At 42.5% G+C, this 72,089-nt stretch overlaps 2 long non-coding RNA genes across 2 annotated transcripts; both read left to right on the forward strand.

The window, feature by feature from the left end:
- Positions 1–32,833: 32,833 nt before the first annotated feature.
- Positions 32,834–48,052, forward strand: LOC137161483 (uncharacterized). Its single transcript, XR_010922087.1, has 3 exons — positions 32,834–32,959; positions 34,929–35,070; positions 47,938–48,052. It is a non-coding gene; the product is annotated as an uncharacterized lncRNA (long non-coding RNA).
- Positions 48,053–60,058: 12,006 nt separating this feature from the next.
- Positions 60,059–64,443, forward strand: LOC137161484 (uncharacterized). Its single transcript, XR_010922088.1, has 2 exons — positions 60,059–60,196; positions 63,745–64,443. It is a non-coding gene; the product is annotated as an uncharacterized lncRNA (long non-coding RNA).
- Positions 64,444–72,089: the final 7,646 nt, after the last annotated feature.

The following is a 72,089-nucleotide window of genomic DNA, read 5'->3' on the forward strand; positions in this document are numbered from 1 at the left end:
ATCCCACAAAACCCTGGATAATTAATTGGGCACCCAGCATTTAAAAAGAAACAATGGGCTAGAGAAGCTTCAAAGAAACAAGAGCCTTCCAATATACCAGAAGGACTTATTTCTCTCTCTTTTGTCTTTTTCAAAAGCTGCTATACATGGACTAAGGGTTGCCAAGTCCAGTCAGATCCCTTGGTATTCTAATGTTTGCCAAGAAAAGTGTCATGCATTTGGAGAGGCTCATAATATTAGGATATTCAGATAACACTTATAGGTATATGGACCCCTAAAGGAGACTGGGAAAGCATAGAAGATTAGTGCTTATCTTCCACTTGTAAGGCCACTTGTATTTCATTCTCTTATCTTACTTTAGCTTCCCTTCCTCCCCTGTTTAATGAGCCTCTGTCCTGGCTCCCATGCACTCCAGTGTTCCTGTTGCATTGTATTTGTGTTTCCACTTTCTTCTATAATAAAGTTTACTGAATGACTGAAACCTGGGCTTGGAGAAGCATACATTTCACTAGGGTTAACCATATGCAGCTGAATGGGTAAATATTTTAGCAATGGCTGGAATAACTAGGTCTTGGGGATCCAATTCTCCATCGCTTACAGCTGAGCTTTTCAAGTAAATGGGATTGGATAGGAATGTCTTGGGGAAGGCCTGAGTTCTGAAGCTGGTAAATGGGTATAATTCCACAAAATGATTGAGGGACCATTAAGATGGATTGTGATTGTTACAGGACAAACAAAAAGAGTTCTAACACATAAGTTCCAGGACTGAAAATTGATTTAGTCTTCAGGTGCTGCTGGATCACAAAGGACTCTTTTAGGCTGAGTTTTACACACTGTTTGATAGACTAAATGGTAGTATATCACCTTTACTCCATTGTCTCTCTGGATATCACTGTCACCACAGAAGTCTTGTAATAGACAGATGGTACTGGAGAACATGATGTTGAGCTTGTTTGTGGCTGCTTTGAAGAAATGAGATAGTTGGATTTTTAGGAGTCATGAGAGCCTGGACCAAAGCCCAATGAAGCAAACATAGAGTCCCACACCTTGATGGTCTTTAGAACAGGCTCCTAGTGAGTACCATGCCTTTTAGAGGACTTCCCTGATTTTCTCTGATATTAGCTTTTTTTGTAGTTGCATCACATGTTGACTTGCATTCAATTTGTGATCCAATATAATGCCTGGATCCTTTTTGGCAGTACTACTGCCTTGCCAGTTATTCCCCATTTTGTAGTTGTGCATTTAATTTTTCCTTCCTAAGTGAAGTACTTTGCATTTGTCTTTATTGAATTTCATCTTATTGATTTTAGACCAATTCTCCAATTTGTCATGGTCATTTTGAATTATAATCCTCTTCTCCAAAGTGCTAGCAACCCCTCCCAACCTGGTGTTGTCCACAAATGTTATAAAATACTCTCCACTGCATTATCCAAATCATTAACTAAATATTGAACAGTACTCAACCCAGGACAGGCCCCTGTAGGAGCCCACTTAATACTGCTTGCTGAGCCTGTGGCTCCTGGAGATGCTTTTCTTTCAGTTGCTGTGACTTCTGCTTCCCAAGTACCCGAGGGCAGTAAAGTAGAAATGATTAGCACCATAATCTTTGGGTATATATAAAATTGGTTTTAAAATTTGGGAAAGGGAGCACCACTTTTGTAGGAAAAACAATTGCTGTGAATTGAGCAACTTGGAGAGCTGGATTGTAAAGTCATAAATACAGTCTAGAGACACAATTTCAGCTGAAGATAGCACCTAGTAAAACATGGCCAGTGCTATGGCTAAAGATAACATCACAGTGTTTTAAACATTAATCAGTGGAAAATACCTTAGAAATTATCTTGTGATAATTGGACCTACAAATTTATCCTATTTGTAAAAAGTGAGTGAAAGTTCATAAAATGTCATAACCTACAACAAATGTTGATGGGGAAAGGTGCAAAAGGGACACAGACTGAATTAATCCAAACAAAGAGGCCTACTGATATAACTCAAGAACTGTTAAGATCATGTCTGGTCAACAAGAAAAGTGTGGGACTGAAATCAGTGGACCATTGGAAATTAGGCCTAATTGATGAACAAAATAATAAGGGGATAAGCTATTCTACCCATCACTTCCTTTTGTAGTTCTTTAAAAAGAAAAGATGTTGGTGGGAAAATTAGCAGAAGAATTAGTTGGCTGACAACAACTCCTGACTGGGAGACAGGTTAAAAGGGAATAGTTGAGCTTCAGCATCATGGCTGCCATCCCCATTGTCTCCTGGGATTCAACAGGTGACTGTTGGCCCATTGTTGTCCTGATCCTGATTAGATCAGAGAGAGAGGGACCAGGTGACTTTGCCATCTCTACCAGCCCCAGCTAAATCCCAATCACCATGTGGGATTAGAGACGTTGTCACTCCCTCCCCACTTTCCCTTTGTCCTTTTTCTTCTCTGCTTTGTCTTCTCTTTTCTATCCTCCTTCTTTTGCCTTTTGTATCATAAGAATCTGGCTTAGCTGACTAATACTGGATATTTTGCAACATTGCTGTGAGCCAGAGACCAGAAAGGCAACTAAAAGCAATGCCCTACATAGCCCGATGTTGATATGAATTTGCCAGGTCTCAGAGAAGCTAAGAAGACCAAGTGCCGTGCCTGGGTTTTTCCAGCAGTGAGGCTGTGAGAGAGCGTCAACACCAGAGACAAAAGCTGCATTGTCTATCTTTGCTGTTGTTTTCTCTCCCCTTTTGTGTGTTTTGGTCTTGTTTTGTTTTCTAGTGAACAGGATTGGACTCCAATATTGATATTCCTAACAACATTCCCAGTGGCTAAAGTGGGACAGGTCCTGCCCCCTGAGGCTGGGAGGGTGGGAGGAGTTGCAGAGTGAGCCCGCCCTGCAGTCACCCTATAGTGGCAGCTACTGTCCCATGGGGGAAGCTGGGCTCAACTCCAACGTTCAGAGGGTGCATCAGACTAGGGGAGGGACTGGGGAAGATGGGAGGAGGGTGGAGTGAGGAGCAAATGGGGAAGCAGAGAGGGGAGGGGCTGCGAGAGAGGAGCAGGAGCAAGTTGCAATGCCTGGGGCAGGGAGCTGAGCCCAGCCTGTCCAGCCAGCCCTGCAGGATAGGAGCTGCTTCAACTGGGCCAGGGGGTTTGTTGGTCCAAGTGGGACAGTCTTGCAAAACTGGGACTGTTGAGTGGTCTGCAACCATAAAAACTCTAACCCTCTAAACTACCTTTTTCTCTTTTCTACCAAAAGGGCAGTTATTACTAACTAAAAGACAGTCCAATGGGTGGCGGTGGCAGAGGGCTTCCAATACTCACTCTAGGTAAAGAGATAGGGATCAAAACAGTTGTTAAAATGAAAGCCTCCTTTAGTACTTTACATGTCAAATGCTTTAACTGGTTTTCTTTCTTCTTCTAAATCTTTAATAAAAGGCTAAGAGGGTTTTTAATAATGTGTTTGCCAGGATACCAAGCAGACTGGGGTCTCTGTAAACCCTGTTTAAAACTATTTAAGGTTGGACAATGTCAGGGTCATGTTAACACCTTTGATTCTTTGGACCCATATATTCCATCTAAATTAATACAACCCCTACTGGAAATAAACTAAACATTGTTTTGCTGATATCTTTGTAAAAAAAGGATTCTAGTGTACTGCCCCATTGTGTACATTTCCAGAGGCTCTTATGTGGTGGAAATGCTGCTTCTGGCTCTTGAAGTCCTGCATACGAAGCTGGCAGAATTTCCCTCCTGTCTGATTAGACTCCTCCAAATGTCAGTCAAATTGTGTATGGCTGTTTCCCAGCTGAGGATGTGAATGTGGGGAGGAAAAATAGGTCTGGCTGATTAGAATAACCTAGGAAAAGTAGGAGAAGCAAAACAAAGTGCATCATTCCTCCCCCAAATTCTCCCATAGGCAGGTTATTCCCACTTCCATGTTTTTTTTCCCTCTTCATGAGTTTTGTGTTTTTTGTGGGGTTTTTTTTTTTTAATTCTTCAATGGGGGGAGATTTTCTCCCATGGAAGATTCCCAGAGTTCTACCCATAAACCTGTGGATGCTCCAGGATCTGCCAAAATCAAGGAGCGTCCATGTGGAGGCCCCTTGCCTCTGTATTACCATTCAAACCTATGGTTCCCATCATCCCCCAGACAGCATGATGGACCAATGCTTACTAGGGTCTCGCCAGAAGGTACCTGCCTTTGGCATTCCCCTCATTGTACGAGGAATCTGACTCCCAGTTACTGCAGACTGAGGAAAAGGTGAGAACTAAGTTTTCTTTCAAGTACCTTTGTGCTTTCTCCCAGGCTGCCCCTTATGCACTGGGTGTAGTTCCTTGTAAAAATCCACAAAGCCACTATATTCCCCTCTTTCAGATCTTTCCTTAAAACTCACTTCTTCTGTGTTGGCTACAAAGCACCTGACAATGCCTGGACAACTGGTGTGCTGTGAGTGGGAGACCCCTCTTGCTCAGTTCTCATAGGTGATGAGCACCCAGAAATCCAGCTGAAGTCAGTGGGAGCTGCAGGTGTTCAGTGCCTCTGAAAATCAGGCATTGGTTGTCTCAAGCTGGGCACCCAAAATTTGTAGAATTAGACCCCTTTCATGGAAGAAATTGGCTTTAACGTCTCTAGCGCTTTGAGATCTTTGGATGCAGGATGCTATGTAAGTGCAAAATGTTACTCATTATATCATTCAACCTGCTTCTTCCCAGTTTCACTCAGTGATCTCATATACGTTGAATTGTGGCATTACTTTACAAATCGATCCTTTCCTTTTCCTTGGAACCTTAATTTCGCCCTACTTAGCAACAGTAGAACAAGCTCCTTCTGAAGCTAAAGCTAGTAGTAGTAGTACAAGAACAGCTTTCTGTGCACCAGTCACTGGCAAGGCTGTGATTCCTTAGACTTCATCTGGATGAGAGGCCTCTGACAGTCCAACAGCTGTAGTGATCAACGGGGCAGAAAGAAGCAATACATAATCACTGGATACATTTCTCTCTAAGGGGTAACTCTAGTGGCTGAATTGGGAATTATATTTCTCTGAAAATGGCACTGTGTATATGCACTTCTGTGTCTCTCTCATGATTTATGGAGGGGGGGATGTTAAAATAAATATTTTTGTGATTTCTCATATTTGAGTCCTAAGCATACCAGCTTTTTTTTCTATTCACTGTATTTTAACAGTTGTGGTCAGGGCTCAAGGATGTTTGGAAAAGTTAGACTAGGATGATGCTGGGGAAGAACACTCAAAGGGAGACTCTTGCTCCTATTTGACTGGATTATGTAGCATTGATTGTAATTGGGAGCAGGCAGTGTCTGAAGTGCCAGGACAAAGAGGCTGAAGAGGAGGTGATCAAAATACAATGGTCACCAGGAGCAGGCTGGAGAGAAATCTCTTCTAAACTTCTCCTCCTCCCAAAAAGATAGTAAAATTCTTTTGAGGGCTGGGGATCAACTGTAATTTTTGGCATTGCAATTACTTTTCAGTTGGAGAGCAATGGGTTAATTTAAGCATGTGGAAAGTCTTATTAAAGTGCTGTTTGCAGAATTAACACAATGTAATAAGTGGCAAATCTGCAGTTCACTGTATGGGCAAAAAGTGGCACTTCCACATGCTGAATTCTAAATCCAGATTGAAAACTGTTCCATGAACAGTGAACAAATCCTCCTACAATCATCCAATATTTCCTGTCTCATACAAAATTACACAGAAGCGTTCAAAAATCTTAAGTAACTCTTTGTTTTAGGAATCGAGAATAGTTTATCTGTCAATCCATGACATTTTTAATACATACATTATTGAAAATAAAATAATTTAAAACAGGATTTGAATTATTTATTGCTGCAAACCTCAGTGCTGACTTACTGTGAATTCAGGCATACCAGGGTAGATATTTATTTTCAGTGCCCTGGGTATAGTTAGTAAGTCTCCACCAGTTGCACGTGCTATTCCGACTGTGGCCTTGCTAATCATAGGATTTACACCAGACTATGGTGATGTTGTTATTATTATTATTAACACTAATGATTTATTAGTAAACTGTATCAAACACCCCTCTATCACCACCCTATCTGGCTTCATTTTTCTGCTGTTTTATCCAAACATTTGTTCAAAGCTGCCATGTTTTGTCTGGAGCAGCTTCTCTATTGAAGATGGTATTAAATTATTGAAACAACTGAGTGTAATACTGCAGTATTAGCGAGCTCCATGGTAACTCTGCAAGTGACAGGCTCTACCTGTAGATCTCCTGTGCCTAATGTATTTGTTCTCCTTTGCAATATAAGACGTCGTCTATCCTTTGCTGGTCAATCTATGTTCATGAGAAGTAGCAGAGGCTCACAGGGAGAGCACAGGATTGGGAGGTTTGGATTCTAAATCCTAACTCTGCCGCAGTTCTGTTGTGTGGTCTCAGGCATGTCACTTAATCTCTCTGTCTCAGATGCTCAATCTGTAAAATGGGCTAGTTTTACCTATTTGCCTACCATATAGGAATGTCGTGAGACTTCATTAATGTTTATGAAGTGCTTTGAACTATGTGGGATGTTACTTTGCATTTGTTTATTATTATTAAAAGGAAACTACACTCTTCATTTGTAAACTCTTTGGCTAGCTAGTCTGGAAAGTGGGCACTGGTGTGGGAATAGGTGGTAGATACAAATGTGTTGTGTCCCACTTAATACCAAAAGCCAGGAAGTCAGACCTGTTGATTTTGAAATATCACACCTGACGTTTTTCTTAAACTCCTCACTGGTGCTTTACCTCTGCAGTACAATGTCTTAGAGTTATGCTCCCTCCATATATACTAGCTTAGAATATCTGTGAGCTAAAAGATACTATCCAGCCTTAAGCAGGTGACCAAAGCCCTTGGAAGAAGTTGCCCCTTGCTTGACTATTTACTTGGGGTGTAACACTTAAATTACCAACATGGCCATATTTACTAGATGTATTGCTACTATGGCTGCTGTACTTCTGTAAGAGACCTCTTCTGTGTTGGGAAGATTGAATTGATGGTGCTAAAATGTCATGGCTAGAAAATAATGCTTTAGTGCAGTGGGTCAAAGGCAGTATTTTTCAACCAGTGGGTCATGGCCCCTAGGGCTCATGAAAGGCAATTGGTGTCGGGGGGTATCTCAAGGTGTTGCAAATTGTATTACCGTCTAAATCAAAGAAAATCCTGCTTCTCCGCACCCTTACTCTTCAAGCTCAGTTATTGTCTGCCACTTCTCAGAACACCCACAAATAAATAAGGCTTCTTGTTACCATGGATACATTCACTATAAAAGGGTAAAATAAATAAATATATAAGGGGAGCACAAAAAATATTTGAGTTTTAATCAGGAGCCCCTGACCTGAAAAGGTTGTGAATTACTGGTTTAGAGTAATGAAAGGCTGGTAACCTGGGCTTCAGCTAGTCATGGACATTTTAACGTCCATTCATTATTTTTCTTTTCATTTTTTTTTCATTTTTGTAATAAGGCTGGTGAATTGAATTCAGAAGTTGCAGATGCACTCATTGGCAGCCTCAGTGAAAGATTGCTATGTTATGACCAGGCATTTCACAAGCTGCACATGAGGAGTTTGGTGATGTCAGGATCTGCTGTAGAACGTCTTAAAATGATGTGCACTGGATTTTCTTTTTTTTATTCTCCTCTTCCCAAATGCCACTACCGATCATACTGCTGATCCAGTCACGCCCCAGACTTCCCCCTCTCGCCTCAATTACCAAAGCAGTGGTCCTGAGGTTCTCTCTACCATCTTAGGGAGCCCTCTGCAATACCTACCTCCCTTGAGCAAAGAATTCCTTACAATTTCAAGCACATTGCTCACGCTCCAGATGTATCTTACTTTTTGCATCTTCGTGCCAACGATAATTGACGATAACATCACTCTGAATATTTTATTATTTTTAAATAAGTGTGTGCATAAGAATGTATTGACGAAAGGTCCTGGATTGACAGCCATGGAAAATGATATTCTCTATACACAGTACAGGTATAGCACTGGCAGTAGCTTCCTTGTTGCCTGTGCTACCAATGTGCCTCAACCCAGATCTAATAGTTCAGTCTCCATCTTCACTGAGTCTGTGATCTCTTCTAGGACAACCAAGGAGGTGATGCGGGGGGAGGGTGGTGGAATGGTGGCTTGGGTGATGGAGACAACTTTCCCCTGGGAAATAAAATGTGGTAACTGAATTACAGTATTCAGTTCTGAGTAATACCATATTCAGTTCTGGTTATTCCATCTAAAACATTAGAAGAGGGAAACTGAGGCACATAAAGTTTTAAATCCCTAATTAAGCAAGGGTCTAGCTTAATTTTAAGCACATGCTCATGTCCATCCTTACTCAAGGAAATACTTAAGCGCATGCTTGAGTTTACTTCAGTGAATATATGCTTAAACACTTTGATGAATCAGGGCATAGGAATAGAATCCAGATTCTCCACCTCCCATTCCTGGGCCTTAACAACAAGGTCAACCTCCTTTCCATGGTTGAATATGGCGATACTCAGAAGTTCAGGTATCGTGGTTCAGCTATGGAGTTTATTTTGTTTTGCTCTGTCAGTAAACACTTGTGCACAGTTGCAGCCAACACAACATACTCTACATCATCATTGATTTAAAACATTGTGTATTTGTGTGCCACAAATCTTTATAGGAAAATTGAGTATGACAGGCTGAAATGAACATGCTGCTTCTGCTCTAAGAAATAATGAGGCCTGCTTTTGTTTCTATCACTACTAGGGTTGGGCATCTCAAAAGAAAAAGGAAGCTTTTAGATTTGGTCAGCAATGCTGCTGGTCTACGCCCCACTTCCCTCTCATAAACCATATCATCATCTAATAAGATACCCTCACACCTAGTGAGAACATTCTCTAGAATTCACTCATTAACCCCCTATCTGCCTCAGGTGCCTATTAGTGTTCTCCTCCTATATTCATTCGGCTGTCAAAATAGAAAAGTGAGGAAAGCATCACAATGAATGGAATATATCATTGTAGAAATGCTGTACTGAGCTCTTTTGGAAAGATCCTGCTTAGGGGAGAAAATAAAAGATGTCATATCGCATTGTATCTTTCGAAACATAAGAGTTGTTGGTGTCCTGACTCAGCTTTTGTTTTTATTTAAAAGGATTAGTTAAGCTACAAAAATGTGGTGCTTACACAAACTGCCCTCAGAACAGACTATCATGAACCAGAGTAGTAAAAATGATGTTACATAGAAAACCTACCACACAGGCACTGACCTGAAAAATAAAACTGAGGTTAGTCCTGCCTTGAGCAGGGGGTTGGACTAGTGGACCTCCTGAGGTCCCTTCCAACTCTAATTTTCTATGAAAACAAGGTAAGAGACATCATGGGGAATTTTTTGTTTTGTTTATTTACTTGGAAGAAGGAAAAGAGTGACTGTACCAGATGACAATAGTAGGATAATGCCTTTGGCTCTCCAACAAAATATTGAAGAGGACAGAACCAAAATCTCAGTGCAAACACTCCTGCACCTTGAGGAAACTGGATTGAGATCCAGATATTGCTCTGGCCCATATAAATAATTAGTCTTTCTGCCATGGCTGAGGTCTTACTGATGGCACCCTTGACAGTGACTTCTTCTCTTTCCTTTAAATAAAGTCTCTAGCTGTTTCATTCACAGCATATGAAGCTACGTGCATTTTAAGCTGAACAAGTAAAACTTTATGAAACTCTGTGCACTGCTTTGTCCACGTGGCTGAGATGCTTTCAGTCTAATTCTCCATGTTCCCTGTTCCACTGGTGCCCCTTCAATAACAGTTCCTCCAGGCTCTGACTCCAGTTCCATTGCTTATGATCTACTGGCTCAGTTAGGAGCATGTAATTTAAATAACTTTCAATGTATGTTGTTTAATGTTGATGATGATCGGTTCATATGCAGCCTCTGTATGGTAGGTTCTGGTTCAGACAAATAGTGAGTCAAGGGCATTGTGAAATACTGAAAAAGCTCATGACTCTGGATTTCAGGGTGCTGCACGGGGTCTTTTCTGTTTCCATTGGGCTATTATCAGCTTCTTCTATTGTCTGCTGTTAGATCTCTGCTGTCTCCTACCAATGGCTTTCTGCAATAGCCAAATTGGTGTTTAAAGTTTCCATCATGCTGGCCATAAAAAAATAGGGAGGGACTCAGCTAGGTGCTACTGAGAACTGTCTTGGGACAAGTGTTCGAGCTCTGTAGAAAACCGCTCCTTTGGGCAAAGTGAAAATGCTAAGGAGTTCCCTGTTGTGCCAAAGACTTGCTGTGTGACCTTGCAGAAGTCACTTAATCTAGCTGTGTGAATTTGTCCGTCTGTAAAATGGGAATAACGACACTTACCCACTTTTGTAAAGCACTTTGATATTTGAAAAAATGACTATAAGTGCTAAGCATGATTATGGTAGTGCTTATAATATCACTTTTTAGTTGTATAGTCATTTTTGGTTATTGCACAGCTTTTCTTTGGGCCTCCTCTCTCTCTCTCTTTCTCTCTCTCTCAGGATTTTGACCTTCTTCATTAATTTATTTGTAGACATTTATATAATGCTCATCACCCTTAATTAAACAGCAACTATCTGGAGCCAGCAGTCAATTTATCCAGCAGTACCTGCCTGAAGGAGAAAAAAAATGAAGGGTGGAAGTTGTATTTTTAAACACTAAATGATTTAGTTTCAGAGGTTTTCATCAAATTAAATGGAGGATCAAATTAACTGCCAACTGGTGACTGAATTAAAGGGAAGGCACTGTACTTGCAGCAATCAGTTTTCCCAAGCAAATTATTATGACGTGAAGATGGGTAGTTATTCCCAGCTGCAACAGCTGTCTCCATGATTTTGCCTCTTTCTCTGCTGTCTTACTGTCACTTAGTTTTTTTCCCCTTTGCATTTCTCCAGAAGACATATTAAAATGTGTATGTTACACTGCCTGGTGGTTTGCTCTTCTGCCAATAAGTCCCATACAGCAATACCGTCACCCTCTTTGTCTGATTCCCTGCCATGAGGCTGTAATCTAAAGAAAACAAGCAATTAGGACCACACTGTGAGTAAGATCTTAATGTACCCAACTTATATGGCAAAAATGTAAACAACCCAGCACAGTTCTTCATTACCCTTGAACATACTGCCAGCATCTCTTGATCACATTCTTGATGTAAGTGATTTTAAAGTAATATAATTCTACTTGCTAAATGGCTTAGCACACTTTTTTGTTAATATTCCAATTTTAGATATAATTTATTTAAGTACTGGATGGAACTTTTCTTCCAGCTCTTTGCTAGTAGAGGGAGAAAAACAAAATGAAGTGGTGTGAGAAATGTAAGGTTGCTTGAAGTGAAATACTGAAACCGAAGCAGCAAATGAAGCATAAAGCATTTGGTTGCAAAATACATTAATGTTCACTTTCTTGTTACTTTTCTGTTTTAGATGTATGCTACTGACACTCCAAACCAGATTCCACTCTCAGTAACAATTCACCCCTGTTTCCCTTATGTAATCATAAAGGAAAGTAAGTAATTAGCCAGTAGTAGGGGAAAGTCCAGTCAAATAAGCTAAGTCCCACCAATAATACTCAACCAATCATTTAGACAGGTATGGTTCATGCTGTACTAACCCTGACTGAAGAAGCAAGTGAAAAATTGCTGTAATCCTCCAAAATCTCTCCTTTGTGTGGGCTGCAAGCACAGACAAAATATGTCTCCATGGGGCTAGTTTTAAATTAATCCTTTCAGAGATGAGGAACCCCCCCACTCCCTTCATGCTCTGTGTGTTGCACTGCGTCCTTGCAAGTAAGTGTCTCTGATGATCCTTTGAATCAGCCTGGCCATTGCTTCTGTATTCCCAGAGGATTCCCTGAAGGCCATGGTCTGCAGGTTACAGGCCATATTAGTTTTCCTGCATAGACAAGTCATTTCAGTGAGACAAATGGAAGCATTCTAGAACAATGAAATGGCTGCCGCACAGTGGAACCAGTTTTCCTAGTTTGGACTTCAGGTGGGCTGTAACCAAGAAGTGAATCATCTGAGAAGGGATGTAAAGCCATGAAGTAAGGTCACCTGACAGAGAAGGCTGGAATTTTATAAAAGGACCAGGTCTGTCCTTAGCAGAACAAAGAGGCAAAACTAGGAAGAAGGAGGGCCCAAGGGCCCTGAAAGTTCATTGACCAATGTCCAAAGGGCTATGGGAGTGATGAGGACACTGGAGGGAGGTTTGTGCGCTCACAACTTCAGTGGAATTCTGAGGAGAAGGCAGTTGATACTGGGATGGTTTGGGAGGGCTAGCACTGGTTTCAGGCCTAGGCAGTTGGATTGCAGTCTCCCATCTCAGGAAGGCATGCTAAATAAGGGGATTTGAACCCCCAAGATTGTGCCCAAAAGCCCTGATTGGACTCTGTCCAGCCAGCACAGAGCATGTGAAGTCCAAGGTTGGTTCTATGACAGTACCCTGGTGAGTATCCACAAGGGGGAGCTCATCCAGGGTTGTAATAAAAGGGTAGCAGCCATCCCCCTCCAGATTGCTAAAGAGTTTTGAACAAAGTATCTTTCAACACATTTCTGAGAAGGATCCTGCTTCTTCCTCCCATTCTCCCCCAACAACTGCAACCCCTGGTTCAGAGAGGTCATTTCCTTTTACAAGGTCAACCCACATCTTTGAGCTAATGCCACCAACTAACTGTCTTGTAACATCTTTCATTATTTCATGCTATCTGCTAGGGTCAACACAATCTGAATATGAAACTTTCCACACTGTTCTAGTCAGCTATTTCCAAGCAGCAGGCATTAAAAGGCTACCAAGTTCAACTTTCCCTGAGGCTTTGCTATATCTACAACTACTTTTACAGAAGTAATCAACATACATCATGATGCCCACAAGTAATCAAGAAGGTTTCTGACATGAGCCACTGTTTCCTTCAGAGCAATTCCACAGACTATTTGGATCTCACATATGGTGTTCCGGAGATGCCATGGAGAAAATGGCTATTAGAATAAATAGAGAGCAAGGTTGAATCATCTAGGATTTGCAGCTGATGATGTATTGATTTAAGGAAAATATGGTTGAATAACTGTAAGAAATGACAACATAAAAGCGGGATGGAAGATGAATGTAAGCAAAACTAATGGGATGTGTAATGGATTAGGAAAGGAAATGGCTAGGAAATAATGGTGATAATTTTGTAAGAACAGGGTAACTTGGTTATGTTCTCCCTCAGTTTGTTGTGATTGTTAATCATAGTTTTGGATGTGTTTGGCCTATTTATGATGGATCATACTATAGCTGATCATGATATGTGTAAAATATATAAAAGAAATTCTATTAAAAAGCTATGTTATCTCACCTGTTTTCACATCCTTTCAGGCTACAGCATGTCCTGATACTGATATCCTAGCGGAGTGAATGAATATTGCTACCAGTTTACTTTTTTAATTGAAAACTTTTCCTTTACCACAATAGCCTAATTTGTTGCTTCATATCCATATTATAAAAATAACAATTAAAAACTAAAACTAGTCACTCAAATATGTGTTGTAGAGGAAAACTCAAAGAATTGGTAATAGGGAGGCATACCTTTCACCTATAGATCTAGCCCCTGTTACTGTGTGATGGCTTTTCAGTAGTCTATATGATATGGATGTGATGGTCTGAATTCTGTTCTCAGTGGATATACAGAACTGTTTCTCTCTCCCCCGAGAAATATTTTTATTTTGGCCACAACTGATCAGTAAAGTAAAAAATCTTATCCTTAGGTAGTCACCGTTTTGCCAACTAAATGAACTTGTTAGCTGTCTCCAGGCACTTAAAATGGCTTGAGAGTTAAACGCTAGCAAAGGCATTTTTCTTGTTCCTTAGGTTTTTGGCAATGCTTCTTAAATGCTGGCAATAGCCAGCCTATGATTTTTCAAATTGCTCGCTCTCAACAGACATCCTGATTTAAGAAGGCCAGCTGTTCATCATTACTCATGGCCCTCATTAAAGCCCAAATCTGCTGGACTCATCATTACACCAAACCCAAGTTATAGACAATAGTGTAAATCAGAGTTAAAGTACTTGGTAAAAAGTCTGTTTTAATCTTGATTTTCTTCTTGCTCAAGCAATATACTGTAGGTGGTTACAAGATATGCTGAGATTTATCTAAATTATGAAGTATTTCTTTAGTATGAATTTACTGGAGAAGGATTGGAAAGAAATTATTTTTAGCTTTACGGTCTTGCTGTTAGTAACCTATTTTAAGTTATTCAGTTACAGTGACTAAATAGATACTAACCAAACTACTGTGCCCTATACTATAAATGGTTATGAGGTTTATAGTTACAAGTAGCTCACTAAAGGTTTAACATATTAAACGATATATGTTAGTGAGAGCTTGATTATTAACGAACGAGGTGCCGAGGCTCAAGATGGGTGGAGGAGAGCGGCGGCTGCTGGCCAGTTGCCCAGCTCTGACGGCATCACCGCTACCAGCAGCAGCGCCAAAGTAAAGGTGGCATGGTATGGTGTATTGCCACCCTGACATCCGCGCTGCTGCTGGCAACAGCACTGTCTTCAGAGCTGGGCAGTCGGAGAGCAGTGGGCGCTGGGACTATGAAGTGATAAGCCCTGGCATAAATTAAGCACTGGTGCTAGTACATGCATTATGATCTTTCCATTATTAAACCTGTAATGGTAGAGACAAGGCTTCAGAGCATAACGGTTTAGCATACAGTTAGGAAAAGAACAAAGCACTTTGCTAAGGCTGCAGAAGTGTAAGAATTAGGTTTGAGTAGTCAGGCAAATAATAGCACTCCAGAAAGCTCCAAGGGCTAGATTCACAAAAGGATTTAGGAGCCTAACTGGCACTTTAGGTGCCTAAATCCCAGAGTCAGGCCCCACTGGGATTCACAAAACCCCTGCTCAGCTGCTGACAAACTCTGTAGGTGCCTAAATTCACTACATTTTTCCAGTAAAAATTCCCACAAATCTTTGCAATCCCATGCCAGGAATGTGGACACCGAAGCCCCAGAGTGATGCGTGAACTGAGGGAATATGGACGTTCTTCTGCCTAACTTGCTGTGGTGCCTAATTCGGTCAGCATGCTCAGACCCAACCAACTGGGTCAGGCCTTCTATAGGCAAGCTTACACAAAACACCTGTGGATGAGAGGAGAAGGACCTCCCTCATAACTTTTAGCCCCGCGGTTAGGGTACTCAACTGGGATAAGGGAGCCTTCTAGTTAAAGTCCCCATGTTGCCTGAGGGGGAGATGGGATTGGAATAGGGATCTGCTACATCTCAAGCGAGCCCATCGGGCTATGGGTTATACTGATGTGGGAGCTACTTCAGTCTCTCCTGTTGAAGCTCTTCCACAGCGGATAAATAATGAAAGAATCATTGGTCCAGAGAGAATGAGGGAGCATAGGAATGACTCTGTAGCCTGATGGTTAAAGCACTCAGGTTGGAGACCCATGATCCAGTCCCCCTGCTCCAATGACTCTTTTAAAATTATTTATCCACAGTGGAACAACTTCAGCAGGAGAGAATGAGGGAGCCCCACATCAGAATATCCCATTTCCCAGTGGTTACAGCACTCACTTGAGAGGTGGCAGATCCCAGGTCAAATCCCTTCTCTCCCTCAGCTGGAGGGAAGACGTGGTCTGAGGGGTGTCCCACATACCAGCTAAATGCTCTAACCATTGGGCTAAAAGTTATGGAGGAACTCCTCTCCCCAGTTTCTTGCTAAAACAGCATAGGCACCTAGCGCCAAGGGAGGGTTTACTGCTGAGAATCCCAAGCAGAAGGAGGTGCCTCCCTGAAGCCCAGACTCAGGCACCTATCTCTGAGGCTACATCTACACTACAGCACTTGCAGCGGTGCAGCTGTGGTGCTTCTGGTGAAGACTCTCTAAGCCAACAGGAGGCAGCTCTCCAATTAGCTTAGCTCCAGCCTCCACGAGAGGCAGTAGCTATGTCGGTGGGAGAAGCTCTCCCACCAACATAGCGCTGTCCACACCGGCGCTTAGGTCAGTGTAATTTATGTCACTCGGGGATGTGGATTATTCACACCCCTGAGTGATGTAAATGATATCAAAGTAACCTGTAGTGTAGACAAGGTCTGAGAGAGGGATGAGGCTTAGCACACAGCCCTCAGCGTGGCACTTCTCACTGGCAATTTGTGAATCCCATTTGGAGGTGTCTGTCTCTCCCCATTCACTGTGTAGGGAGCCTAGGTGCCGAACTCAGGCTTTGTGAATCCCATTGATTTTCTAGGCATGTAAAAGGTGTGGTGATGCACCATGTCACCCAGCCTAAGTTTGTGAATCTAGCCCCAAGTACTTCAGCTACTGCTAGCCTGCACAGAACGCTATATGTGAGAGGGTTTGCAACGGTGCTCTTTTACAGCAGTGAAAATGAAATGATACAAACGTAAAGAGATCGCAATCAGATCAAATCTGGCCTGATTTTTTTTTTAAACACAAAACCAAAAAGTATAACAAAATCTAATCTGTTGGAATTTTTTAAAAAAAGCAACCAACAGAAACATTTCTAACAAATATATTTTTCCTGTGTAGTGTCTGCAACTTTACTCATTACAGCACTGTTTTCATGTAGAAGAGCCTGAAGGTAAAATGGATTAGGGAGATGGGGTGTATAAACCACACACTGGAAGTGACAGGGTTAAAGGGAGCTGTGGCTCCTGGAGGGGAGACAGGTAATTAAGGATTAGACCCAGCTGGGTTGATTAGAGTGGGTTGTTCCTATGAAGGAAGGACTGCAGGGCAATAAAAGAGAGGTGACCTAGGAGAGAAGTAGCTGGGAGTTCTCCAAGCCCTGGTCAGCACTACAAACGTATGTCAGTATAACTACGTTGCTCAGAGTCAGTGACGCAGTTATACCAGCTGAACTCCCACTGTGTGGATTAGACAGCGCTATGTCGATGGAAGGGCTTCTCCCTTTGACATGGCTACTCCTCTCTGGGAGGTGGGGTACCTATGCCGAGGGGAGAATCTCTCCCCTCGGCATAGGTAGCATCTTCATTAAGCGCTATAGCGGTGCAGCTGCAGAGCAGTAAGCATAGACAAGCCCTCAGAAAGGAACTACCGAGGAGCCTGCAGGAAGGAGTTTGTACCCTGGGATGGTCCCTGAAGGGAGAGAGTAGCTGGAGAGGAGAAGACTCCTAAAGTAGGCAGGGAGAAGCAAGATTCTAGGGCAGAAGCCTGGTGTGTCAGCAGCTTGGATGGAGCTGAGTCTCTAGGGAGAAATCCTGGGAGGCTGCACTCTGTAACAGCGTGAAGGAGAACTCTGCAGAGCTTGTGCAAGGGGTGAAGAGTGTGCAGAGGACTAAGCTGGAAAAGGTGGAAGAGTGTTTGTTCCTTTGTGTTTTGAACTGGGACATTGTTACCCTGGGGGGGGGGGGGGGGGCGGCAATCTGGGCATCACCACGAGGAGGTGCTCTGGGGTTGTGAGTCTGACAGCTAGAAACTTCCTGTAAAATTAAATCTTCCTAGGCTAATTTCAGCGTGCTAGTTGACTGCAGTACAAACAGGAGACAACATGAGTGGTGAAAAGTATCTCTTTAATCTGTATCTCTTGATTTGAGTAAACTTATGAGTGGCCTTTCATAGGAGTTGTATCCATAACTGCCTCATCTCAAGCCTTGTCACTAAGACCCATGTTTTGGGGGGATTCCCAAGCCACGTATTTTTTCCCCTAATTTCTTTTAGATCAGTCCTTGTGGTAGAGACCATACCTTCTCTATCTTCTGTATATAGTGCTTAGTAGCGTGGGCTTGCTTCTCTTCCCAGTGAGATCACTGGAAAAATGTCTGTGCAATCGGACTGGGCTCAGTTTCTTTCAGTAAATGGTAAATACAGTTTTAAAAAATGACTGTTTTGTTTTCCAGTTGCAAGGAGAAATCCAGGAGGTGAGAGTGGAAGAAGTGGGAAACAGAAAGGGAAACGTTAAACTTTCCCATTTCCTTTTCATGTTTTCTGTGGCTATACCCTAAGAGGTATCTAATTTGACAGTCTTGGGCCTCACTCTCTATGGCCTTCCACCTTGTGCAGCATTTAATAACTATGCAAAATGAGTGTAAAATGCTCCCAAATTAGAACTATTTGCTTACTTTGGCTCTGATTTAGCCAGGCACTTAAGCATGTGCCTTATTTTAAGCATGTGAGCAAGCCCACCCCCATTCAGCAAAGCACCCAAACATCTGCTTAAAGTTCAGCACATGCTCAAGAGCTTTACTGAACAGGAATGGGATTAATTCACCTGCTTAATGTGAGCTGTGTATTTAAGGGCTTTGCTGAATTGAGGCCTTAGAGTGGCTGTAGCAGTTTGCACCCACTGCAGACATTTGTAAAGGTGCAGGGCAGTGGGGAAATCAGGCTTCTTGTCCTTCCAAATGAGAGAGTTTTACACTGAGTAATACCTTGTACTTTCAGATCCTTCCATGCATTGTTGTGATGTACACTCACTGGCAGTTGGACAGGTGGCAGGGAGGGTAAACAAGGAGAAATGTATGTTCCATAGAAGCTGCAAGGACTACGTTTCATTTTAAAAGCCCTCCAACCAGATGCAATTTCAACAGTTCTGAATATGAGAGGAGAGAGCCATAGTTTTTGTGATGTACAATAACTCACCTACTATGTTGTTAAATATTTCGCCAACTGAAAATATTTCTGTTTCAATATTGGGTTTGATAGGCTGCACAGCTGCTGTTTCTGTTGACGTGACTGTTATTGGACAAGGAAATAACATATGCACAAACAACAATAGATCCTCCTGTGTTTAATCATTTTATCTTATGTGCAAATGGGCAGCATTTCCTTTATGTCCCAAACTGCAGGAGGAATACATGTGGGATTTTCAAAGCTGCTGGGTGGATTTGGATGCCTCGTTCCTATTATTGCCCTTTAGACTTTGAAAATCTCACCCTAAATGATTTGAGGGAAATATCTTGGTGGGACTAGTAGTAATGGATTTTTGTAATGAGAAAATAGAAATATTTGGAGCTTGTGTCAATGTGCTGCTGTATGAGAGAGGTAATTCAGCTCAACAGATACTATGCAGGAAAATCAGTTGTGGACCTAGGGTGAGGGAAAAAAACGTTTCTTTGTAAATAGAGACGTGCTGAAAATTTCACATCTACCACAGAGTGATAGAAAAGACCTATTGTGGTAGCTCACCTAGCCACCTCCTGAGGATGGGAGGGGGGGGACCAATACAAGGAGCTCATCTATACGGCATTCTCTAGCACGCTCTGCACTCTGAGTTTAAAATGACCTAAATGATATAAAGTGTAGCAAGGCACCTCCTCCATCTCACCGGGCTTAACACTTCTCCCTCTGGTGATGGTGTGGCCTGGAGTAAATCAGCCCACTTTGGACAGTGTTTGTCTTCCCACTCTGTGTTTATTTATCAATATTTTCCAGGTAGGCCGGCCCAAGGAGTGCTCCTCCATCAAACAAAGGAAACAAATTCACATACACAAAGTAAAGGGGGATACCTTTTCCTGCCCCCTCTCTGTGGGGGGAAAGGGGGAGATGGTGTTGTCCTGTTATTGACCCTGGGGTGCCAATCCTTCCTCTAAACAGGCACTCGGTTTTGGTAGTAGGGAGGCAAGCAACCTCTCACCTTGGAGAAGCCTATCTCCTTGCTGCCACTAGCCTGGCAGCAGCTTGTCCTCCTCCTCTCTCACCAGAGGAGGAGTTTTTAAGGCTATGTCTACACTATCACTTATGTCAGTAAAACTTATGTCGCTCAGGGGTGTGGATAAACCACACCGCTGAGTGACGTAAGTGACACTGACATAAGCGCTGGTGTGGACACCGCTCTAGAGACCTGGCTAGAGCATAGGGCTCAACGAGTAGTGATCAATGGCTCCATGTCTAGCTGGCAGCCGGTCACAAGCGGAGTGCCCCAGGGGTCGGTGCTGGGGCCAGTTTTGTTCAACATCTTCATTAATGATCTGGAGGATGGGATAGATTGCACCCTCAGCAAGATTGTGGATGACACTAAGCTGGGGGGGAGTGGTAGATACCCTGGAAGGTAGGGATAGGATACAGAAGGACCTAAACAAACTGGAGGATTGGGCCAAAAGAAATCTAATGAGGTTCAACAAAGAAAAGTGCAGAGTCCTCCATTTAGGAAGGAAGAATCCCATGCACAGCTATAGACTGGGGACTGACGAGCTAGGCAGCAGTTCTGCAGAAAAGACCTGGGGGTTACAGTGGATAAGAAGCTGTATATGAGTCAGCAGTGTGCCCTGGTTGTCAAGAAGGCTAATGGCATATTGGGCTGCATTAGGAGGAGCATTGCCAGCAGGTCGCGGGAAGTGATTATTCCCCTCTATTCGGCATTGGTAAGGCCGCATTTAGAGTATTGTGTCCAGTTTTGGGCCCCCCACTACAAAAAGGATGTGGAGAAGTTGGAGAGAGTCCAGCGGAGGGCAACAAAAATGATTAGGGGGCTGGAGCACAGGACTTATGAGGAGAGGCTAAGGAAACTGGGCTTGTTTAGTCTTCAAAAGAGAAGAATGAGGGGGATTTGATAGCAGCCTTTAACTACCTGAAAGGGGGTTCCAGGGAGGATGGGGCTAGGCTGTTCTCGGTGGTGGCAGATGACAGAACAAGGAGCAACGGTCTCAAGTTGCAGTTGGGGAGGTCTAGGTTGGACATTAGGAAAAAGTTTTTCACTAGGAGGGTGGTGAAGCACTGGAATGGGTTACCTAGGAAGGTGGTGGAATCGCCATCTTTAGAGGTTTTTAAGCTGAGGCTTGACAAAGCCCTGGCTGGGATGATATAGCTGAGGTTAGTCCTGCTTTGATCAGGGGGTTGGACTAGATGACCTCTGAGGTCCCTTCCAACTCTAATATTCTATATGACTCTATGATTCTATGTTGGTAGGAGAGTTTCTTCCACCGACATAGCTACCGAAGCTTGTTGGGGCTGGATTAATTATGTCGATGGGAGAGCTCTCCCCTGTCAGCTTAGAGTGGCTACGCTAGAGCTCTTACAGGGGTGCAACTGGATCAGTACAGCTGCGCCGCTGTAAGCTCTCTAGTGCAAACATCTGAAAGGTCTCAGGAAGCCCTTCTTTGGACTCAGGTGTCCCTAGTTGACTTGAGGTGTAACCTCTTCCCAATTTAGAGCTTATCATTCTAGGGCTAACATAATTGCCTCCCTAACAACTGTCGAGCCTGCACAAAAGCAAAACAGGTACATTTAAATAATAACAGTACTCCATCAAAAGAAGTTTGTTTCATTGGCAAGCAAGCATTTCACAACGCTCTAGTCACAAAGATTGATCTGTCCATGCCCATATCTGGAACTGACACATTCTTCCTGGCTCCCTTTGATGTGTTGAAAACTCTTAAAATTGCACGCTGCAACTTTAAATTTCAGAGGGGTTTCCTGGTCCTGTTTGTAGTCTAGGGGGTGCTATAGAGAAGAACGTGATCAGAATCAATTGGTAGACAGCCAGCCTAGAATAATGTGGGGTGAGTTGTTGTTGTAAGGGGCAGCCTGCCTTGTCTCTCCCTGGTTTTGGGTTTCTGTGTGTTTGTTGTTCTGAGTTCTAAGCAGGGGTATAGCGATGGGTGGGCGTAGGTGGGCCACGGCCCACCCACTTTGAAAGCAGGCCCACCCAATCTGTTGCTTCTGCTGCCGATGCTCTGCTTAAGCTACCCTGGAGCATCAGGCAGATTTTGGCTGGTTGCTACCCAAACTTCCTGCTTCCAATCCCGTGGCCGGATGCAGGAAGTTCGGGAAGCGACCAGCAGAGAATCACTAAGCTGTCCGAAACTCCAGTTGCCAAGGTAACTGGAGCATCTGGCAGCTTAGTTTCCAGCCATGTGACCGGAAGCAGGAAGTGGCCCAGGACCACCTGAGTCAATCACAGGCCCTGCCAGAAAATCCCTTCTGGCGACGCCCCAGGTTCTAAGAAATAATATAGTTTTAGGTTGCAACATTCCATTGACAGCATCTTACATTTTTATCTAACTTCTCTGTGTATATGCCAGGAACATCCATCCATCCATCCTGCAGCCTTTACACTCTGGCAATTAAGGGCTATCAGAGGGCCCTATGTTTGCAAATACCATTTTGCCACATGCTGCCTATCAAAAGACCCAATCTTTCAGTCTTCACACAAGCAAAAGTGCCAGTGATTTTATTGGGTGTTTAGCCTTCGTAATGGCAGCAGGAACCTGCCCAAAGCTAAAATAAGACTACTTGGATATAATTTCTCCTATTTCTGTAACATAGACCCAGAGAACAAGCATGTTCTCTTTTTCCAAAATGAGTTTTAAGAGCTGGAAAATGTCTTATGAGACACATTTTCCCCAGGACATAGTCAGCAGTTAAGTTCATATGGAAAGTTAATGTGTTTCTTTTAGGAGATATTAAATAGGTAGATAGTATATTTCATTTTTTATGGTTTAACTCTTTGTTTATGTCAAGTGTTGTCTAGGCATGGGTTTGTATTAGATTTTCAGAGCAGCATGTGGGACATTAAGTGCATAACTCCCATTAGTGTTAATGGGAGTTTTGTGTTTAGTTCTCTGTGCCCTGCATGGGAAATACCTCATCCAATCCTACTTTGTGGCTTTCGAAAATACCTGCCTTTTGTTTATTTTTATCCATATGTTCATGTTCTGTGTCTATTTGACCTCTGGCACATCAGCATTTCTCCATAGCTGAAGACATGCTGCTGGCACTCTGCCACATAATGGACAATCTAGTGTGTAACCCTTTATGGTTTGGGTTCTGGCTGCTTTAGAGACCACCTGTCTCCTTGTGCCCTGGCCTGACGGTTGAGATCAGTTTGGACACTGAATCTAACAGTAACTCTGGATCGTTCCAGGTTCTTGCACACTTCCTGGACCTTCTGCTAAACCCCTCCCTGGACATGTGCATCACAGATGCTTCTGGATTTTTGTTCTGAAAATCTTGTGACCTCATTAACAACAACGCTAAAATTCACCAGTCTATACAAGCACATGTCCCCTGCTTCTCTGGAGAATTACTCCTGAAAAAACAATTTATTCATACATTGGCAACAATGTGAACCACTATCAATGGTCAGGATGGGACCTGACTTCTGTTTTTTCCAGTGTCTACCCCCTCATACCTTAACCTGGTATTGGTAAAACCCCTAGAGTTAAACTGACAGGGGCTGGTGGGATAGGAAGAGGTGCTGATGGGATGACAGTAATGTTGTCATCCTACTTTCCGTGCACAAGTGAGTATTGGGAATGGGAGAGCCCAAAGCCTGACCAAAGAAATCAGATACAGTCCATAAAATCATTTTGATTAACTTCCGCAGCATTAAAACCACATTCCTATGAGCTGTTAATTCCATCTGTGAGGCTCCTTCTCCAAGGCGCTCTGCAAATTTTCCACATCTGGTTTTTGAATATGCTTTATTCTTTCTGCTCACCTTGGAGACCTGCTGTGAGGGGCCCTTCACTCTGTAGTCACCTCGCCCTACTGAGAGGAGGAAGGGATGATGTCACCTCTGATGTCACAGTGCCACCTCAACAGTGGTCTGAGCTGTTTACAGGGCCGCAGCAAAGGGAGAAGGAAGGGGAGGAGTGGTAAAAGACAAGAGGAGAGAGAGTTATCTCCGTCACACTTTCCCAACCAGGAGTGTTAGCTTGTATATGGAACCTGGAATAGTCTAGCAGCTAAAACAATGGCCTGGGGGCTAAACTCCTAAATTCAGTCCTGAGTTCTGCAGTTGACTTGCTGTTGAACTATGGCTAAATCCCTGAACTTCTCTATGCCTCTGTTTCACTGTCCCTAACCCCTTTAATTGCAGAGTTTATGGACAGATTGTGCCCGTGGTGTTCAGTGACCACACACTGCTCAAGGTACTTGCAAGAACTCTTCGTTATTCGGTATCTGGTTCCAACTGGCTGTGTATAACAAGAGCTTCACAGTGTCCAGCCCCGACTGTGCCTGGGAAGTCCATAAAGGCACAGTGCCTAATACCAATGTGCTTCCTTTGAGGATTTTTCAGGGGCAGTGGGCGGTTGCTTTCTCCACTGGGTATGAGTTGGGGGGGCTTAGTGCAGACTCTGCTTTCCCAATCCTAGATAGTCTTCTTGGAATGTGAAAGCTGCATGCACCCTGCACTTGACTGCTTCTTCTGGCTGTACTCAGTTGCGGCTGAAAAGTGCCTCCCTTGTCCTTCTTTAGGCCTCAGTAAAATAGCTAAAGAAACACGAGTTTCCTTAGCAAACGCACAGTCTTCTGTGGTCATTCTCAAGGCCCTGCTGAGTGCAGGTGATAAAAGCAGGATTTTTCCTGCTTCCACTGCTTGGAAGTGGATGTACTCTGCTTTTACACTGGTATAACTTACAGCAGAATTTGCTCATAAAGCACATGCCTAGATGGTGGAGTCCCTCACCCAGTAGGTGGTCTCATTCTGACTCAACATCCTGTTATAATAACAGGTGAGATTTGAATAAGAATCCTCATGATTTGTAGGTAGCATTTGAATCAGGCAAGTCTCCCTTTGCCCCAGCCCATCGCAGCCATGCACACCTTGAATCTGCTGGAAGTCCTCCTTAAGCTTACCTTACAATTACAGTACCAAGTAATAAGATATCCACAGATTTCTGCTAAGTGTAGCTATAGTAAAATAGTGATCAGGCTACATCAATAGAGGACTTCAAAAAATCATTCCTCAAAATCATTCACTGGTTGCATAACAAAACACATTATGCAATACCTTCTCTCTTACTCCACATAGAAAGAGTTAGCGTTGTATTATATGTACAGAATTTACCTCCGGAGAGCTCTAATGTGCTGTTGATTGAAGACTGTGTTAAAATTGTGATCTAAATTATCAAGGGTTTTCTTGGACCGACTCGCAAATTAGGGAGTTCTGTAGGGAAGCCTGCAATCAGTCAGTTTGCAGCCAGCCAGTCTAGAGTAAGGTGGGGCGAGTTATGCCTCTCCATTTTAGGGAGCAGCTGCTTTGTTTCTCTCTCTCTGTTTGTGTGTTACTGTTCTGGATTCTAAGAAACAGAGCACTGTTACGTTGCAACTTTCCAGCCAGCATATTTTCTGTTTTATCTAATTTTTGCTTGTGTGCCATGAAATATACAGCAAAAGAGAAGAAGAGAGCGAACCGTTTGACCACTTCCTGGTGAAATGTCATGACTGCAGTAGGGTCCAACTCATATCAGAATATTAGATCAGAAATGTAATCAGTATGTGCACCATCATTTCACAATCATATGAGATTTTAAAAAAGGTGTAGATTATAAATTAGTTGGCATGGGTAGTGGTTCCGCCCAACCTCCCCAAGTGCGGTCTATAGTTGTGCTCTTAACACTGCACTTCACAAATTATTCAGTGCAGGATGCAAGGCTGGATGGACCATACATTTTAATGGCCCTTGGTGGGATATGTTTGTTTTAGACTGTAATTGCGGCAAAATTTTTACTTATGATACACTAAGTTTAAAAATACAGACAGTAATGTGCACTTGGTGTCATGGATGATAACACACCATGTAGCTATCAGTAATGAGAGCTAGTTGGGCATTTAAATGGGAAAATACCAGATACTCTAAACAGCATATGATCCAAATGAGGCCTGAACTTTCCCTATTAAAGAAAGACTGTGAGGTAGGATGTGGTAATAACCATCCACAGAGTGTCTGCTTGGTGTGCATGTTTTTCAGAAACGGAGTATTGCTTACGATGGTCCAAAGGATATAATGGAATGAAACTTGGCAAAAGAAAAGCTGAATATCAGGAACCATATACTGAAGTTAAAATCTCTCATGTTGGAAAAGTCTCTTAAGGGACCTGGTGTTAACCTCATTCTGTTGTGTAGTGGCTGGTTGCTGGATTGTCTGATTTGTGAGGTTTTTGCTCAAGTTACGGTTTCATTATTAAGGCCAGGTTTCACATTACCAAGTTGCATTAATGCATGTTAGTGTTGGTATTCACTAACAGCACATACTGAGAATTTCCAAACATTTGCATGTAGCTGTTAATTCACTGCATGCATAGCATGTTTTTAATTGTATTTTTGGTAGCTAGAGAATAATTTAGCAACTTCCATGTTTGTATGGAAATTTCCTTTTAAAAAAACCTGAGCTATGGTTATGTCAATAGATATATTTTTGCATGTCTAAAGTAACACGACTGTGCTGTGCCACAGAAAGGGTTATGCTTATTAAAGAGTTAATGGGAAGAGGGAGGTGACGGTTCTCTGCTATTCCATCTTCTCTGCGGCTTCAGTTGGCTGAACAGACATTCTCCTCTCTCCACCCCCAGCTTGCCAGTCAAGTCTATCTAGCTTTCTCCAAGCTTCCTAAGAATTCAGCACCTTCCCCCATCTCCCTCTAAAACACATCTGGAGCACAGCTCTCTCTGTTGGACTCCAGAGATGTGGTGTTGTAGCCCACACTCCTCTGTTCCATATTTCTATATCCTAAAATACTAGTCTTGGGCAAATGGTGGGGAATTAAAATTGTTACAGAGCTCTGTAACAATCTATGATTTCCTTCCCGTCCCCTCTCCCTCCAGCTCCTGTATTTTTTGGACCCCCCTGTGACTTTCCCTTTTATCTTGACCCTGGCAGGGTGGGAGTGTCAGTACTATAGGAGGCAGTGCCGCAGCCGCCACCTGTTCCCATTGCAAGGGTATGAATTAAGATTCTGTCATCAGCTGTTGTCTGCTGGTGTAGATAGTGTGGGTATTCTGCCATTGCTTCTGCTAGGGTGGTGCTGAATTTCCACCATGGGAGAAGAAGGGCAGCAGCATCCGTCTCATGCTGCTTGTGTGATGGATTCCCCCTTGGCAAACACCAGGGACTTCCAGAGCTACACACACGAGTCTATAGCTTGAGCCAAAGAGGTAGGCCCTGAGATGGGAGCTGTATGGTCCTCTGAAGACTGGGCACAAAGAGGTATATAACATATACCTAGTTCTCTGGACAGAAGAAGCTCAACCAGAGTATTTAAAATGGGCATGGGATGATTTGGGTAATTATAGGCCCGATAGCTTGACATCCATCCTAGGTGAAATAATGGAGATGCTGTTACAAGGAATCGATGTAAAAAGAATTAAAAAATGGGAATATAATTAATTAATATCAGTCAATATGGGTTTTTTGGACAATAGATCATGTCAGACAAACCTGATTTCTTTCTTTGATGAGATTATGAACTTGGTTGATAACGATAACTGAACAGGTACCTAGACTTTGGTAAGGCATTTGACTTGGTGCCATATGAGATTCTGATTGTTGATATTGCGTAATGTTAATTTTTAAAGTACATGTTAAATGGATTGAGAACTGGCTAAATGACATCTCAGAGTAGTTGTCAAGGGGGAATCATCATTGAATGGGGGGGATTTCTAGTGGGATTCCACAGGGAACAATACAAGGCCAAATGATAGTCAACAATTTCATAAATGATCTAAAAATAAATATAAAACCATTGCTGATAAAATTTGTGGATGACACAAAGATTAGTAAAATGGCAAATAATGACAGGGCAGTCAAACAGAATGATCTACATTGCTTGGTAAACTGGGCTTATTCAAACAAAATGTTTTTTAAAACAGCCAAATGCAAAGCTGTACATGTGGGAACAAGATCTACAGTCGTTACCTACATAATGGGTGACTGTATCATGGATAGTAGTGACTCTGAAAAGGATCTATGGTTCATAGTGGACAAGCAACTGAACATGAACTCTTTGTGTGGTGATGTGGCAAAAAAGGGCCAGTGCAATCCTGGGATGTGTAAACAGGTGAGTAGGAGTAGACAGGTGATTTTACCTCTGTATGTGGCATTGGTGATACCCATACTGAAATATTGCATCCAGTTCTGGTGACAACGTTTTAGAAAGGATGCAGAAAAGAACCACAAAAATTATTCAGGCCGGAAAAAATGTCTTACAGTGACAGAGTTAAAGAGCTCGATCTGTTTAAATTATCAAAAAGAAGACAACAAGGTGACTTGATTACACTGTATATGTAGTTCACGGTGAGAAAATATCAGATACTAACGGCTCTCTAATCTAGTGTTGTTGAAAGGCATAGCAATGGCTGGAAGCTGAAGCTGGACAAATTCAAATCAGAAATAAGGCATAACTTTTAATGGGCGAGGGAGGGAGTAGTGGGGACAAACAACCTAACTCATTTTAAAGAGGGAGCATGATACATGTATGAATGGGATTATATGATGGAGTTGCCTGTGATATCAGGGAACTGGACTTGGTGACCCAGGTGGTACATTCCAGTCCCTATGCTTAATCACTGGAACGAACTACCAAGGGAAATGGTGGATTCTCCATCTCTTGATGTTTTCAAAGCAAGGATGGAAGCCTTTCTGGAAGATATGCTTTAGCCAGATACAAGTTATGGGGCTCACTGCAGGGTAACTTTATTTCACTTTAGCAATCTTGATTGACCTGTGATATGCAGAAGGTCAGATGAAAGGAGCTAATGGTCCCTTTTAGTGTTAAAATCTATGACACTATGAAAGAGGCCCTGTAATGCCTAGTGGCTGAGGCGGGCTAGGGGGGCAGTCCAGAGCCATAGTCAAGTGTCTATGAGTGGTCAGTCTGCAGTGCAGGCAGTCCGGGGCAATGGTCAGAGTTTTCAAAGAGGTCAGTAGACAGAATATCCAATACAAGGGGCTGGGTCAGTGGATTTGGATGTGAGTTCAGGCGAGGTGGCAATGCAGGGTCAGGCAAGGCAGTCTAGGCAGCAACCAGCAGGCAATGGTCTGTTGCTCAGACAGCAGCCGTCTCCTGTTGGGGCCTTTATATTGGGAAGCACCCAATGCGAGAGCTTCCAGTCCATCCAATCAGGGGCCTGGGACATGGCTGCTATAGACCTTTAGCACTAAGGCTGTAGGTCAGGGGCAGCAGTTCAGTGCTTTGCTGTGATGCAGTGACTGAGTGACCTAGCAGGCCTGGGTTCAGTGATGGGGTCCTGACAGCCCATAGCAGTTTGGGTCCTGGATATGTCCCTGTCATCTATAAGGCAGTACAGGGTCAGGCTCAATGTCACTAAATAGGAATGGAATGGATTATGTTCAAACCAAGAAAAACTAGGTCTATGAAAACAAAATTGTTGTTCTAACCAAACAGCAGTAAAAAGGAACAGGGGACTTTTGTGTGATAATCTGCTGCACTTGGTTTTGTTCACAGCCAGGTATAAGATCTGTTTCTACATGGATAGGCTGATCCCAAACTTTCTGGAAATAGAGCTTTTATTTTGTACAACTATGCCCATCTCTGGAAAGTCTGAATATTTCCCCTAGGACTGTCATCCTTTTTCAGAAGCAAAAAATGGAGTGATGACAATGTGCTGCTTATGTGATTAAAACAAGAAATGAAAATTCCCAAACAGAAATTCCCAAACTGATCGAAAAGTATCTGGGCAGTTTAAAAACAATCAAACAAAACACATACACACACCCCTCTTTTCCATCCATCATAAAGACTTGATAGAATTAAGTGAACCATGCTTAAAGTATACCATGGAAGCATCTGGTCTTCAGTTTCAGATGAATGCTTTCCATTTCATTGTCTGCTTGCTGGTGTGTGATGAATTTCATGGACTGGCTCAGGTTCCTCACAGTGCCTTGCAGGCAAAGGATGCTAACCTCAGCACAGCATCCAGTGTCCTTCACAACAGATTGGCTTCCCTTGAGAAACACATGTGCCATTTGAGCAGAGATGATACAATAGGAAGCACATTCTCATGGTTTTGCGTGTCAAATGAAATTGCCCCTATCCCGATTCAAAAGAACATTTCAGCTAAACAGACTGCACAAAGTGACCCAGCCAAGAACAGGAGAAATTCTTAGGCTACATCCGACTTTTAGAAATTGGAAGAAAGCTTGTTGGAAATCTTGGCACATAATTTAGAGGCATGAATGATTACCTATCTCATCTGTTTCATTTGCCTCTAATATGCCCCACCAAACGGTATCTAAATGTCAACAAAGTTAAATAAAGCAAACCATTTTTCTGAAATACTCTATATCATTTGCAGAGGTTATTAGAGATGGGCCTCATCCAGAAACCCAGATTTCAATGTCCCTGAAATTTGAATCTCAATCTGTGGGAATGTGTCAACTATTAAAACTTTTGACAGAACCGACACGTTCCCATAGACTGCTTAGATTCTGTTGAATCAGCATTTTTTGATGGAAAACTGTTTGGCTGGAAAATTTTTGACCCGCTCTAGTTCTTGTTCCGTTACACCAGACAGAGCTTGGTACCATCAGCATATTTAATACATTGAAGACAACTTCCCTCACTAACTCTTCTGATGGTCTCTTAATGGCTTCATGTGCACACTGAACAAGAGAGAGTTGAGTACCAAGAGTGCCCACAATAACCATTCATTTTCTTTTTTGTGGCCTCTTACCCCTTCTCCCAAATTAATGGAAGGAGAGCCTAATTAGAGAGTGGTCACTCAGGAGGGTTGGCTTTAGAACAGAGGGAAGGTGGTGATTGTTTAGCAGTAGATAGCTGAGTGTCTAAGCAGTTGAGATGCTGAGATTATATGAATTTGCCACCGCCTGACCTGTGTCCTATGGCCAATTGAATGGTAAGTTAGGGCTGGCCTTGACACTATATTGATATTAATATACATCTCAACCCTACTGGCTTAATGCATCCAAATTCCAGATAAAGATCTTTTCCTGCTGGCAATGGAAATGCATCTACATCATCTATGTAGCCTCCCCTCCCCGCACCCCAACTCACATTATAATGTAGGAATTAAGTATATTCTTCTATTGATGTAAGCAAGGACTCACCTAAACCTGTGCCCAAACCTTGAACCTAATCTATCTAGAAATATTTTTGAGATGCAGATGATTTCATTACCTTTCCCTCCTTCCCATTTTTAGCTTTTGTGTACCGTAGTCCTTCTGGCCCAGGCTGGCAACCACACCGCTGTAAGCTTTCCAACAGTACTTGCTGCTGAAGGTGGTACAGCAAATGCCACAGGCAAGTCCATTCCCTTGTCATTGCCAACCAAATTTTGCAGATTCAAAGGTTTGGATAAGAGTCCCCACTGTTGGGTACTCATCCTAAGAGAATAGACCTACTGAATCATTTGAGATTCACCCATCAATATGCTATTCCTAAAGTGTCTCATCTTCAAAAAGCATGGTTTGTTTTGCTTTATTCTCTTTCTTGTACTGAAGATCCTGTAAGGTGTATTGACTTTTATATTTTTAATCATAGTGATGACTTGTGAGTGATCAATAAAATGAAATGTCCATGCTTGGTGAACAGTGGGACTACAGAGGGTCTTGACCTGTTTTAGACAAAATATATAAATGCACACTTTTCTTCGATATGATCAGAAAAGCTCACTGAGACCAAACCATCCTAAAGTGTAATTTTACTTTAAAAAGAAACATGTGAAAATGGCCAACCTACTCAATGTATCTTCCCCCACAGTCATATTGGCTTACATGAAGTTCCAGTAACACTCATTGTGGAATGATCCTATTGCAAGCAATCCTTTGCAGTGTGAAGAAACTTGTGTCAGGACTTGCCAGCGCTGAGCCCCGATACCGCTAGGCTTGGCAGTTCACAGCCCCGGTACCTCTGGGCTTGCCGCGTCAGTTATGAAAATAAACATTTACTTGAGCTCCAGAACATCTTTCATTACAAATTAAGCGCTGGGAAGAAAAGCAAGAATATGAAAATATTCTGATGAGCTATGAGTGTAATATAAAAACGTAGAGGTTTTGCCTTGGTAACACAAGCCATTTTTAACCTGTAGGTAATAAGAATGTTAGAAACAAGCTTTAAAAAAATGAAACAGTTCAATATTTTTAGTTTGCTGTCCATAAAATGACTCTAGAAAGAAATTGCTCATGTTGTAAAAAAATTCTCCACCAGGCTGACAGCAGGGATTTTTCATTGTTGCAGAGATAGAGGTGAGCTAAATATAAGGCTTAGAAAGGGACTTTTTACTTCTATCTTAAAAAGGAAGCTGCTACCACATAGTTCTATAATAAAGCTAAAAAGATATTTTTCATTCTTAAAATCACTTGAATTCTATTCCATGGCTTAACAACTGATACTTCAAATATATCTTCAGTACATAAATACTTGAGCTCACAAATGCCTTTCCATTGAACTCTGACTTCAGCACTTAAAACTTGTTTGGCCAATGTTCTGCTTTGCTCTTAAGTTTTTACAACTGTGTGCAGAAAGTTTGCATGGCAAAGTAGCATGCAGTCAATTGTTTGCACACCAAGTTGCATGTGCATTTATGGATTAAAATAAGGGTGTGACTCACAAGAGTAATGGTAAGAAACTGTATTGTCATATGATAAAAGTCAGTTTCCTCTGAACTCTTGTGGTTACATTGACCTTTAGGAAGTGGTAGCTTTTTAATGCTTTCTATCTTCAAAGGAACACTGAAAAGAATTGGCTTCAGTGCTGCCCTAATCCGTTTCTAAAAGTGAAGACAACATGGGTGCATGATATGTCCACATGTAAGTGTGGTATATTTTGTTCTTTAAGCATGAGCATCTTGTAAGAATCTACACTGAAGAAAGAGGGTGGTTTGTAGTTTATAGAATCTAATCTTTCCATGTATGCAAGTCATTAGTAAATACAAGCCAAGTTTTAAAAACAAAATGAACTTTTATATGAAAATGAACCCAGATTGCAAGTATTAAAGCCAACCATGGCTTCCTCTGATGAGGTATCTATCCCACACAGGGCTTGAATGGGTTAAAAAGGGCTAATTAACCTTATAGGCTGCCCCTGGAGGAGAGCCAGGGATTGATAAAATCCAATTGAAGATGAAGCCCAGCTGGGCCAGATGCAGAGTGGGTTTGTATATAGCTGGGAAGTTCAGAGCTGGAGGCGGTTGTGGGGAGGAGTTTTGTAGTTACTTTCTGGAGGGAAAGGGAGTTGACTAGGAACAAGGAGGTGTTCTAGAGGGAAAGTAAGCCCTGGAATCCTGCCATGGACTACAGAATCTGGTGAGAAGCTGAGAGGGATGAAGTAGCCTCTGAGAGCAGAAGAAGCGTGGGCTGCAGCTCCTCACAAAGCAGTTATAGGTAGATTTGCTCCCCAAAAGGTGATAAAGCTAGCCTGCAATGTACCCTTGAGTGAGAATTGCTGCCCCTATTGGTCTAGCAGGACTTGGGGCGTGTTATGATTACATCAGATATCATTACATTGGTTGAAATTATAGTAAAGAACAGAATTATCTGATACAGATGAACATAGTGTGTTGGGCAAGAGTCAGCATGGCTTTTGTAAAGGGAAATCATGCCTCACTCATCTACTAGAATTTTTGAGGGTGTCAACAAGCATGTGGACAAGGACAATCCAGTAGATATAGTATACCTGGACTTTCAGAAGGCATTTGACAAGGCCCCATGCCAAAAGCTCTTAAACAAAGTAAGCTGTCACGGGATAAGGAGGAAGGTCCTCTCATGGTCCAGTAACTGGTTAAAAATAGGAAACAAAATGTAGGAATAAATGGTTAGTTTTCACCATGAACAGAGGTAAATAGCAGGGTCCCCCAAGATCTGTACTGGGATGTGTGCTGCTCAACATATTCATAAATGATCTGTAAAAGACGGTGAACAATGAAGTGGCAAAATTTGCAGATGATACAAAATTACTCAAGATAGTTAAGTCCAAGTTAAGTAAAGATAGTCTAAGATCAAATTTAACTGCAAAGCATTACAAGGGCATCTCACAAAACCGAGTGACTGGGCAACAAAATGGCAGATGAAATTCAAGGTTCTTAAGTGCAAGTAATGAACATTGGAAAAGATATTCCCAACTATACATACAAAATGGTGGGGTCTGAATTAGCTGTTAGCACTCAAGAAGGAGATCTTGGAGTCACTGAGGATAGTTCTCTGAAAATATCTGCTCAATGTGCAGCAGCAATCAAAAAAAGAGAACAGAATGTTTGGAACTATTAGGAGAGGGATAGATAATAAGACAGAAAATATCATAATGCCGTTATATAAATCAATGGTATGCCCCCATCTTGAATACAGCTTACAGTTCTGGTTGCTCTTTCTCAAAAAAAATATTAGAATTGGAAAAGGTACAGAGAAAGGCAACAAAAATTATTAGGGATATTGGACAGCTTCTATATGAGAAGAGATTAAAAAGACTGGGTCTCTTCATCTTAGAAAAAGAGATGATTAAAGGGGAGATGATAGAGACCTATAAAAATCATAAATGGTGTGGATAAAGTGATAAGGGAAGTGTTATTTATCCCTTCCATAAGACAAGAACCAGAGGTCACACAATGAAATTAATAGGCAGTAGGTTTAAAACTAACATAAGCAAGTACTTCACACAATGCACAGTCAAAGTGTGGAAACTGTTGCCAGGGAATGTTGTGAAGGCAAAAAGTATAACTGGGCTTAAAAAGGAATTAGATAAATTCATGGAGGATATGTCTATCAATAGCTATTAGTCAAGATGGTCAGAGATGCAACTCCATGCTCTGGAAGTCCCTCAACATCTGACTGCTGTCAGCTGGGACTGGATGACAGGAGATGGATCACTTGATGATTATCTATTCAGTTCATTCCCTCTGAAGCACCTGGAATTGGCCACTGTTGGAAGACAGGATACTGGGCTAGATGGGCCTTTGGTCTCACCTGATACAGCCATTCTTATGTTCACCCCGAAGGATTTTATTAGTATCAGATGTCTTATAACTTATGATCAGAAGCTGTAATAGTTTTTATGTGGCTTTTTTTTGTATGCTTACAGCTGAATTTGTGCTGACTCCCCAAAATGTAACCTTTTTTATAGATAATTGTTGCTCAGATGGATATATAGGAATCAGATATTGGGGGGGGGGGGGGATTTTTTTTAAGGCTGTGGTGGTCAAACTCTGAAGAGAAGCATCTATTGCAGCAATGTCTGTGTCAGAATCTCAACTGACTCTCAGTCATTCTTGTTCTTATTTAGAGTAGCAGCAGACTATGTTCTACCACATATCTGTTTGCCACCCCCAAGTCCACACCATGGAATGCTGCCCTGACCAGAAGAATTTCTTCAGGAGAGGATACATCTGCCAGTGTCAACATTGCCTCTTGCTGCACAAGCTAAGGTAAGATTTGACCCAAGATGGGGCAAAAAAGTATAAGAACAGTCAGACTTCTGGTTGTTCCACACTGATTTGTATTTTTATGTAACATTCTTTTTAAAAGGCTCAGTAAGTGTGATATAAAAAAGAACTTTGACTCTGGTGATCTAATGGTACAATGGGTGAGTATCAACAGGACACCACATAGGTTAGCACAACTGACAATCCCTGCTGAGGTAGAGCCTGGCAATAGAAGAACGTTGTCAAGTCTTTGTGGAGAAATAGCAGCAACAGCAGCAGAGGAGCCAGGAAACATTGCTGAAAACAGGGGAGTTTGGGGAGGGAGTGTGTGGTCTTCTGGTATTGTTGGAGTGCTCATTGGAGTTGTGTTGGTGTGTTTTTTGTGTCTCTCACTGACAGGAAGTAGGGGGAAAGTTTATGTCAGATACAGAGGCAGTAGTGGTAGTTACTCAAGCAGTGGAAGAGACAATGAAGATGACTGGATGTGGAAGCTGTGAGATGTAATGATCCTGGAGGGGGTACCTCAAAAGAGCTTCATTTGTATGAAGTGCCACCTCATAGAGCTGATGGAAGAGAAGATTTGAGGGTTGGAGATGCAAGTGGAAACTCTGGTTGAGTTTAGAAGCGGGGTTGAGCAGATGATGGAACAAAGGAATGAGGAGGCTGAAGGGAAAAACCCAGACCTGCAGATGGAAGCAGGACCAGTGAACTCTGAGGGGAGAATGCTGGGTGAGAAAAGTGGCCAGTGGAAGCATGTGACTGTGAGAACCCAGCAGAGGAAAAGACAGTCTAGTGAAGGAGAAATAGAGCTCAGAAACAGGTTTGTGGAGTTGGAAAATGAAGAAGGGGGACAGCAGGTGGTTACTGAAGGTGGGAGGGCAAGGAAGAAGAGAATATCAGCTAGTCCTATACAAAGAGTGGATAAGCCAGTGGAGATACCAGCAAATAAAAGCCCCAGGAGGATACAGGAATGGTTGCAGAGGATTGCAAAGGAAAATAGTAGATGAGATGACTTGCAGCCAGAAAGAACAGGGGATAAGCTGGAGAATTGCACCGTCACCAAAAAAAGACAGGTCTACATGATTGAGGACTCCCTCCTGAGAAGAACAGACAGGTCTGTAACCAGAGCTGATTCAGAGAACAGAAGGGTGAGCTATCTGCCGGTGCTAAGATATGTAATGTAGACCTGAGGCTGAAGAGGATCCTAACGGGAGTGGGAAAGAATCTGATTGTCCTTCATGTGCGTAAAAATGATATAGCTAGATTCTCGACGAAACCTATCAAAGGAGACTATGCCAGGCTGAGGAAGACTCTTAAGGAATTCGAGGCTCAGGTGATCTTCAGTGGGATTCTGCCTGTCCCTAGAGGAGGACAAAAAAGGCGTGGTAAGATTCTGATGATCAACAGATGGCTCAGGCAGTGGTGTTATAAGGTTGAGGGTGTATGGTCACTGGGAGGCATTCATGGAGAGAGAACTGTTCTCTTGGGATGGACTTCACCTGAGTAGGGAAGGAAATGCACTTCTAGGATGGAGGCTGGCACAACTGATTGAGCGCTTTAAACTAGGGAATTGGGGGAGATGGTTGGGAGATGCCCAGGTAATCTCCATGCCTGATTTTAGCATTGAGAGGGAGGAAAACGAAGTAAGAAAGGACACAGCAGTGAGGAGCAGAATGGACGTTAAGAGGAAGGGAAGTGTAGATACCAGTCTAATAGGTGATATTGGCAGTAGAATGACTGTGCCAAATCAGATAAGGAATGTGAGCGAAGCCAAACAGCAAAAATTAAGATGTTTGTATACCAATGCGAGGAGCCTGGATAACAAAATGGAGCAACTAGAGCTACTGGTAGAGGAAGTGAAACCAGATAATATAGGAATAACAGAAACATGATGGAATAATAGTCACAACTGGTGTACAAGTATTGAAGGGTATGTGCTGTTTAGGAAAGACAGATATAAAGGCAAAGGTGTGGAGAAGTATTGTATATGAATGATGAGGTAGACTGTAAAGAAATTAGAAGTGATGGAATTGATAAGACAGAGTCTGTATGGGTAAAAATCACATTGGGGAAGAAAACTATTAGAGTTTCCCCTTGGATAGTGCTACAGACCACTGGGATCTGATTTGGACATGGATAGAGACCTCTCTAAGGCTTTTAAAGAAGTAAATACTACTGGGAATGATGTGATTATGGGATACTTTACCTTCCCAGACATAGACTGGAGGACAAGTGCTAGTAGTAATCATAGGACCCAGATTTTCCTGGATGTGATAGCTGATAGATTCCTTCACCAAATAGTTACTGAACCAACAAGAGGGAATGCCATTTTAGATTTGGTATTGGTTAGTAGTGAGGACCTCATAGAAGAACTGGTTGTAGGGGACAATCTTGGTTCGAGCGACTATGAGCTAATTCAGCTCAAACTAAATGGAAGGATAAACAAAAATAGATCTGTGACTGGGGTCTTTGACTTCAAAAGGACTAACTTAAAAAAATTACGGGAATTAGTTGGGGAAGTGGACTGGACTCATGGGTCTAAAGATGGAGGAGGCTTGGAATGACTTCAAGTCAAAGTTGCAGGAACTATCTGAAACCTGCATTCCAAGGAAGGGGAAAAAATTCATAGGCAAGAGTTGTAGACCAAGCTGGATGAGTAAGCATCTCAGACAGGTGATTAAGAGAAAGCAGAAAACCTACAAGGAGTGGAAGATGGGAGGGATCAGCAGGGAAAGCTACCTCTTGGAGGTCAGAATATGTAGAGATAAACTGAGAAATGCCAAAAGCCAAGTAGAGTTGGATCTTGCAAAGGGAATTAAAATCAATAGTAAAAGGTTCTATAGCCATATAAACAGGAAGAAACCCAAGAAAGAAGAAGTGGGACTGCTAAGCACTGAGGATGGGGTGGAGGTTAAGGATAATCTAGGCATGGCCGAATATCTAAACAAATACTTTGCCTCCATTTTTAATGAGGCTAATGATGATCATGGGGACAGTGGTAGGATGCCTAATGGGAATGAGGATATGGAGGTAGAAATTACCACATCCGAGGTAGAAACCAAACTCAAACAGTTTAAGGAGACTAAACCGGGGGTGCCGGATAATCTCCATCCAAGAATATTAAAGGAACTAGCACATGAAATTACAAGCCCATTAGCAAGGATTTTAATGAATCTGTAAACTCAGGGGCTGTACCGTATGACTGGAGAATTGTTAACAAAGTTCCTATTTTTAAGAAAGGGGAAAAAAGTGATCCGGGTAACTATAGGCCTGTTAGTTTTACCTCAGTAGAATGCAAGGTCTTGGAAAACATTTTTGAAAGAGAAAGTAGTTAAGGACATCGAGGTTAATGGTAATTGGGATAAAATACAACATGGCTTTACAAAAGGTAGATCATGCCAGACCAACCTGATCTCCTTTTTTGAGAAGATAACAGATTTTTTAGACAAAGAGAATGCAATGGATCTAATTTACCTAGGTTTCAGTAAGGCATCTGATATGTTTCCACATGGAGAATTGTTAGTTAAATTGGAAAAGATGGGGATTAATATGAAAATTGAAAGGTGGATAAAGAACTGGTTAAAGGGGAGACTACAACGGGTCTTATTGAAAGGTGAACTGTCAGGCTGGAAAGAGGTTATTAGTGGAGTTCCTCAGGGATCGGTCTTGGGATCAGTCTTATTTAATCTTTTTATTACTGATGTTGGCACAAAAGGTGGGAATGTGCTAATAAAATTTGCGGATGACACAAAGTTGGGAGGAATTGCTTATACAGAGAAGGATCGGGATATCATACAGGAAGATTTGGATGATCTTGTAAACTGGAGTAATAGAAATAGGATGAAATTTAACAGTGGAAAGTGCAGGGTCATGCATTTAGGGACTAATTACAAGAATTTCTGCTATAAGCTGGGGACGCATCAGTTGAAAGTGACAGAGGAGAAGGATCTGGGTGTATTGGTTGATCACAGGATGACTATGAGCCACCAATGTGATGTGGCCGTGAAAAAAGCTAATGTGGTCCTTGGATGCATCAGACCAAGTATTTCCAGTAGAGATAGGGAGGTGTTGGTACTGTTATACAAGGTGCTGGGGAGACCTCATCTGGATACTGTGTGCAGTTCTGGTCCCCCATGTTTAAGAAAGATGAATTCAAACTGGACCAGAGAAGGGCTATTAGGATGATCCGCAGAATGGAAAACCTGCCTTATGAGAGGAGACAAAGAGTTTGGCTTGTTTAGCCTAACCAAAAGAAGGTTGAAAGGAGATATGATTGCTCTCTATAAACACATAAGAGGGATAAATACCAGGGCGGGAGAGGAATTATTTAAGTTCAGCGCCAGTGTGGACACAAAAACTAATGGATATAAACTGGCCATCAGGAAGTTTAGATTTGAAATTAGATGCAGGTTTCTAACCGTCAGAGGAGTGAAGTTATGGAATAGCCTTCCAAGGGGAGCAGTGGGGGCAAAAAACCTAGCTGGCTTCAAAACTGAGCTTCATAAATTTATGGAGGGGATGGCATGATGGGACAGCCTAGTTTGGCAATTGACTGATCCTTGACTTCTGGTGGTGGATATGCCAATGGCCTGTGAAGGGATGTTAGATGGGGTGGGTTCTGAGTTATTACAGAAAATTCTTGCTGGGTGTCTGGCTAGTGAGTCTTGTCCACATGCTCAGGGTTTAACTGATCGCCATATTTGGGGCTGGGAAGGAATTTTCCCCCAGGGCAGACTGGCAAAGGCTCTGGGATTTTTCACCTTCCTCTGTAGCATGGGGCACGGCCCATTTGCTGGTGGATTCTCTGTACCTTAAAGTCTTTAAACCATGATTTGAGGACTTTAATAACTCAGCCATAGGTTAGAGGTTTATTAAAGGAGTGGGTGGATGAGGTTCTGTGGCCTGCATTGTGCAGGAGGTGAGACTAGTTGATCATATTGGTCCCTTCTGACCTTAGAGTCTATGAATCTATGAGAAGCATACACAACTTCTACTTGAACCATGCCTGGCTTGAACCTATGCTTTTAGTTATTTTTTTCTTGAAAATTAATTGCAATTCACAAAGCTTAATATAAATGTAAAAGGGAACAAGAGTCACTGCAGTTAAGTGTTTGCTTCTATCAGATTATAAGGCTTTGCACTTTGCTTTATCAAATGTCAACAAACAAAAATAAAGTGGCACTCATAAACCACATTGCTTTGGAAAAGAAAATAGAGGAAATAAACAACTAATTAGAAAAAGGCCATTTGACCTTAATAGTAGTACTTTAATGATATACATTGGGATCATCTATGGTTCTTCCATTGTACTGGGAAATATAAACTGCCCTTTCTATTCCAACTACAATAAATAAATGTGACTTGGCAGACGTACCACAGACTGCTGTGATAATTGCAGCGTCCTTGTACTATATGATTTTCATTTGCTTTATTTGTTCACCTGCTTGTGCAACGTGCCTTTGCTAACATTAGACTCTTCTCAGGAGTCATTTTGTGTCTTATATATATCATTGGTAGATCTCAATTTGTTGATTCAGCTTCTGTTCAGTGAGAAACATTTCTGGATTTTCTGCATGCATCATATTTCTCTCTCATATGTTTAATTTTAATTTGGTAAATATGCTATATACGTGCCCAGAACAAAGTCATCGTTGTTAGGGAGAATGATGAAGTTGGACAGTTTCAGTCAATGGTATTTTATCCTGTAATGGTTAGAAGTATTTTTGCATGGCATTCTCTGAGCTTTGTGACATTCTCTGAGTTTTGTAAAGATGAAAACACAATTTAAATCTTCTCTAGATCTTTTCAAGAATTCCTGTAAGCTTAAGCTTTGGGGTTGGCCTGATCTTTTTGCATGATCTGCCTTGTAAGAAACATTTTTTTATGGATCCTGTTTCATTTCTTTTTCCATGTTTCTTGTTTCTTGTTTTCTTGTTTCTTTTTCACTTCTGGTTTTGGCACAGTGCACCATCATACTTGATGATACTTGTTGCAATAACCAGAGTACTAGATTAACAGTTTATTGCTGTTAGAAGGATCCATTCCCCATATGCTATAATGCTATACTGCAGCATTACTCACTAGAAACAATGACTTATTTTAGTTGGAACACAATATACTTAAATAAAAACATTAAAGAGGTACATATACTTATTCAGACCTGCAACATCAAGCAGATCAGTCATCTCAATTTTATTCAAAATATTATTCTTCTCCAGCAAAATATAACACTGTGAGAAAAACATAGAATGCTCACATAACTTAATGTACCTTGCATCACTATTCCTTCATTTACACAGATTTTTATAATGCTAGTTCAATCTTATATGTCCAACACTATATTTTCATTATAGACTGAAAAGGAGGATAAAATTAAGGTTGGGTGAGATGATAGCAAGTGATCAAGGATTATTTGGCCTTGGTGAGTTGATTTCGTTTAACTTGTTATTTCCAGACCTTTTTAAGGTGCAGAAGACATGTTTAAAATAGTGTAATTTGTGGGTGGGTGTTAGCTAGAATCAACTGAAACATACCTTCAGCCTTAGCTCTTTCTTAAAAATATTTTTTATTTGGGTAGAATCATTAGAATCTAACTATTCAAACAGAATTTTTGCCTGGCATGGTGCAGGTTTTTATATGCCTCACAAAGCTGCTTTTCTTCCTTGAGTGATTGCTCATGTCCATTACACTATAGGTGAGTGCACACCACCATGCATGGTTCCAGGAACTTTTTTCTCCTTAGCAGACCCCGTAGGCCTTCTCCCTCGGTGGGGGCGGGGGGTGCGGAGGTGGCGTGGGCAAGGCCAACAAGGCTCTTGCTGCTTGAAAAGCCTCCGGTGTCGATGGTGTTGGCAGGGACACTCTCCCACTCCCAGGAGTCAGGGGAGGCTCCCTGCTCGGAGATTCAGGCACTGGAGAAAACTTGACGGGCTGTGGCCGGTGCATCTCCGCACTCGACCCTGCCTGTACCAACAGCGCAGGGAAGTGTCCACGCTCCGCATGCTGTCTCTTCTTCTTCGGCACCGGGGATGTTGCTCGGTGCCGAGTTGAGCCCGGTGCCGGTGGTGCACTCTGCACCGAGGTGACGCTAAGTGCCGACGTGGAGTGGGACGGCTCAGACGCCGGGCAGAGTGCTGCCTCCATGAGCAGGGCTTTTAACCGGATTTCTCGGTCCTTCTGAGTCCACGGTTTAAAAGCCCTGCATATCTTACACTTGTCTTTGCTGTGCTCTTCCCCCAAGCACTCAAGGCACAGATTGCGGGGGTTGCTGAGCGGGAAGGCCTTCCCACAGGAGGCACACGGCTTAAATCCAGGTGACCGGGGCATGGCCCAGCTGTTCTAAGTCCCTCAGGGACTTCTTATCTAACCACACTTAACAACACTTAACACTACTTAACAACTACTTAAAACTAACTAAACTACTTTGAATAACAAAGAGTTCAAAGAAGGGGAATAGTACTTGCTGTGAGCAAGGCTAGTTCCATCAACCGTCACAGGTGGAAAGAAGGAACTGAGGGGGCGTAGGGCCAGCAGTGTCTCATATACCACAGCATGCACGTGGGACTCCAGGGGGCACCAGAGCCGGCCCTACAGGGTCTTCTAAGGGGAAAAAGGTTCCAGGAACCGTGCACAGTGGCGTGCACTCACCTATAGTGGAATGGACATGAGCAATCACTTGAAGAACATCAGTTACTGGAAAATAACCTTGTTTTTTGTATTGTTCTGTTTTTTTAGTGTGTGACCATCCATTTGTTTAGCCAATTTGCCCTTTTGGGACACTTTATACTGAAAACAGTTCTTTATATTAAACCTGAAATTCCCTTATAATTGAACTGAAAACTCATATGGTGCTGGTTTCCAAATAGCTTGGTGTGACTTTGAATGTGACAGAAGAGTATATTCCCTAAAGGGATTTCCCCAGATCATTAACACTAATTAGAAAAAGGCACTTTTTAAAGAGCTCCAGTCCCAGTAATGAATTATAAAGATTAAATGTGGGCCATCAGATAAATGCATAGAACTACTAGATGAAACCTTTATATCACTGCTGAATTACTTTAGTCTAAAGAAATACTTTTAAACACACACAAGTTATTCACAAGAGGCAAAGCTGTACAATAGCTGAGCGGTTCATCCCAAATGAGTGCCAGTAAAACCCCTTACCCTCCCATGTACAGTCATATGCACTCATATTCATGGGATAAATGCATTTTATCATAGGCAGCCTTATTTGCTCTGTCCACTAATCCAGTTCTGCCAAGACTACTGACTTTCAAAACTGTTAAGCAGATTTCAAACAGTTCCTAATTAAACAACAAAAGAAACCAAAAATGATCTCTCAAAGTCAGGAAATGCAGAGTGCACTTAGGCCCCTGTACTTGAATTCAATATCCTAAACTGGGAATTAATACAAACTGGAGTTTGTTACACCGCTGTTCATACTGTGAATTCCAGTACAATTTGTGAAGTCTTCAGAAGTGCCGGAGAAAAGACTCTGCATTCCGTCTCCTATCCCTTGAACCATCCAGTACAATAGCTGGCAGACAACGCAATACCAAAGAGTTTCCTTTAAACTATTTAGTGTCAATAGGATTCAGTATAATAGATCTCATTGTCACTCACATGTTGTTATCCTTTCTTCAGGAGGTCCTTTGACAAGTCCCATCAAATTTTCCCTTGGAATGCAAACAGTGATCTTCAGATCTAAAACCCCTCTGGCATGTAACTCGCTCTTTGATCCAGGAGTGAGGGCTCTGTTATACACAAATATCCTATCTTTATCTACAGATGCTTGTACTTTGAATTCCTTCTAAACACCAAACTGTTCTTTGCAGGCTTCAGGCCTGTTTTATTGGAGTTCCTAAAGTTAACACTTCAAAATATGCTGCTATTGGTCTATGATGAGGTCAAAGAAATCTGGAGAAAACTACACATATGAGATCTATTGTTTTAATAAATCTCTGAATTCTAATAATTGCAAGTGCAAAACTGGCAATTTTGCTGATATTGGCTTAATATAAATCCAGTTATGAAATGTAACCTGTTTTCAAATATTTCCTTATATGTAAGTAGCCTCCTCCTATCACCAACCATCCTTTCAGACCACTTCCTTCCTTTTTCCATTCACTGTTTCTCCAGACCTGCAAAACCATCCCCCTCATTACCTCTCACAGCATTCTAACTCACAGTCAACCTCCAAAGATTGCCAAATCCTATGATACTAGAGTACTGACAACCTAAAGAAAATAGATCCATCGCATCCCTGGAGTTTTCTGCCTTATGATGTTTTCTAGAGTTTCTGCTTTAAATACCATGGCCCCAACTCTCTGTTTTATAACATCCTTTGTTATAACATCCTTTATAACATCCTTTGTTGCTACCATAATGGTCCCTAAACACCACACCCCATGCATGGGATGGCCCCACCAACTCTAGAGTCATCAGAAGGCCTCTACTTGGTACCTTGTGGAAGCCCTGTCTCCATAGAGGGGTATTGTGAAGGCACATCCAAATTGCTCTGCAGTCCATCTGTTGTGGGACACCATGGGCATGTCTACACTGTGGGCACTAATGTGGCACAGCTGCACCTATGCTGATTAGCGTAAACATTTCTTACATTTTCCATCAATATAGGTTATCTGACTCCCTGGGCAGCAGTAGCTAGGTCAAAGGAAGAATTCTTCCATTGACCTAGCGATGTGTAGTTCAGGGGCTAGGTTGGTCTAACTATGGTGCCAAGGGATGTGAATTTTTCACACCCCTGAATGACATAACTAGGTCAACCTAAATGTTAAGTGTCAACCAGGACCAAGAGACCCATAGATTCTCCTGGGGAATAGCCGTAGAGAGGCTCTAACTCATCCTGGGGGGCATACAGGCCCCTAGCAGAAACCAATAGTCAGGTGGCAGGTTTATGGTTACTGAGAAGGACAGCTCAGCGTATAGACGGGGCCAGGCTTTTTCCACAGGCACAAACGTATACACTCCCATAGTAGGTTCTTTCTTCAAATGTTTAAAAATGTTCCAGCTTTTAAATCCATGGCCTAAATGTGTTATGATCTTCCACTCTTACCTGAGAAGAAAGATAGTTTTACAAGCCTCTTTCCAGATCAAGTTTCAGTGTCTGAAAAAAGAAAGCATTTGGCATATTTATGTGAAATCTCCCCTGCCCAGGCTGGATTCATTGTTTCCAATGCAAAGTACCTGCAAGGTACTGGGCATCGTTAAGTGTGTTTTGTTTTGTATTTTTTAACCTTGTGACCTGATGTGTTGCCCTCTTTGATGAATTAGGGACCCAATACTTGAAGATTTTACAGAAATGTTTCATAGCTTATTTCAAATAATAAGTTTTATCCAGAAATCAAACTAATTACTTTTTTTTCCCCTTCTTCAGAAGGTTTGGGTATTTGCATATGTTCTGCTCTACTAATTCCACTCAGGGTCCTATTCCAGTCAGTCTCTCTCCTCTTCTAGTCCCACCTGTTTCTTGAGACCATGATTACATTTTGTTTGATGGGGCTGTTAGACTTTAATTTTATTTACCTCTTTAGAACTACAGCTCCTGACTCCTGTGATCTGTTGTGTAGAGGCCTGTGGTTTAAATTGTCTAAGCTAATGAAACACCCAATCAGTCTGTTACATAATCGTATGTATAATGTATTGAATAGTCCCCCACCCCCGAAAAAAAGGGAAGTGGCTATTTGTACCACCCAAGGACTGTAGTAAAATCATGACTGGTAAATAAAAGGACAATGGAATCAGAAGTTAATGAACCAGAGTTGGTGTGTTGGAAACTAGGCCTATTTTTTATATAAAATACTGAGGGAAAGGCATATTCTGCACGTCACCCCCTTTTGGCTTCAGGGGGGAATCACAAATATGGAGGACAACTGAACTGAAAGAAGCAGTCTCTGCCATCATCGCTGCCATCTTCACCATCTCCCGGGACATTGGGACCCACCATCCACTATGACATTGCTTTCATTGAGCTCATCCTGACAGATGTCCTGACCAGGTCAGAGAGGGGGAACAAATGACATTGTCACCTCCACCACCTTTGGATAAATCCTGATCAACAGCTGGGATGTGAGCATTGGTTTCCCTCTCCCATATCTTCCCTCATGGTCTCTCCCTTCCTCCATCTCACTTCTTCTCTTTCCCATCTTTCCCTTTGGCCTTCTGTTTAATAAGAGTCTGGTAAAGCTGAAAGACTGCATCTTTTGCAACACTGCTGTGAGCCCAAAACACGAAAGGCTGTTCAGGACATTGCTTTTAACAGCATGAGGATGGTTTAAGTTTGCAAGGTCTCTGAGAGTCTGAACACCTGGGGTGCTGTGCCCGTGTTTCTCCAGCAGCCAGGTTGCACGTGAGAGTCAGCACCAGACACAGAAGCTGCATTTTCTGCCTTTGTTGTTCTTTGTTCTTCCCTTTTGTGTGTGGTTGCCTTGTTTTGTCTTCAAGGATGTAGGATCGGACTCTAACAACAGCCACTCCAGCCCATCTCAGCTAACTTTTTCTCTTGTCACCAAAAAGGACAATTAAAATCCATCTCTAATATTATATAAAAGACAAATGTGATTTTTTTCCTTTTAAAAAAATCTTGTGATGGACATGCAAAACCAGGGACTACAGCTTTGGTCAGCTCCTCCTCCTGTGTATCCCTTTCCTCCTGGTGAAGCAGGGACTATGCTTCCCATCAGCCCCCTCCCCACTGCACTTCTCTTTTCCCTGGCTACATAAGAGGGAAGGTCCTGAAACAGGAAATGGCTGGGCACTCTTTGGCAGTGGGAGCTGCATGGCAGCAGAAAACTTGAGAGAGGCCCCGGGAACTGTATGTAGTGGCATGTGTAACAGGCTGTGGCTGCTGGACGTCACAGCTGGTGCAGGTCTGTGTGGGGCTTATGAGGAAGCACCGGCAGCTGGGCAGGGAGGGAGGAGCCAGTGCAGAAGGGACCCCATGAAATACATTATCTGAGCTTGGCCTGGAAACCTACAGATGCCTATTCGCTTGAAGAGACTGGATGGAACTAGGCGGTAGGCCTGAAGAGCCTTGACTCTCCACTGGACTGTCTTAGGGACCCAACCCAGAACCACTGTTGCACACTTTGAACTGTAACTGTTTAAGCCCCTGTACCCAGGATATCTGCAGATTTCCTCTCTCCTGCCAGCCCCAGTGAAATGTCCTTTCACTTAGTCATGTGTCTGAGTGGTTATAGGGACCCTCCAGAGCTAGCGCCTGCAAGACCTAGCTGCTGAAGCAACTACAGTACTTGCCTGCAAGACACAGTACACCTAAGGATTTGGGATACAGTGTAGCTCCAGTCATTATGCTTTCTACAACTAAGGGGAAAGGCAATAAAGTATTTTGTTAAAATGAAAGCCTTACTCACCACTTTACATTTTAAACGTTTAGCTTCTTTTTCTCTCTTTCTTTTTGCAATCTTTAATGGGTTATAAAAAATTAATATTTTTGTGGCCATGTGACGAAGCAGGCTGAGGTCTCTATACTCAAACCCCCGAACCATGTTTAGTGTTGTATAATGACAAGGTCATGTTAAAACCTTTGACACTCTGGGTGCATTTATTCAATCAAAATTAACACAATAGACCCCAGCATCTTCCCTCTATAATTTAACAGGGGACAACCACCTCTATTCAAGAGCATTGCAGACTAGAGAATAACAGACTAGCTTTTCCCAGGAGATTAAGTGCGTTGCTTCTGCATTCACATCTTCCACTACCGTGAGCAGCCATCCACTCCAAGGTTGCTTCCACACTCAGGTGTGGTACAAAATGAATAACAAGATGCTGTCTTTAAATAAAGTGCCTGCAGTCTACAATCGGTCACTGATCATTATTTATTCCTTTCAGACCTGCAGCAAAATGTCCATCAGGGATCTGCATCAATGGTGAACAAATCCTTCAATGCTACTTACAGTTTGAGAACTTGACCCTGTTCATTTGTTAGGCTCCCATTCAGCTTGTCTGGCTTCTTCACACTTTCTGAGTTTATCAGTTGCTTCAGAAAGGGTGAAGCAAAGAGAGGAGGAGGATGCCCTCGCTGAAAATACAATCTAGTCTAGTTCCTGTATAATGGCTCTAGCCGCATGTGTTAAGTGCCTGTCCTATGTCAGAAAGTAGATGCCTGATTTACACTTGTAACATGCCTGAACGAGTGAATATTTATTAACCATTTGACAGGTGCTGCACAGTCTTGTTCAAGGTTAGAAAATAGAGGCCATTGCAGTCTCTGCACAAATCCTTTTTCACTTCTGCTTTGTGGAATGTTAAAAAGGCTGGTCCATGCAATGGATGGACAAACCCATCCCAACCTTGTTCGTTACCTGCACTTCAAATAACTTACTACAAATCATAGAGAGATGTGGATTTTGTATGACCCTTTGGGGAACTGTGAGGAAAATTACCAGTCTTTGCGGATCAACAGATTGCTTAAATGTAGAATCAGCCTCGTACAGCCCACCCAGATTTCAGGCAGGGAATTGGAAGGCCAGTGCAGGTCACCAATAGTAAACATCTTAAAAGAAATGTAGAAAGACATGTTTTCTCATGGTGTAGAGAAACAGTGAATGCAGTTAAGTTGGTGTGGAAGAAAACTGAGTATTTATATTCATGGCATAGACACAGAGAATGTAGAGAGAAACAGAAATAATCTTGTTGGAAGGTTGCAACCTAACTGTTTCTGAGAATTCAGAAAATTAGCACCCAAGAACCCTAAAATATATAGAGAGAAAAGAGACTGCTTCCTCAGGCATCATGATACTACTCATCTCACCTTGCTTAAACTGGCTCTTTCCAGACTGACTTAGCTCATGTGCTTTGTTACAGAGCCCTCTAACTAGCAAGTAGGACCTGGAAAAACACCCACATTCAACACAGTCCTTAGTATGTCACACCAAGCACAAGAAGTGGAGCATTGAACTTGAGTCACTGAAGTCCTGAAATCTGTAGTCCAAGTGGAAATTAATGTACAGCAAACAGGATCCAGGAAGAAATTGAAAATATGGAGGATGGGGAAAAAAGATCAAAACTTTTGTCAGATGGTCTGTCAGAAAGAGAGGAAGGAGGAGAGATGCTGTCTTATACAAATACATTTATATATTTGCCATAGAGCTCTCTGACCTGATACTGGAATAGAAACACTGACTCAGCAAAGCTGTTAACCCTGTGCTTAAACTTAACGACAAGTCTAAGTGCTTTGCTGAATTGGGGCCAGAAAGAGTTCATTGAAGTACCTCCCCAAGGCCTCCTGCTGATAAAATTATCATTGCTGCTCCTGGGGGTTTATTTTAAAATTCCAAGACATAGAAAAGATCTCCAAATTAACTAGGTAGGTGAATTCAATTTACAAAGAAAAGAAAAAGTTATTTCTTGATGTCTGTTATGCCACTCAAAGAATTCTGTATATTTCTGCAAAGAGAAGTGTGAGAGAAAAGGTACATCTTTTACTCTTGGGTATCCTGCAAGACTCTAGCCATCTACATGAATCAAATTAATTTTTTCAGTAATCAAGAGGAAGCAATGTCATTATTGGGTCTTTCAGAAAATCAGGATGGATTTAAACAATGAATACATAAGCCCAGCAGATTTCCATAGCAAAGAGAAACCAAATGAGAAGCACAGAGCTGAACTCTTACAAGCTCAGCTGTATGCCTCTACTATTTTCTTGCTTAAGAATAGTAGGAAATGAAAATGTAGATGATGACGAGAGCTCCTGTATTAAAATGAGTGTGACGTTTATAATACAACTGTTTTTGTTGGGATAAGAAGAATGAGAATATATTTTCCCCTTCTTTAGTCGATATAATCATCCAAATAATCATACAAATGAGATATTCCAATGACTGAATATGTAATTAAAATCCCTCAGATAGATTGTTATAAAGAAGAGATTACACAAAGTTCAATTAATGAGGAGTGGAGGGTTTTCTTATGCTCTTTGGGGCAGGGACATTCTTTGGTTTGGTGTCTGTACAGTGCCTAGAACAATAGGGTCCTGGTCCATGATTGGGGCTTCTAGATGCTACTGCACTATTAAAAATATTCATCTTCCTTTGTTTCTTGGAGGTTTAGGTGGCAGGTGGATGGGTGGAACTGGCCTGCTGCCCAGCTATGCTAAGAAAGCTCTTTGTTTAATTGGTGCCCTTTAATTCCCTTCCCTCCCTCCCTCCCTCCATTTTTGCTGCATGTTAGAATTCTGTAACTTATTTTAATTAGTCCCTTTATTCCCTGTTCCCTGGGCTTGTCTACCTGGGGCCCGCATAAGAGAGTCAGGTTCTGAAGAGAGAGGGATATGGGGGATAAAAAGAATCAGCTTAGTTCGACCATGTGCATTCCTCACTCTATGGATCCCTGGGAAGGAAAAGAGGGGGATATCCCTTCCTCACTCATTTCTCAGTTGGTTTAAGAGCATGTCTACACTTGAAATGCTACTGCTTCAGCTGCGGTACCCTAACTACAGCAATGAAAGGGGTTCTCCCATTGGTGTGTTAATCCACCTTGCCAAGAGGCAGTAGCGAGGTCGATGGAAAAATTCTTCTGTTGACCTAGAGCTATCTCCACTGGTGGGTTAGGTCAGCTTAACTACATCACAACAAACCAAGAAAAAAAAAAAAGATTCTGAACTACCTTTAAAAGGTTGCGTTCAGATACTGTAGCTAGAGAAGAGCCAGCTAGGTTTTAAAAATAAAATAAAATAAAATGGAGTGGGTTGGACATACATGTTCTACTTATAAAAATAATTTTAAAAAAATTACTATTCTAATTAAAAACAACACCACACTTTTCTGTGCAGATGTGTATTGTTTAAAACTGCAGCAGGAAGACAGGCTGGTGGGGGCAGAACTGGGGACAGTTCTCAGTAGAAAGTCTAGAGTCAGTGTGTGCGTACCTCTGGGAACAAAACTTTTCTTCATTCTAATTAAGTTCCTTGTTCAGGGGTAGAAGGAAGTGACTTTCTCTGTCTCTTTACTGTTCTCATAACACCAACCATTACTGGAAGCTAAGTCCTTCCATTCTGGCATGATTGGCAAATAACAGTAGCTAACATTTTTCATCCTTTTTTGACAAAAAATAGTGTTTCATAGTACACAAAAAATTGAAATCTTGACTTCAGCAGCTGGGGTTTCAAGGCAAACACAAAATATCACAAGAATCCCAAGAGAAGGTAACAGTGGGACAGGAGATTGGGTAAGGCAGGGAGGTATGTGGGGCGGTAGACGTTAATGACGGGGGACGACAATGGAGAGGGATAGAGTGGCATCTCCCTCCAAACAGCCAATGGGAAGACTGAGTATGTGTGTGCCTTTAAGGTTGAATTTTGAACCTGAACTGAAATGATTGCACACAAAATCAGTAAGAGTGGCTACCTGCTAACAACTCAAATCAGAAGGCAGATCAAACTCCCACCTCTCTAGTCCATTATTTCTTTAAAATCTTATCATTTTTCAGCTCATCTCATGATTTTGGTGATGGGGTGGGGAAGGGAAAGGTCTGATGCATGATTTTTGAATGCTTAGTATTGGCATTACTGCCATGGCTGACTGCAGCTATGTAGGTAGGGGTCTCTCTCATAAGTCCTTGAATAAAAACTTTGTGGATACCCTGGCCCTTTTTTACCTGGAGCCCAGATCTCTGAACTCATAGATCCTGCTTTTCGACATGAAGACAGAACTCTTACTTCCAGAGAAATGGTCTTACCAGATCTGGGTCAATGCACTTGGGGAAGGGGCAGTACTCTGGGAAACTTGCATTGCCACTGCCCATGCTGTATGCAAGCACACACCTTCTCTGATGCAGAGTTTTTATATAACAGAAGGCCGTGGCCTGCCTGCATAGCTTAGTGGGTTGACACAAGCACATTACTCCTTTGAGAGTGGAACTGCTGTGATAGCAATCTACTCCAAAGTACATTCTAAGCTGTTGGTTTTAATTTATAAAGTCCTCTGTGTTTTGGAGCCTGACTGCCTAGGCAAGGGAAGCTTGTCTAGGCAGTCAGAGCCCACTACTGGGAGTAGAGAGACCTGGGTTCTGTTCCCAGCTCTGTTATTCCCTGGGTGACCGTGAGCAACTCATTTTGGGCCCATTTCCTCAATTTTAAAATGGACTGTAAAGTGATTTGAGATTGTCAGGGGACAGGTGCTATGTGATTGCTAAGGTTTATCACATTAATCCCTGCTTCTCTCCATATACCTCATCATGAAGGTCGAGATCAAACTGAGAAGTTTCTGCTGATAATCCCTAAATGCATGTACTCTTGGGGACTGGAGGTACGACTATTACAGTGGAGAGGGAGCTGGGTGTGGAACTTGCTACCTCCACTGTTCTGTCAATTCTCAAATGTACTAACCTTCAAGGCACAGCAGAAAGAAGATCTTTCTGGTCAAGTTCTTGTTTGATTATGGATCAACACTGAGATGGTTTCCCTTATGATACTTTGGGGCAGTTCAGGAAGGGATTGTTTGTGCTACCTGTTGTTGGCAATTTAATTTTGTGTGCTTATTTTTGATTTTGTCTGTCCCTGTAAGCCAAGGCAATGGTACACTAAACATTTAACTTCTCATAACAATCTAACAAGGAAAGAATCCTAAGTGCCACTTATTTTTATTGTTGAAGGAGACATTTCTCCTGAAATTGTCTCCTGGGGAGCTGTGAAGTGCAAAGAGAGTAAAGCTGGTGTTAAGGGAGGCATAAGAGAGGGAGTATCTGCTGGAAGATAATACAGTTGGCTATTTCCTAATGCTTCTTAATGAACCACTGTGGTTTACGAGAAAATGAGATCAGGGCCTAAAATAGAATTTGGGGGGGGGGGGGGGGGGAACACATTTTCCTAAAGCATGATTTAATGAAAAGGCCCTTTCCCCCCATCTGTTTATATTAATCTTCAGAAGTGATACTAAAACTTAAGGAAAAAATGTGAAAGATCTATATTGAAGTCATTTTTTCTCACTTCTTTCACGCTTACAAATTAAATCTTGTTTAAAAAAAAAAAAGTTTGACTCCACGTAAGGGCCTTAAGGGCAGTAATATAAAATTATATGGATGTTTAACTGCACCATATCGCTGTGCTGTAATTAAGGCAAAGTATCTCACAATTATTCCACCAGCTGGGTTAATATATTCAACATTCATGCATGCAAAATGAATATTTATTTATTTTAAAGAAGCTTTATGTTAAAAAAAAAAAAAAAAAAAGTGGATTAGCAGTTCAAGTTCTGAAAGATGAGGAGAGGAGCACAGAGAATCTAAAGTGTTATCTCACATATAAATGATGCAAAAACCAACATTGGATATTTACTTGTATAGTTATTCTTACTGAGAATACTTAGCATTTATTGTCTTGACTGCTTTACAGACTTTAACCATTAAATCCTCACAACACATCAAGTGGTTAGTATGTTTTAGCCCCATTTTTTTTAAGAGATGGAGAAACTGAGGCAGAGGGGTTATGGCCAAAATTTTCAAAGCTGGCAGCCAGGAGTGGGACACCTAAGTGCGTATATGGAATGTAAATAAAAATGGCCAGGCTTAGGTCCCAAGTAAGCGAAGCACTGAAGTACATGTACATAACTTCTCACATGCTTAAAATGAGGCACATGTTTAAAGCTTGATAAAAGAGGGATCAATTCTGCACATTTCTGCACATTCTCTTCATTTTAAACATGTGCTTTCCTGAATTGGTTCCTTTCAGTGGTGCTGAGCACCCAGGGCTCCCACGGGAGTACTGGAAGTTGCATTCTTTGGGCACAATAGACACCAATTGTGTTTTTTAAATAGCTAGTTTATAGGCAAGCTGTCAATTATGAAATCTTCGTGCTCTTTTTATGTGTAAATTAGAATAATGAAAAGAGGCAGTGCAGGCTCTTTAGTGCAGTTTGGAATAGCTGCTGGTGTGAACTAAGTAGGAACTGGGTTTACCAGCTCAGTCAGAATAAGAATGGACCCCAACCTCAGCCCAATTTGTTATCCAAAAGGAAAATATTTAAAGAGGCGCTCCTGAATCAGAAGTATGTCGCTTTTGGAGAGCTCTGTGTAAATCTGCCTGAGTTCTCAGATGAAAATGAGTTTGCTTATGCTCCCATCATATGGTGTGTGTGTGGGGGGGGGAGGGAAATCTGAACAGTTTGTCCAAGTAGTACCAGACTTGTACTAACAAATTTGAGGTGGACAGACAAAGTTCTGTGGGGAAGCTCGTCAGATAACTGTCTGATCTAGCTCACTAAATGCACTTCTCCCTGCAAATTTAGACAGACCTTCCCATTATGGCGGTCTTCACTGCAAAAGAAATGACTAACTTGAGAAATCCTAGTGGAAACAAGGCACAGGTAGTTTGTACCTTGGTAGAGCTAGTTCAGATGAACCCTAGGTGTGAGAGGGGGATAAGGTTGACCTTGACTAGCTACATAAAGGTAAAAATTACTTGTGCCTGTATCACGACCACTCTTCCTCTTCTATTTGAAATGAAGAGGGCTTTAGCTTCAGTCTCAGGGAAAGAAGACTTGTATTATGTCTCTTGTTTCACTGGTTGCTATCACAGCTGTGAAACTGTTAAATGTGGCCCCCAGGGGGAGTGCTATGTAAATGAATGCAGAATTGACATTGTACTGGCAGGGACAGGTGGTGCCTGTGAGATGCTGAGTGACTGCCATCAGTCTGCCTGACAGATTGACTCCTTTCACCGCACAGCCAAAAGCCATTGATTTCTCCTGCTCCCCCTCATTGGGATGACCTTCTCCACAGGGAGAGCTGTTTGATTCCCACACGCCCCCTTCACCTCCTCCCTGAGCCTTTTATTTATTTTCGTATTCTTGATTGTCATTTCAGTCAGCTCCCTTAATCTCTGCTAATTACAGATTTCAGATAAGGGAGGTGAGTCGATGGCCTCATCAGAAGAACAAAGTGTGGAACAAACAGAGTCTTACTAAAACAAAAAGCAGTCAGAGGCTGTTGTGGTTTCCTATTGTCAGGAGCTGACAAGCCACAAACAAAGGGTAATCGTGCCACTCCCCCTTTAGCAAATTATTTGGGGGTGAGGGTTAGGAGAGGAAAGTGAGTTTAAGATGAGGATATTTCAGAGACCCGTATTATTGAAAAGTGATAATCTTCCACCAAGTCCAGTCCCTCATTTGCAACAAAGCTGACCCAGAATATTGAATGGAGCAGAGAAAAAATGTTCACAGGTCTTAGCTATGTCCACACTGCAATCCGAGGTGTGACTGTAGCATAGGTAGTCATATCTATGCTCGTACCACTAAAAATAGCAGCGTTGATGCAAGGGCACAGGCGTCGTCATGCGCTAGCAACTCAAGTACAGATTCAGGATCCCTGGCATGCTTGTTCAGTCTGTGCTAAAGCCCATTCCACCATGTCTACACTGGTATTTTTAGCCATGCTAGTGTGGCGAGAGCCTGTTTGGGTATGTCTACATACCCCTTTAGGTGTAGACATACCTTTAGATGCCCCTGGGGTGTTAGGTGGTGAGCGGGTACAGTGATCGTATCAATATGCTGTCACTCCTCATCCTGACTCCACATCTTACACCTGGATAAATTGATATTTTATGAAAAAGGGGGGAGTGAGAACATAGGATTAGGAATCAAGGAATTTGGCTTCTGTTCCTGGCTGTGCTACAGACTTGTGATTTTAGACAAGTTGCATCTCTCCGTACCTTAGTTTTGCCATCTATGAAATGAGGCTAATGATACTTAACTAAAGCCTACTGATCAACTCAAGTGGGAACCCAGAGTCAACTATGAACAGCTTATAATGTTATAACTTGTCTATAGTAGGTACTAAGACATTTTTAAACAGCACTTAAAACGTGTTGGCTAACATCTTAATGAAGCACTTCTTGTCTTAGTTTAGACAAGGCTTAATAGGGGTTGTGAGGCTCAGTTCTTCAGTATTTGTAAAACACCTTGAGATCCTCAGGTGGAAGTTACCACAGAAATGTGAAATGTTATGCTTCAGCCTCCCTCATGGATTCATCCTTGGCATTTCTTCAGTGCAGGGTCAGAGAGTGTGTTGACATTTGAAAATACAAGTTTTGCAACCCTATTTTTTAAAGGGTCCAACTCTTAAATATGTGAGCATTGTGGTGCAAACTTTCTAACATTATGTCTACACTAGAGAGCTTACAGCCGCACAGCTGTACCAATACAGCTGCGTAGTTGCAAGAGTGTAGCTGCTCTATGCCAACAGGAGAGAGCTTTGCCATTAACATAATTAAACCATCCCCAACAAGTGGCGGTAGCTATGTCACTGGGAGAAGCTGTCCTGCCGATATAATGCTGTTGGTGTAACTTATGTTGCTCAGGGGTGTGGTTTTTTTATGCCCCTGAGACACATGTTGCACAACAAAAGTGGTAGTGTAGACAAAGCCTCTCACTCTAGGCTGTGAGAACACTTAGATTTCTGATTACAATGAAGGCCCTTATGCTACCCACTCCTTTTGTAATGCTCCTCACTATAATCCACAAAATCCCTGATTAATGTTGACATTGAGATCTGTAGTTTGTTTGGGATGAGTGAATTGGCTAAAATAAGATCTCCCCACCCAAACCTTCACCCAAATGTTGACTCAAACATAAACCAAACCTATTATAAATAATTTGATTTTAACTTATCCTTCCCATTATTTTTCAATTTCACATTTCTGATCATTGCTGGAAGTCGAGGTGCTGAAATAGAGATTTCTAGCTTAGTTTTACAAATTGAAGAGCTTTTGGATGAGCATCTGCACTTTTGAGTACTTCTCTAAACTGAACCTCCATTTGATAGTCACTTATCACTGTATATTTATCCACTTGCCTCTCCCCTGTTAGCATCTAGTTCTAAAAGATCTGTCTAAGCTACCTATTTACTTGCTTTTAGCACATCAATCACTGAGGTATCGAAGTGCTAGATTCTATGAAAAATATTTATCCCTCAGTAAATCCATCAAGACACAATAATATTAAATTACACATTATTGTCATTTGTGGTAATGGGGACTATAGTTTTGGGACCCAATCCTGAATGTGTGGAGCTCTTTTTACAAGGCGCAGAACGCCCCCAACAACAGTTAAAGTCCATAGGAGCGGAGGATGCTTTGCACATTGAAGAAACAGACCTTTAATGAGCGGAGTGCAGTTGGTGCCTCTTGTGTCTGGAGTCCAGTTCAAGGATAAATGAATGTACTGCTCTGTAAAATGTATTTGGTAGTCGCTGCGTAACCTTTAGTGGAAAACCATAAACACCATATTGAAAATATATTATTCAATTCAGCACAGTCTGAAATGATTGACAGTATCTGCTTCAGAGAGGCCCAGGACTAAGCTAGCATGAACACTGCATTACCTCCTGCTCAAAGAAATGACACCACATCATGAGGAAAGTCATTTGAAGGAGCCCATGCCGTGTGTTGGAATTTGATAGCATTGCAGCTGCCTTCACAACGAACGTCCTATAGGTAAAGGAGATGACTTGTGAGTTTGTCAGATTCCTTGAGCTTAGTTATCCATCTCCCGTCTTCTGCCCATCCCACAACAAAAACAAATAACCTCTGACAACATTACCAAACTTGGGAAAGTGTATTACGGTTGGTATGTTAAGAGACATGAAAAAGGCCAGCCAGTGATTTACATTTTCTGGTACTTTGGAAGGAGGAAAAGAGATGAATCCAATCTCTAACTAAAAAACTTGCCAAAGTGAGTAAAAATGGTCTAAAGCTATGGCTACGCTATAGAGCTTACAGCAGCATAGCTGCACTTAAATTACTCCAGCCCCTGCGAGCGGCAGTAGCTATGTTGATGGGAGAAGCTCTCCCGCTGACATAGCACTATCCACACTGGCACTTAGGTCGGTGTCACTTATGACATTTGGGGTGTGTGTGGCTTATTCACATCTCTGAGTGACGTTGTTTATACCGCAGGAAGTGGTAGTGTGTACATAGTCTAAGTTTTCTGCAGGAAAAGTCTAATTTTTTAATTTTTCTTTTTTTACATGAGCAGTTACTAATAGGATTTCTCTATTCTGCATGGCAAAAAAAATGTAAATAGTCAAGTTATGGAGATTCTATGACTTTGCAGTGTGAAGCAATCCAATATGTTCAGGTCATACATAAACAACACTAATTCCTCCTCCTGCTCCACCTTCCACATTGATATTGCTAAAAGGTGAGTTTTTGAGACTGTGAGCACAGGGTGGGTCACAAACATGAGGATGTGCAGGAGATGTGCACGCTTGATGGGTTACAAAGTCAGAAATAGTGAATAGGAAGGAATCGATCTGTCAAGCAAGCCAGAGAAGTGGGAAAGTTCAGAGGCGGCTGCACACTCAGCACTGATTGGGGGGTGGGCAGACCATGGGCCCTGCCTCAGTGATGGTGGGAATGGAAGGAGGGACTCCCTGCACCTCATCAGTGGTGTGGGGGGAAGAAACTGGGGCTGTGGACTTGGTGTCCCAGCAGCAGTTGGAAGCTGTACCTTGCTGATTGTGGGGGAGGGAAATGCATGGGGGGTGGGAGGTGAAGGCGGCTATGTGCTCCACACCAGTAAGTGGCAGGGGGAGATTTAAAACAAATCCTATCAGAATATAGTTTTTTTTTTAACTTAAGAAAAAAAGAAAAAGTCTTGAACCTAGATATACATCTGAATCCTTTGAAAGGTGTGGGGCAGGAGGGAGTCTTGCTGTTGCAGCTCTGCTGAGCCTGCTGCAGAGTGCATGATTTGGAAAGACACTTTAGCAGATCCAGTGGGTTTAACTGACTGATCTGAGAAAAGCAGAGCGCCTACTTTCTGTTTATCTTTGAGTACACAGTTCAGCTGAGAATGAATGACTTCAGTAGCTATAAAGCAGTTTGAGCAAGCTGACTTGGCTAGTGTTTGCTGAATTTCCTAAACAAGTGGAGTGGAAAGTGTTAGAGCTGTATGGGAACTGACCTGGAAATGCATTAAATCCAGTAGGTGGAGATGAGGGAGGAAGTGAGAGAGAAACTTAATACCTCACTGGGGAAAAGCATTCTAATTACCCAAGGGTAAGGAACAACAATGGGGAGGGGAGGTGTTAGCAAAGTCCATTCAGTTAGAGTAGATGAGGCCTATTCACAACCATTGATTAGAAGGTGAGAATGTGTGAACAGTGACAATTACTTCTTGTAATGAGAGAACCATTCCAAGTCTCTATTCAGACCCAGTTTGATTGTGTCAAGTTTGCATATGAATCCAACACTGCAGTTTCTCGTTGAATTCTCTATAAATACCATAAGGTGCTTATTCACCTGCACATCTACTAACATAATATATGCCATCATGTGCCAGCAATGCCCCTCTGCCATGTACATTGGCCAAACTGGACTGTCCCTACGCAAAAGAATAAATGGACACAAATAAGCATAAAAAATGGTAACATCCATAAACCAGTCGGAGAGCACTTCAATCTCCCAGGATACTCTGTAGCTGACTTGCAAGTTGCCATACTTCTCCAAAAAGCTTTAAAAACAGACTTCAGTGAGAAATGGCAGAGCTGGAACTCATATGCAAACTTGACACAATCAAACTGGGTCTGAATAGAGACTTGGAATGGTTCTCTCATTACAAGAAGTAATTGTCACTGTTCACACATTCTCACTTTCTAATCAATGGTTGTGAATAGGCCTCATCTACTCTAACTGAATGGACTTTTCTAACACCTACCCTCCCCATTGTTGTTCCTTACCCTTGGATATATGTGTGTGTGTGTGTGTGTGTGTGTGTATATATATATATTGTGACGGGGCCAGCCCTGACGGCTACAGGAGGGTGCTGGAAGGCATATATATCAGCCCCAGGCTTAGCAAATCTTTGTTCCCTGGGTGATCCAGCTGTGGCCACTCCAGGGCAATTAGGCCAATCAGGCCAGCTGCGGCCACTCCAGGACAATTAGGCCAGCTGGGGCCAATCAAGGAACTTGCCCCAGCAGTTAAAAGCCTCCCAGTCAGGCAGATGGGGGCAGCTGAGAGGGAGTGGAGTAGAGCTGCTACAAGGCATGGAGTCAGTAGAGGAGCGGAGCGGAGCTGCTGCAAGGTGTGGAGACCGGAGGAGAGCCTGAAGGAGAGCCACAAGCCGGGGGGCTACAGAAGAGCGACCCAGGGAAGGTAGTAGCCCCTTGGACTAAACTGTTTGAGGCTACTCCTCGCAGGGTCCCTGGGTCGGGGCCCGGGGCAGAGGGTGGGACCGGGACCGGGCCCCCCCCCCTGCTCCCACCCAGCTGCACCACCGGCATAGCTGTAAGGAGCGCAGACCCACGGGGCAAAACAGGCCCACCTTGCCACAATATATATACGCCCCCTATCTGATTTCTATTTCTTACATCTGACGAAGTGGGTTGCAGCCCACGTAAGCTTACGCCTGCAGAAATTAAATTTGCTAGTCTTTAAAGTGCTACAGGACTCTCATTGTTTTTGCTGTATACAGACTAACACGGCTACGTCTCTGGAACTAATTACCCAGGCTGTTTCAGTTAAAAACATATTTCTAGAAGAGACAAAGGAGTCAGGGCTTTAAAGCTGTGTACCTGACATTGTGTACTGACTTGTCATAAAAATTATTTCTCTGAGTTAAAGAGATGAGGGATCCTCAGAGTCAGAGCCTTGGGGAGGAAGAGGAAATAAAACAGTCAGGGCCTGATCCAAAGCCCACTGAAGTCAGAGAGAATCTTTCCAGTGAGCTTTGGATCTCATCCAAGTGTCAGTGCATCTCTGCTCCACAAGAGATGCATCTCCAGTTTAAGCCAATGGAAGCAGTACTTTTATAATCAGAGCAAAATGTGGCTGCCGCTGGTGAATGTGCTGGAAGGGCACAGAGAGATGTTGCCAGAAGAATCTTCCACCCCAGCACTCCCAGCTGCCATGCGGGGACCAGCCACAGTACCGCTGGTTGCACGTCCTGAGCACAAGGGAGAAGCCAATTAGCAAAGCCAGCAGTGCTCCTACCGGGCATGTCTGGGCAGGGAAAGGGCATTGGTTATGCACAGGCAAAAGCTGCAGGGTTGAGTCGAGGTAACGCACATTACGTCTGCTCTGTGGAAGTTCTGCTGCTGAAAGCTTTCCTACCAGAACCCCCTGGAGGCATTATGCCCTATCCTGGATCTCTGCTGGCATTCCAGCCACCATTGCTCAGGCAGTGCACCTCTTTGCTTCTCCTTCATCTCACTTCAACCTCCATCCTAGTGCAGTTCAGGCTTTTGGAGCAATAACTGAGCTTGATGTGCCAGGGAGATAAAAAGTTGAGTTGTTAATCTGATGAGCTAATTCTCAAGGCTGTATTGTGTTCTCCGTGTGTCTGTGAACTCTAGAATTGAGAAATCAGTGACATTTTGCTTGAGTACTGACCTGAGGATTTCATCCTTTATGTTGGTCCTGGCTGATCATCACCATGTATGTACTATGTTGCTTGCATGTGATGTCCATGTAGGCCCAAATCCACTGTTCTTGGTGCGAGACCAAAGGGCACCTTTCAGCATTCTTTACAGTCCCCTGGCTGGGGGTCATGGGGTCAGTTTGTGCTTGTGTGGGACCCTGGGGGATTGAAACCTGGAAATTTAAATATTGCAGCTCAGAACCATGTCTAATGACTACGGCAGGTGCGGGGAGGAGGGGGGATAATTTATTAGTGCTGATTGCTCTCGCACTTTCCCATCTCAGTTTTGGGCTGTGATCCCATCAGACCTAACAAGCTTGAGCCTGGCTGATACTTTTGAGATCTTCAGAGAAATGCCTGGTGATGCAACAAGTGGAACCGAAGACTGCATAGGTGGCACTCTTCCCTTGTAAGTGCCTGGCCCACAGCCCACTAAAGTCAATGGGCTTTGGATCAAGCCCTTGGCATCCCCTCTTTACGCTGATATTTCTCTGCTGCTAAAAGCGCTACTTTTAATGAGGTATAAAATGTAAATGCTGATCATCTGTGTTTATTAAAGACCCTATGGCACTTTTCCCAGAGTAAGAGTTGTAGGCTTGGTCTACACTACATGGTTAGGCCGATGCAAGGCAGCTTACTTCGGCCTAGCTGTGGATGTGTCTCCACTCAAATTTTGCTCCTGTCAACATAACTGCCCCACTATGTCAACTTAATAACACCACCTCCCTGAGCAGCGTAGAGTCAAGGTCAATTTAGTTAGGTCAGCACAGTGTCAGTGTAGACACCGAGTTACTTACATTGACTGTTACTGGCCTCCAGGAGCTTTCCCACAACGACCCAGCCTGACTGCTCTGGACTCACTGTCGTGAATTCTGCTGCCCCGGGGCTAGGTGGATGGGAAGCCACCCTTCCCCTTTAAAGCCCTATGAATTTAATTAAATTCCTTTTGCTGGTTGCCCAGCTTGGCAAGCACATTTAGCAATCCTCCATTGTTGTGTGCAACTCCCCAAGTGACCATGCCAACTATGCACTGCAGAGGCACTCCTGCCTGGAGTACACTGGAGATGTTGGATCTCCTGGGTCTGTGGGGAGAAGAGGCTGGGCAGGCACAGCTCCGATCCAGCTGTAGCAATGTGGGCATCTTGGGGGCACAGAGGAGAAGGATTATGACACGGACCAGCGGCAGTGCCGGGTGAAAGCCAAGGAGCTGTGGCAGGTGTAACAGATGGCCAAGGAGACCAACAATCAATCTGGTGTGGAGCCACAGACTTGCTGATATTACAAAGAGCTGCGTGACATCCTCATCAGAGACCCCACTGACACCCCCAAGAGCCTGAGTCACAAGCCCCCCCCCCCCCCCCCCCGGGAACAGAAATGAGGAGGAGGTTGACAAGGAAGAGGAGGCGTCTGAGGGACACATGACTGGGGAATCCGGCTGTGCAGTGATCCAGAACATGGTTTTGACTCCATTGCAGTCCAGCCAGTCCCGAGAGTTGAGCCAAGCGAGCTTGATGCAGGGGAAGGAACCTCTGGTAAGTATGCAATTTGCTTTGAAATTACAGGGATGGAACCGCCAAAGTAGCAGGACACATCCGTTGATTTACTCCTTTTTACTGGTGCTAGAAGAGGTAGTGAAACAACTGAGAGAGGTAGAGTTGCTTTCTGCTTCTCATCTCCTTCAAGAGTTAGGCAGAGGGGACCACGCAGAACAGTTTGTTTACCCGCACTAGGATGTCTCATGAACCCTCCATAGAGATCTCAATAAAACTTCCACGGAGGTACTCTTCAATCCTCTGCCAAAGGTTTCTGGAGAGAGCTGCCTTATGTCTGCTGCTGCGGTAGAACGCTTTCCCTTGCCACTTAGTGATTGCTTCAGCAGGCACCATTGCAATACACAGGCTTAACAGCATATGTCTCCAGGTGGCATTGGGAGACCAGCAGCAGCTGTGCTCTCTCTGCCTCTGTTACCCTCAGGAGTGAGATATCAGCTAAAATCACCACCTCCTGTGGGAAAACAAGGCCAGTATTCAGTTCCATTGCCCTATACACACATACTCATGCCTGTTAGCTATACCTTCTGCATTTCCCCAGCCCCTCGTCCCCCAGCTCCATACTCACCATGGCTGGTGGTGTGACTCTTGCCATGCCGTATCAATCCCAATGAGAAGTGAGAATGTAGTGCTTACAACTTGTGGGGATCAAGGGGAGTCCTTGCAAGTATCCTAAGTTGCAATTTCTGTCATGAATACACTGACAATGGCACTTCTATGTGTTGTAACTTCAGCTGCTGATATTGGGGCCTTGAGGATCTCCCCCTCCACACCCACAGAACACCTGAGCCAGATGAGGAAGAGAAAGAAGAGGACTCAGGATAACATGTTCCAGGAGATGCTGCAAGTCTGTGCTGGATCAGAGAATGAGACCAGGGCATGGAGGATGACCCTGGCAGACAACATGGAGAAGGAAAGAGTGGAGAGGAGAAAGACCTGGGAGTCCAAGCTAGAAAAGGAGAGGGAGATGCACCAGGACAAAATGGGGTTTCTCAGGCAGCAGACTGAGATGCTGGACACTTTGGTAGACCTGCAGGTTCAACGATCACATGCTCACCTCCCTCTGCAGCCCATTGAGAGCTCGACGTTGGGACCTCCCTACACTGCCTCTCAACATTCCACGTGGCACATGGGGTCAATGCACTATCCCTACCACTCCACCGCAGGGGACATTAAAGACATTCATAGCTGCACGTGCACTAACCTGTTAAAGACATGGCTGGTGTATGTGTACCTGAAATGGAAGTGACTGTTCTTTCCCCTTCGTACGTTGTGTTCCCTTAATTTATTAAATTTTATGAAGTTCTAAATGTTTTTATTTGTTTGGTTATAGAATAAAATTATATGTTTGGAACATAAATCATCCTTATTAATTCACAACATGCTGGCTGGTGCTGAGCAGGTCTGACACCCACCAATTTCCTGTTACTTCATTTTGTCACAGAACCCATAACATCATTCACAGACAATATTAATATGTGCATTGCCAATGTTATATTCCTACATATACAGCCATGAGAACAAGATTCAAAGGAGCAAGGCCAGGTAAAGAAACACACACTGCTTTGGCTCGCTATTGAAATGGTCTTTCAAAGCCTCCCTGAGTCATATAACGCCAGGATGAGTTCTTCTTATAACCCTTGGATCTGGCTGTTCAGATACAGCAGACGGCAGCTCCACCACTGCCCTCCACCCCGGCAGAAGCTTTTCTCCCTTAGCTTCACAGATATCATGTAGGACACAGCAGGCAGCTATAACCATTGCGATATTTTTTTCCACTGAGGTCCAATCTCATAAGCAGATAATGCCAGAGAGTCTTCAAATGATCAACGGTACATTCAACTGTCATTTTGCACCTGCTGAGCCGTTGTTGAAACTGTTGAGGTGACTGGTGCATGTCTTCCTGAGTCATGGGATCCAAAGGTAGGCTGGATCCTCTAGGATCACTATTGGCATTTCAACATTCCCAGGGGAAATCCACCAGTCAGGAAAGAAAGTCCCTGCTTGCAGATTTCTGTACAGTCCTGTGTTCTTAAAGTTGTGCACCTTCCCTGACCAGTCCACACTGATGCTGATAAAGTGTCTCTGGTGATCCACCAGCACTTGCATTACCATAGAAAAGTAGCCCTTTCTGCTGATGTACTCTATGGCAGGGTGGTCTGGTGCTAAAATAGGGATGTGTGTGTCATCTATCGCCCCACCGCAATACATGAAGCCCATTGCTGCAAACCATCCACTATGTGCTCCACGCTGCCCACAGTCACAGTCTTGCATAACAGGAGGCGATTAATGGCCCTGCACACTTGCATCACAATAATCCCCGTGGTGGATCTCCCAGCTCCACATTGATTCCCGACTGACTGGGGAGCAAACTGGCTTTGCAAGTTTCCATCGTGCAATCACCACTCGCTTCTCAACAGTCAGTGCAGCTCTCATTTTGGTGTCCCTGCACTGGAGGTCTGGGGCAAGTTTGGCACACAGATCCAAGAATGTGGCATTACGCATCTGAACGTTTTGCAGCCACTGCTCGTCATCCCAATGTGATCCCACCAGTCAGTGCCTGTTTCTCGGGCCCAGAACTGGCGTTCCACTGTCTACAGCTGCTCGAAGAACGCTGCCAACAATCTTGAATTGTTTCCTTATATGTCCCACAGAAATTGAGCCTCCAAGGAATCATCAAGCTCCCCGTGGCTCCTCTTGAGGCTCTGCAAACATTGCAGGATCAGGTGCTGTGTGCTCACAAGGCTTATCACAATAGTGCAGAGTTGTGCAGGGTCCTTGCTTTGGTCACAGATAGCAGACATGGAGGAGGGACATGGGGGCTTGCGGGGATTTTGAAATGAGGCATGCACTATTATGGGTTGCAGATGGAATTATGTAAAGAACACTGCATTATGGGAAGTTGAACCCATAACCCTAGTCACTCCGGCGTGACTTGTTTCAGCCCCATGAGGCATTATAAATACTTCCCAAAACACTCTGTATTTTGGTGCCTGACTCAAGACACCTAGGACCTGACACGCATAAATGCGGAGCGCTCGCAGCTGCAGTTGAAGTCAATGGGAGCTGTGGATACTCAGCCCATCCGCTAATAAGGTGCTGCAGACTGGAGAAATGCACACAGGGCTGGGAGTCAGCAGCTTCTGTTCCAATTCTATGTGGCTTCAGGCAAGGGACTCTGTCTTAGTTTCAGTTTCCCTATCTGTGTAATGGGGAGAACAACACTTTTCTTTCTCAAAGGTGTGAAGGTAAAGTTTGTGCACCCTCAGATATTATGGTGATGAGCAGCAAAGGAAAAACCCACAGGGAGTTAGTAATTATGTATTCAGAGCAGGATTTGACAGTTAAGTGTTAAGCAAGTTGAGTCTACACAATGAATAATGAGGATAAAAAAGACTGAATAGCTATTTCACTTCCAGAGCACCATCCAAACAGTGAGCTGAATGAGGCAAGGATCCTGTGGAAAACCTGATATAGGATTATGTAATTAAAGAGCATATCACAATGCTTACGCGCAAAGAGGGCTGAATTAAGATTTCACAGGCAACCTTAAACCTCGCATTTCCTGACTTCTGAGTGCTTGACTTTGCATCTTAAATAACTTTCTTTCAGTGTATTTTTCAGGGATGTAACACAGTATTTAATCTGTACAGTACTTTGGGATGAAAGGCCTTCCACAAGGGAGAAGGGTGTTGCCTTACTTTTAAAGAGCACCGGGAATTGATTTGGATAAATAGTTAGGTGGAAATTATCTCATCAAACGTCCTTCCAATAAAAGGGGCAAAATGTATATGAAAAAGCTCTGGTACATTTAAATGGATGAGAGGTAAGCTACCTGCTGATATCTGACTACAAGTTGGAACAGGCTCCAAAGGAATATAGGTTAATTATGATAATCTAGGCTTCAAAAAAATTGACACTTACTAGACAAAAGATTAAACCTACCACACAGAATGAAAATTACCTATGCCTTGCATCCCTTGTATGTAAAAGAATGAAGCATCTGTGTACTGTTTGTGTACTATATTTAATGGTTGTATTGTCAATCAACTTCTGTTATTTTACATTGTGATAATACCCAAAATGTACTTTCTAAACACAGAGGAAGACACTAACCCTGCCCATGAATAGCATTGACCCTATTTAACAAATTTTAAAACAATATAACTAACTCCTAGGATAGGTCAAATAGTTAGGAAAAATATTTCTATAGTCATTGAATTTCACCAATATTTGTTGAATAATATATTAGCCAAAGAGCATTTGGCCAACTAGAGAGCTTGTCAAATACCACAAAAAAAGTGTTTGTTGAAAAAATTATTTAACAAATACTGGTGGAATTTATCTAACATATTTGCTGAATGCAGCTTGACAGGCCCTACTTATTGAACCTTAGTTACTGTTTTTAAACTTCTTTCCCTTCCTAGCACAACCGAACTATTTTTTTTTCTCCTGTAATAGATGGTATGTTTTTTTCCTGAATTGTCTCCAGTGTGTTTCCTCTTTTTCCTTCTCTCTCCCTCCTTTCTCTTATCTTTTTCTCTCACAATTTCCCCACATTGTGTTCTCTATCTCCTCCTATATATTTTCTGTTACTCCCTTTTTCTCCCACTTCTCCCTCCCGTTGGGTTTCCCGCTGAGACTTTTTCCACTCAGCTTCCCAAAAACTCAGTTTGATTCCAGATTACATCACTCTGGTATGTTTATTTGGCACACAGCAAAGCTATGCTGAGTTGATCAGGCTCACGCATAGGGACTAGGTATAGGGTGCACCACAAAGATACACAGCAAACCTCTTCCTTTTTATACATTTACACATTACATCACAGTTACTATATATTGCATCATGTTTGGGGACAGTCTTGGTTACTTTGTGGGAACCATCCCTATACCGCATGCTCTGTTTATGTGCCGTTCACACATAATCTGACCTCAACCTTATTTTATATTTAGGCTTATTTACTAGAGCCAGCATACTGCTGCTGATTTTAGCTAGCCGTCCTGACTCCAGCATACTATTTGTTATGACAACTTAACATGTCATTCACCTTCCCAGTCATACCCACGAAGAAATGAGGCAAGTTAAAGTTACTTATGTCAAGCCAGGCCTACACCCCCAAAACCTATTTATCCCATCAGTCTCACCTTCTCTTTCCTGCCCACTGACTGACCCTCAACCTCTCATATGAACAGCTTGGAAACTTTGCCAGACACCTCATATTCCAAGCTCATTAGCCATATTCAAACTATTCAAAACTCATTGGCCATAGGTCAGTGCCAAAGACTGGGAGGCAGTGTCCAGATGAGAAGCCAACCATTCTCCCTCGAGCTGTTGGGAAAGTGGAAATGTCCTAAGATTCCCATTAGTGTGGTGAGCCTCTTACGACTCCCTCTTTCCCAGGTAATAGGTATCAGACAAATTTGAAATGACCCCCAACTCCCTTTTATGTTTGCTTGAGTGAAGGAGGAACATATTCCCTTTCTCTGTCCTCCCTTCCACCACAGACTCTCCAAGCTGCTATGAGGAGGGGTGGGAGTGATCTCTCCTACTTTCACCTTCCCCAGTATCCTGGTTACAGCAGTGTGTGTCTGACTGACACTTTTTGCCCCTCCCTCAGCTCTGATATCTCTCACTATACACCCCAGGCAGCCTGTGCTCCTTCCCATTGAATAATGCCAGTGTCTGCCTCAGTGCTGCTGAGAGCTTTCTCAGGAAACGTAGTGAACTGAATCTGATTCTCATAGTCTCATTGTTTCCCAAGCAGTCCTGAACAACAGTAGTAAAAATTGACAAGATACTGGACAATTTCCACTCTACTGCAGCTTGGGGAAGCTCTCAGCAGCAACTCAGGCACTGGAGCTGCCTATCTATAGATTTAGGAAGCTAACTATGCTTTGGTTTCTGCTAGTTCACATTTGGAAGATTCTCTTCCCATCAACAAAAGTTAGACACTATTTGTTTTGTTTTGTGTTTGTTTGTTTGTTTTTAATGAAAGCTTAGATTCTGCAGAAATTGATGGCAATTGTCCAGAAAAGATTCCCATTCACCCGTGGTGAGTGGATTTTCAAGCTCTTTTGTCGATGATACTTTGCACTTCTTTTCAGTCTGTGGTTTGAAACTTCCTTTCAAATATTAAGTCTCACAATCTTTTAAGGGTGGGCAGGTTTGTTTTTTACTTGTTTTACAGATGGGAAAAGTGAGGCACAGGGAGATTAAGTGACTTGCCTCAGGTTACTCGGTGAGTCAGTGGCAGAGCTGAGGACCGACTCTAAGGCCCCTGACTGGTGGCTCCTAGTTCTCAACACTTGATAACATAACTACTTTATGTTTGTTTCATACTGAGTGAGTTTCTTTTTTGGGTCAAGTTATCTTTCTAGGCTTCGTCTACATTGCTGGCAGTCATTTCCAACTGCTTCTAATTGTACAGCCAAGTTGGGTGGAAAAGAAACATCCTTCTAAATAACCCACCCCAACCCCAGCCCTCCCAAACCTGGCTGCTACGAAATTTGAGAAAGAGATGCCAAAACCCAGCATCTCATCTCATTCACAGCATTCTGAGGGGGAGGAGGGGTTCAGTTTACAAGATTTTTGTTTGGGGTGGTGGTGGTGAAGGTTTCTGGCCTTGAGGTGTGAATATTTTTTGGTTTTTTATTTTATTTTATTTTATTTTATTTTATTTTATTTTTAATTCCTTTGCTGAACTTGAGCTCATTTTCTTGGGTGAGCACAGAAATAACACAGCAAAGCACAGCAGTGATGGCCCTATGCACTGGACAGGGATTTTTCATTTCATTTTCATTCATCATTTACAAGTTGTTGCAGTAAGTCTACCAAGTCAGCATGTCTTCTTAAGTTAGCACATGGTGAATAAGGAGGAAAGAAATATACTCTGTGGCATCCCGGCAGGTTTCTTGCTGCCCACTGAACGACTTGAGTTTTAAATGCAATCAGAAAAAAATAATATTTTGGTTTAGTGTTTGAAACTGTCTAAGGTGGTTTTTGGGGGGAACTTTGCCCACTGATCTCATTTTTATTGACCACATCAATATAGAAAAACCACTTGTCTTGCAGTTGACAACAACAACAACAAAAGCTTATGTTTTCTTTATAGCACTTGCCACATCCAGTCTGCCAAACAGCACTGACAATTTACCACAAAGTAGATAAGAAACAAGAGAAATATTTTGGCTGGCAGTTTGAAAGTTTTGTACTGTGTGGGCACATTGATCACTGATTTCACACTCCTTGTGCTTTATTGATGTAACAAAGTCAAATATTGCAGGCCTGGGTTTACACAAAGAAACTTAGAAAGTATATATATATATATATATATATATATTGATTAATGCTTTCACAGCATCCAGATGAGCCATGCACTCCACAGATCCGATATTTGCTTTATAATGTTGGTAGAAAAGTTACATAACCTTAAATTGGAACAAACTACACTTTAGAAAAAATGTGTTTGTTGGCTTCTAAACAGCCATGCAGAGCCATATTTTCAGGAAAGTACAATGGAAAATTAAATGCACGTTAACCTTGATGTATAAGCAAAACCTGCAAATTAGTTAATTGCACACACAACTGGTTAGCTACAGAATCTATGCAATTATGCAAATTTTTGATGCAATTATTACCAGTGTATGGGTTTGTGGACACTCTGAGTGTCTGTGCAATTTTTTCATTGTGCTCATGTTTGAAAATTTGGCCAATAATTGCAACTCTCCACTGAATGCATAGGACTTTAACGTTAATAGTAGATGTATGGCTAAAGTTATTGCATCATATTACAATATATATAATAAGACCTTGTGCCTGTAGACAGGCACTTGCTTTGTATGTTGGAGCACATATTTTAATTTGTGGGGGCCATATGTCTTATGATGTATCAGCATTTTCTTTTAGTTCTTCATGAGGTCTTTTAGTAACACAGTGTCATAGTTTTAGAACTCTAATGTTGTAATAGTTTTAGAAATTAGATACGATGTCTGAATTTTGCTTTACAAAGTATCAATGTCCACCATGGGCATTTGTCTAAGTGATTTAGATCACATCTAGGCTTTTCCAACATCCAGAATGAACTGCAACTTTGCAAATCTTTTTGGCCAACCTTCTGCTGAATTTCAGACAAGTCTGGGTTTGGGTAGAAACCTGGCCAAACTCAATGACTAGGCATGCTACAGAAGGAACAAGCTGAATTATCTTTATAGATAGTGCAGCCTTCCTACTTCATCTGTGCACTGTGGAAGGTTGTGGATGAGGGGTATTAGCTACATAAAGTTCTCCTGGGACCAATTTTGATTATGTTGTATAGAAAATAAATCAGGCCATGGTTATTTATAGATTGCCAGTTTCCACAGTATATGGGTTACAACATTTTAGGATTGCAAAAGGAATCTACAAAAATTTCTCTCTCACTCATTAGCAGCATATATTTCTGGTTCTAATATATGGGCTAAATACTACCCTGACTTATACATTATGGAGTCATATTGGGCCAGATTCTATACTCAATTACACTGGAGTAATGCCACTGAGACCTACTGAGTTATTTTGGATTTATTCTGATGCGACTGAGGGTAGTATCTGGCCTATTGACTCCATTGAGATTGCACAAGCTGTGAGTCAGGACAGGATTTGCTCCTACAAGTGCAATTGATTCAGATATTTGAATACTCAGATGGATATTTGATTACCATCATATTGGATCAGCAGAGTGCTAGAAATCAGTTCTTGTTCAACTGTAAATGAATAATTCTTCTGGCCATGTCCATTATAAGGGAAGAATGTTATATTGACTTCAGTAGATTTGCTTGCTTTCTGCCTACAGTATATTTTTCTAACTGAATTTGTATTGAATTCATTTTTATTGTGTTTTATCCACTCTGGTCACACACTATCCTATAAAAGAAAACATTTAAAAATCAGCCTTGGCCCACAGGTAGCGTCAGCACTCACTGTGAAAGCACAAATACTGATGGCCAACTGGCTATTTGAGATGCGCAATAATGCGATTTAGAGCAGGACTGTTGCTGGTGACCCAGTCAGGATTAATTAAGTTAGAGCACTGGATTCTCG

Source organism: Emydura macquarii, unplaced genomic scaffold (assembly GCF_026122565.2).
Source record: "Emydura macquarii macquarii isolate MOO-44397 ecotype Brisbane River unplaced genomic scaffold, CSIRO-AGI_Emac_v2 contig_2308, whole genome shotgun sequence".
NCBI lineage: Eukaryota > Metazoa > Chordata > Testudines > Chelidae > Emydura > Emydura macquarii.